Source organism: Paramormyrops kingsleyae, chromosome 13 (assembly GCF_048594095.1).
Source record: "Paramormyrops kingsleyae isolate MSU_618 chromosome 13, PKINGS_0.4, whole genome shotgun sequence".
Classification (NCBI taxonomy): Eukaryota; Metazoa; Chordata; class Actinopteri; order Osteoglossiformes; family Mormyridae; genus Paramormyrops; species Paramormyrops kingsleyae.
In genome coordinates this window covers 6,286,334-6,358,422 of record NC_132809.1, presented here as the reverse complement: position 1 = coordinate 6,358,422, position 72,089 = coordinate 6,286,334, and the positions used below count along the sequence as shown (strand labels likewise).

Sequence of the window (72,089 nt, the reverse complement as noted above, 5' to 3'; positions counted from 1 at the left end):
AAAACAAAACCAACTACAAAATCAGACACAAGAACTAGAGAAACTCAAATGAAACACTAGGGAGCAAAATACAAAAACAGAGGAGGTGGGATTCAAACACAGGACAGAAGAGTTCACAGACGACTGGATACTCAAAGTGTTGAGCCGTGAGGCCAACAGAGAACAGAGAAAAACACAAAGACTAACATGAAAGACGGGATGACCAGCAACGCCTCTGGTCAAACGGGGAAGGGATACAGAGTGGAACAACGGGGGCTGACCCTGACAGGAAATGTAGTATAACTGGGTTATGCTCCAGCCATGGAATGGATGGTATAGAACTGAAAAGTCAAACCAGAAATCAATGGCATAGAAAACATTACCTAAATCACAAAAAAAGTTTGACTATGTTTGAGCCCCTTGGCCAAAATTTTATATTTGAGTTTTCTCATTATTATAGAATTAAGGCGGTTTCATGTGAACATAAATTTAGTAGAGAGGAATAAAATAACTGTGAAAATGTATTAATAAAATACCTTAAATTATGTAACATTAAAGGGATAGAATGCTTTAACCTAGCAAACACAAGACATCATCTAGGAATAAATCTGTACGTGTAAATGAGGTTCAGCATTTCGATGTCTGACTACAACCCCTCCTTGATGGAGATATGCAGTTCAATATTTCAACCACTGGCTAGGAGATTTTTTGGGACGTCTGTGAACGTGCAAGACAGGTACAGCAATTTGACATGTGATTAGCTTATTCTCAATTTAATTCAAAAATTGCCAATGACAGTCGCAGTTCGTACAGGGTTGCCTGTTGTAACATAATGTTCATATTGCTATCATCGTGTACTGTCCAAATATTTGTACAAATTGTACTTGATGGTTTGGCAATGTTCGGAAGACGTCATAAAAAGACGTCATAAAAATGCTCATTCTGGGTCCTCAGGGAATGTCTTTTCAATAGTCAAAGACATTCAAAAGACATTTCAGACATGTCTTTACTTAGCGGAAAAAATCACTTTCTTCATCAATTTCTCATGTGTTTACTGTGCATAACAAATACAAGGATGAATTCCTCCTAATAAACACAAGTAATAAGCTTCCATTTCATTCAGTTCATTTACCCTGTTAGAATGAGTGAAAATATATATTTAAATACTGATTTAGTTTTGATCAACAAAACAAACAGCAATCAAAACAGTTTGTAATGACAGGTAACAACAAAAACATCCTCATAAGCCATATTAAATAACTGATAAGCATCTAACATTGTTTAAAACAAGAATTAATTATGGAGCGTCTTTGATATCCTGGATGCAATCTGACGTGTTACACAAACCTGTGTGGACATGACATGGTCTCCTGAAGCTGCTTTCTGCATCCAGCATGTAGACAGATGGCCTCTTACAGTGTAACGGTGATTACATTTATAAAGGCAATCACAGACACTGGGTAAGCTCAGCATTTCTCCCACAGTACCCTTGAACCACCTGCAGAGTGTAATATACGAAGCTGGAATTCCTTTGTGGCATATTTACTATTTTTTGGCAGCCAGACAATCTCACTTGACCTTTCTGCTAATCTTTACAATGCTGGCTCCTCTATATACTAACATGCTCAATTTACCTTATCTCAAGCAAATATGTGACAGGGTGAAATCCATATCATCTTTTTTTTTTTTTTTTAATGTTAGCTGACAAATTCTGCAAATGAGCCTGATTATCCCCAAATGACAGTTGGTAAATTTGCATAAACTTATGCTGAAATGATATAAATGAATAATTGAGAATAAAAATGTTTTCCTCTTTTTTTAATTTAATGCAAATCACCTATAATTTCGATTTTTAAAATCAGATTTAGCATTAAATGAACAAAACACATATAAATGAAAAGCACCTCAAACTAAGATATTAAGAATGAATGAAGTCGTCCATCGCTTTGATATGTGTGGACTTTCTCCTAATGACTACCTAATGCTGTTATGTTCTGTGTGCAATACATGAGTGTAATGCTCTAAAACGATTCCCGCAGCAGTAAAAAATACACTCACCTAAAGGATTATTAGGAACACCTGTTCAATTTCTCATTAATGCAATTATCTAATCAACCAATCACGTGGCAGTTGCTTCAATGCATTTAGGGGTGTGGTCCTGGTCAAGACAATCTCCTGAACTCCAAACTGAATGTCAGAATGGGAAAGAAAGGTCATTTAAGCAATTTTGAGCGTGGCATGGTTGTTGGTGCCAGACGGGCCGGTCTGAGTATTTCACAATCTGCTCAGTTACTGGGATTTTCACGCACAACCATTTCTAGGGTTTACAAAGAATGGTGTGCAAAGGGAAAAACATCCAGTATGCGGCAGTCCTGTGGGCGAAAATGCCTTGTTGATGCTAGAGGTCAGAGGAGAATGGACCGACTGATTGAAGCTGATAGAAGAGCAACTTTGACTGAAATAACCACTCGTTACAACCGAGGTATGCAGCAAAGCATTTGTGAAGCCACAACACGCACAACCTTGAGGCGGATGGGCTACAACAGCAGAAGACCCCACCGGGTACCACTCATCTCCACTACAAATAGGAAAAAGAGGCTATAATTTGCACGAGCTCTCCAAAATTGGACAGTTGAACACTGGAAAAATGTTGCCTGGTCTGATGAGTCTCGATTTCTGTTGAGACATTCAAATGGTAGAGTCAGAATTTGGCGTAAACAGAATGAGAACATGGATCCATCATGCCTTGTTACCACTGTGCAGGCTGGTGGTGGTGGTGTAATGGTGTGGGGGATGTTTTCTTGGCACACTTTAGGCCCCTTAGTGCCAATTGGGCATCGTTTAAATGCCATGGCCTACCTGAGCACTGTTTCTGACCATGTCCATCCCTTTATGACCACCATGTACCCATCCTCTGATGGCTACTTCCAGCAGGATAATGCACCATGTCACAAAGCTCGAATCATTTCAAATTGGTTTCTTGAACATGACAATGAGTTCACTGTACTACAATGGCCCCCACTGTCACCAGATCTCAACCCAATAGAGCATCTTTGGGATGTGGTGGAACGGGAGCTTCGTGCCCTGGATGTGCATCCCACAAATCTCCATCAACTGCAAGATGCTATCCTATCAATATGGGCCAACATTTCTAAAGAATGCTTTCAGCACCTTGTTGAATCAATGCCACGTAGAATTAAGGTAGTTCTGAAGGCGAAAGGGGGTCAAACACCATATTAGCATGGTGTTCCTAATAATCCTTTAGGTGAGTGTATATTGGATACCAAACTTCCCTCTTAGCATTCAGGGCAAAAGTGGTTTTCCATTTTAATGTTTTTGGAATGGGTGAGGCCTCAACTTAATTTTACAAGTATCCGTAACTATTGGACACCTTTGACATTGATTCTCTCCTAAGAAAACAAGACTTAAAGATATGAGATATACACCCTGTTATAGTGGTTATGCTCATGAATTTTGACAAGCATCACACAAACTACAGCATAAGTGGTGTTCAACCAAGTTTTTCAAGTTTGCCCTTTAAAAAACCCTTTAAGTTACGGAAATGCCCTAATCACAGCTTGGTCCACATATCCCCCAGACTGATAGAAAACAGCAAAAAACTGATGCCAGAATCTTGCTTGAATCTGGGTCAAGGTTTTCAAGGAGTCATGTCACATTAAATTATAACTGCTTCTTAAAACTTTATAACCAGGCATGCACATAACTGGTACACAAGCACGCATTCACCTTTAAAAGCAATAGCAATCGATTGTTTTACCAGCATAAATGCATATGTGTTTGCACTGCTATGACAAGAAATTTTAACCTTTATACCACGAATGAAGTATGAAGTAGCATAGAAAGGTTAAAATGCAATTATTTCTTTATTTTTTATTCTTCATTCTTTATACATGAAATAATTTCTTGTCATAGCAGCGCAACCTTGCTCTCATGAAGCACAAAATGGGGGAGGGATACAGAGAATTTCCCCATGAGGATCAATAAAGTATCTATTATTATTATTATTATGCATATAAAATACATATGCATTTGTGCTGTGTCACACCCTGCTCCGTTCGATCCTAATGTGTGCCACGCCCACCTCGTTACCTCGTGTTCAGCCCTGATTGTGATCGCCTGTGTCCTATTAAGTCTAGCTTGTCTTGTGTATTTAGTCCTTGTCTGAGTCAGTCTTCCCCAGACTTGTCATTGTAATGTTGCCTGTTGTGATTCCCCGGTCCCGTCTTCCTCGAATAAACCCCGTCCAACCCGACTTCCTGGCTCCGTTCCCCTGCTTCCCTGCTCGCCTCTCCGCAACCGTGACAGAATGACAAGTCTCGGCGAAAGCACGAAGCAGCAGTCCGAGCACCACCGGCTCGGACTGCTGCAAGCCTTCGTGTATTGGCAATCCCAGCCTGAGGTCCAGGAGGACCCGGTAGCCCTGGAGCTGGCTAACCGGGGCCGGGACCTGCTCCAGAAGGAGCGCCCGCCGGGGCAGGACTACCCGCTTACCAAAGCCCGGAAATGCCTCCGTCGGCTACAGCGCCGGCTCACCGAGCGAGGGGAGGAAAAGCAGGAAGAGACTCCATCGATCTTCCTGGGAGCCTGCTCTCTCCTCCCCGCCTGGGATGACACCGCCGCTACCAGCCTGGCCAGCTCCCAACCGGAGACGCCGCCTCCACTGTGCGGGACGGCATTCCCCGGGTCCCGAGAGCCCTTAAAGGGGCAGCGTCAACGCGCTCGGCGCCCCTCCTGCCACCCGTGCCGAACCTACCGGCCGCACTGCCTGCTCCAGACCTGCCCGCGGCACCGCCTGCTGCTGCCGCCGCCGCCGATCTGCCCGCGGCTGCGCTGCCTGCTGCCGCCGCCGATCTGCCCGCGGCTGCGCTGCCTGATGCCGCCGCTCTGCCCGCGGCACCACCGGCTGCTGATGCCGCCGCTCTGCCCGCGGCACCGCCGGCTGCTGATGCCGCCACTCTGCCCGCGGCACCGCCGGCTGCTGATGCCGCCGATCTGCCCGCGGCTGCGCTGCCTGATGCCGCCGCTCTGCCCGCGGCACCGCCGGCTGCTGATGCCGCTGCTCTGCCCGCGGCACCGCCTGCTGCTGCTGCTGCCATGCTGCCAGCAGCTCTGCTTGACCCGCCTGTCCTGCCTGACCCGCTTGTCCTGCCTGCTGCCGCCGCTCTGCCCGCGGCACCGCCTGCTGCAGCTTCCGCCGCTTTGCCAGCGGACCCGCCTGTCCTGTCTGTCCTGCCTGACCCGCCTGTCCCACCTGACCCGCCTGTCCTGCCTGCAGTCCCTGCAGCTGCCACCACTCTGGCTGCGGCACCCGCTGCGACGCCCCCTGCTGGCTGCGTGATGGCGGCGCCCGTCCTGCCGGCTCCTGAACTGCCCGTCTCGCCTGTCCTGCCGGCTCTTGACCTGCCCGTCTCGCCTGTCCTGCCGGCTCTTGACCTGCCCGTCTCGCCTGTCCTGCCGGCTCTTGAACTGCCCGTCTCGGTGGCCGCGGTTGCGCCCCCTGCTGGCCGTGTGATGGCGGCGCCCGCCGAGGCGCCCCCTGCTGACCGGAGGCCCGAGCCGCCTGCCCAGGCGGCCCCTGCTGGTCGCACGCCTGTAGCTGCCTCCTCTCTGCCTGAGGTGCCCGCCGAGGCGCCTCCTGCTGGCCACACGCCCGCGGCCCTGCCTGAGGCCGCCTCTCCCGTCCTGCCCGCGGCCCTGCCTGAGGCCGCCTCTCCCGTCCTGCCCGCGGCCCTGCCGGAGGCCGCCTCTCCCGTCCTGCCCGCGGCTGCGCTGCCTGATGCCGCCGCTCTGCCCGCGGCACCGCCGGCTGCTGATGCCGCTGCTCTGCCCGCGGCACCGCCTGCTGCTGCTGCTGCCATGCTGCCAGCAGCTCTGCTTGACCCGCCTGTCCTGCCTGACCCGCTTGTCCTGCCTGCTGCAGCTGCCGCCGCTCTGCCCGCGGCACCGCCTGCTGCAGCTTCCGCCGCTTTGCCAGCGGACCCGCCTGTCCTGTCTGTCCTGCCTGACCCGCCTGTCCCACCTGACCCGCCTGTCCTGCCTGCAGTCCCTGCAGCTGCCACCACTCTGGCTGCGGCACCCGCTGCGACGCCCCCTGCTGGCTGCGTGATGGCGGCGCCCGTCCTGCCGGCTCCTGAACTGCCCGTCTCGCCTGTCCTGCCGGCTCTTGACCTGCCCGTCTCGCCTGTCCTGCCGGCTCTTGACCTGCCCGTCTCGCCTGTCCTGCCGGCTCTTGAACTGCCCGTCTCGGTGGCCGCGGTTGCGCCCCCTGCTGGCCGTGTGATGGCGGCGCCCGCCGAGGCGCCCCCTGCTGACCGGAGGCCCGAGCCGCCTGCCCAGGCGGCCCCTGCTGGTCGCACGCCTGTAGCTGCCTCCTCTCTGCCTGAGGTGCCCGCCGAGGCGCCTCCTGCTGGCCACACGCCCGCGGCCCTGCCTGAGGCCGCCTCTCCCGTCCTGCCCGCGGCCCTGCCGGAGGCCGCCTCTCCCGTCCTGCCCGCGGCCCTGCCGGAGGCCGCCTCTCCCGTCCTGCCCGCGGCCCTGCCTGAGGCCGCCTCTCCAGTCCTGCCCGCGGCCCTGGCTGCCCCGCCTGCGGCCACGCCCGCGGCCCTGGCTGCCTCGCCTGCGACCACGCCCGCGGCTCCGGCTGCCCCGCCTGTTGCCTCCTTAGAGGCCCTGACTCCCTCGCCCTTACCCCGGCAAAACCGATGCCCCCCAGGACCCCGCCTCTCTGTATCCGGCAAGGGACGGGGACATAGGCGTAGGGCCCGGGTCCCGCCCGCCCTGCCCCCTGGCTCGCCCGTTCTGCCCCTGGCGGTGGCTCGGTGGCTGCCTGCGGGTCCTCGGGGTCGGCGGTCCCCTCCGGGTCCCCCCCTGGATCCTCGGTGCTGGTCCTCGGTCCTGCCTCCGGGTCCGTGTCGGCCGCCTCCGGGCCCCCCTGCTCCGGCTGGGCGTCGGACAGCGCCTTCGCCGGCTCCGGCTGCGCCTCCGCCTGCCGCGGCTTCCCCCTTTGGCCTGCCTGCACCGGTGTTCCCTCCTGCTCCCTCCGTGTCCCCTCCGTCACTCCCTCGTCCCGTTCCCTTGGCCCCTGGGTGGTCCCCTCCTGCTCCCTCCTCCCTCTCCCCAGCGGCCCCTCCGGCCGCTGCCCGTCGCCCGCCTGGGCTCCCTCGTGCTCCCCTTGTTCCTCCTCCCTTTCCGTTTGTCCCGCCTGTCTCTGCTCCTCGTCCCTTTCTGTCTCCTTCGTTCACTCCTGGCCCTTTTGTTCCTCCTTTCTCCCCTTCTTCTGTGTCTCCCGTCCTTGTCTGCCTGTCTGCCTTCCCTGTTCTGTGTCGTGTCTTGTCCTTCTTCTCGTCCCTGTTCTTGTTCTGCGTCTCCGTTCTGTTCCCTGTTTTTGGTTGACGTTCTGCTTTGTATTCCAGGTCCTGTTTTCCCAGTTCGTCTCGTCCATCGCCTCTCCTCTGGCGCGCCCGGTGTGCGCGCCTTTGGGGGGGGGGTTCTGTCACACCCTGCTCCGTTCGATCCTAATGTGTGCCACGCCCACCTCGTTACCTCGTGTTCAGCCCTGATTGTGATCGCCTGTGTCCTATTAAGTCTAGCTTGTCTTGTGTATTTAGTCCTCGTCTGAGTCAGTCTTCCCCAGACTTGTCATTGTAATGTTGCCTGTTGTGATTCCCCGGTCCCGTCTTCCTCGAATAAACCCCGTCCAACCCGACTTCCTGGCTCCGTTCCCCTGCTTCCCTGCTCCTGGTTCCTGTAAAGCTTGTTAAAGAGATTGCACCGTCAATTAGCAGTAAATTACTAACTATGATAATTTGTCTGTAAGCCATGGATTTATCCTGAAACCTCTTAACATTACTGCTATTAGACCTATCCTTAATAAACTAAATCTTGAACCTATTGACTTAATAAATTATTTGAGCGACCGCTAACCATTTAAAGCATTTGGAAAACAAAGTTGCTAATTAACTATCTGTCTTCTTTTCTTCAGGGAAATAATGGTAATGAATGGATTTCAGTTTGGGTTTATAGCACAGCATAATATACAAACTGCCTTAATGAAGGGAAAGAATGACTTACTTATAGCCCTTGCTGGTGCTTTTAGATCTAAGTGCCATCCATCCATCCATTTTCTCCCGCTTATCCGAGGTCGGGTCGCGGGGGCAGCAGTCTCAGCAGGGAAACCCAGACTTCCCTCTCCCCGGCCACTTCCTCCAGCTCCTCTGGGGGAATCCCGAGGCGTTCCCAGGCCAGCCGAGAGACATAGTCCCTCCAGCGTGTCCTGGGTCTTCCCCGGGGCCTCCTCCCAGTGAGACATGCCCGGAACACCTCACCAGGGAGGCGCCCAGGAGGCATCCTAATCAGATGCCCGAGCCACCTCATCTGACTCCTCTCAATGCGGAGGAGCAGCGGCTCTACTCTGAGTCCCTCCCGAATGACCGAGCTCCTCACCCTATCTCTAAGGGAGAGCCCAGCCACCCTGCGGAGGAAACTCATTTCGGCCGCTTGCACTCGCGATCTCGTTCTTTCGGTCACTACCCACAGCTCGTGACCATAGGTGAGGGTAGGAACGTAGATCGACTGGTAAATCGAGAGCTTCGCCTTTTGGCTCAGCTCCTTCTTCACCATGACAGACCGATGCAGCGCCCGCATCACTGCTCCTCCTGAATCCGAGGTTCGACAATCCGGCGGACTCTCCTCTCCAGAACCCCCGAATAGACCTTACCAGGGAGGCTGAGGAGTGTGATCCCCCTATAGTTGGAGCACACCCTCTGGTCCCCTTTCTTGAAGAGGGGGACCACCACCCCGGTCTGCCAGTCCAGAGGCACTGCCCCCGATGTCCACGCGATGCTGCAGATGCGTGTCAACCAAAACTGCCCTACAGCATCCAGAGTCTTCAGGAACTCTGGGCGGATCTCATCCACCCCCGGGGCTCGGCCACCGAGGAGCTTTTTAACCACCTCAGCGACCTCCGCCCCCGAGATAGGGGAGTCCACACCCAAGTCCCCATACTCTGCTTCCACATCGGAAGGCGTGTCGGTGGGATTGAGGAGGTCTTCGAAGTATTCCTTCCACCAACCCAAATCGTCCTGGGTTGAGGTCATCAGCACCCCATCCATACCATAAACAGTGTTGATGTTGCACCGCTTTCCCACCCGGAGCCGCCGGATGGTGGACCAGAATCGCCTCGAAGCCGTCCGGAAGTCGTTTTCCATGGCCTCACCAAACTCCTCCCAAACCCGAGTTTTTGCCTCAGCGACCGCCGAAGCCGCATCCCGCTTGGCCTGCCGGTACCCGTCAGCTGCCTCTGGAGTCCCACAGGCTAAATAGGCCCGATAGGACTCCTTCTTCAGCTTGACGGCATCCCTCACCACTGGTGTCCACCAGCGGGTTCGCGGATTGCCGCCGCGACAGGCACCGACTACCTTACGGCCACAGCTCCGGTCAGCCGCCTCCACAATGGAGGCACGGAACATGGCCCATTCGGACTCAATGTCCCCCGCCTCCCCCGGGACATGGGAAAAGTTCTGCCGGAGGTAGGAGTTGAAACTCCTCCTGACAGGGGATTCAGCCAGACGTTCCCAGCAGACCCTCACTATACGCTTGGGCCTGCCAGGCCTGGCCGGCTTCCTCCCCCACCAGCGGAGCCAACCCACCACCAGGTAGTGATCAGTTGACAGCTCCGCCCCTCTCTTCACCCGAGTGTCCAAGACATGCGGCCGCAAGTCCGACGACACGACTACAAAGTCGATCATCGAACTGCGGCCTAGGGTGTCCTGGTGCCAAGTGCACATATGAACACCCTTATGCCTGAACATGGTGTTCATTATGGACAATCCGTGGCGAGCGCAGAAGTCCAACAACAGAACACCACTCGGGTTCAGATCGGGGGGGCCGTTCCTCCCAATCACGCCACTCCAGGTCTCACTGTCATTGCCCACGTGAGCATTGAAGTCCCCTAGCAGAACAAGAGAGTCCCCAGAAGGAATGCTCTCCAACACCCCTTCCAGAGACTCTAAAAAGGGTGGGTACTCTGAACTGCCGCTCGGCGCATAAGCGCAAACAACAGTCAGAACCCGTCCCCCCACCCGAAGGCGAAGGGAGGCTACCCTTTTGTCCACCGCGGTAAACCCCAATGTACAGGCGCCCAGCCAGGGGGCAATAAGTATGCCCACCCCCGTTCGGGGCCTCTCCCCGCAGGCAACTCCAGAGTGGAAAAGGGTCCAACCCCCTTCAAGGAGACTGGTTCCAGAGCCCAAGCCGTGCGTCGAGGTGAGCCCGACTATATCTAGCCGGAATTTCACAACCTCGCGCACCAGCTCAGGCTCCTTCCCCATCAGAGAGGTGACATTCCATGTCCCAAGAGCTAGCTTCTGCAGCCGAGGATCGGACCGCCAAGGTCCCCGCCTTTGGCCACTGCCCAGCTCACAATGCACCCGACCCCTATGGCCCCTCCTACGGGTGGTGAGCCCATTGGAAGGGGGACCCATGTGCCTTGTTCGGGCTATGCCCGACCAGGCCCCATGGGTATAGGCCTGGCCACCAGGCGCTCGCCATCGAGCCCCAACCCCAGGCCTGGCTCCAGGGGGGGGCCCCGGTGACCCGCGTCCAGGCAAGGGAAAACGTGTTTCCAAAATCTTTTTCATCATATGGGGTCTGTTGTGATTCCCCGGTCCCGTCTTCCTCGAATAAACCCCGTCCAACCCGACTAAGTGCAGCATTCGATATTATTGACCACAACATTATTTTGGACTGGTTAGAATCCATAGTTGGTATTAAAGAACAGGCCCTGCCCTGCTTTCAATCTTATCTAACTGACCTTTACCAAGTGTGGTATCCCACAAGGATCAGTGCTGGGCCCATCTTATAGATGCTGCCACTTGCTGACATTGTTAGAAAACATGGTGCTAGTTTCCACTGCTATGCTGTTGATACACAGCTATACATATCAGACAAACCAAGTGAGCTGTCATAGCTGTCAAAAAGTGAAGAGGGTGTTTATGAGATGAGAAGAGCTGGACAGCCAGTACCTCCCCATGCCTGTGTCCCCACCTCCCTCCGCCTCCTACTCATTCTGCCATAACTAGGCTGGCTAGAGTTTCCTTATTTCATTTCTGATACAAGGGAGTACCCTGCCTGCGTCTGCCCCTGATTCTGTCTACCACTTGCCTGTGTAACCCTGCCTGCGAGCCATATGCTTAATCCATCTCAGCGGCTCCTCCACCTGCCACCCCGTCTGCCTGCTCCAAAACGCACCTGCCTGATTTTGTTGTCTCAACATCTGCCCGAATTTATCTTGCACTTCTTTATGTAAACTTGCGCTACCCGATACCTGGCAGAGTATGGGCTTCCCCCTTGAGTTTGGTACCTCTCAAGGGTTATTCCTTGATTTGTTCTTCACCATTGTTGCCTCAGGGATTTTCTCTGTAGACCTTGGGCCTGGGATTGTATAAAGTGATCCAGGGAGTACCCTGGCCTTCTGCCCTATGCTTCCTGCAATAAGCTCCAGGCCTCTCCCAAGACCCTGACCAGGATAAATGGATAGAAAATAGATTAACTGAATTATCATTTGAATCACATTCATAACTGTCTCCTGATTTATAAAATGTGGACATAATATTTTTCTTTTTATTTGCATTTATTTTCTGCAAACAGGGATTTTCATATTATTTTGATTATATTCAGGATCTGTAAGTGCGAAAATTGTCAACTATAAATGTCAAAGTCACAAACTAACAGGACAGATAAAAAAACCTAACAAAGTCCTAAGCCTGGTATAGTCATGAGACACCATCATGGCCTGCTGTTCTGTCTCTGAGCACTGAGTGCGGACAGGACTTAGGTCTCTGAATCTGAGGTAGACCTGAGGCAGCTAAACAGCATACAAGTGTTGAGGTGCGATGGGTATGACTGAGGATGGAGTAGTGTAATTAAATTAAATGACTGGCAAAAAGCAACTGAACCACATGGCGGAAGCAGAATCCAGAGAATGGAGCAAACATCCCGCCTTGAGCAAATTAAATGCCTTCACCAGGCTGAGGTGAAGTACAGTATATTGATTGCGACATGTAACCAATGAACTGGATTATGGACTGGATATGACAATCTTAATGTAGATTTAAATGGATTTATATTGGAAGGTAAAATTCAAATCATAAATATTTTGTAATAATATCCAGCTATTACTCACTGTGAACACTGCCCTGTGAAGTAAAAGAAGACCATTCCTCATTTGGAACAATGATTCATTTAACATTTTGTCATTTGACAATGACCAGAAAGTATATGAGACTCTTATAACTGTGTTTCTATACATTAATACACTGTGCATCCACAATATTGAAATACATAGTGGTGCACTTTAGACCTTGTCCTGTAGTTTATTAAAACGGAATTACTCGTGATATGGGACATATTCACTGATCTTTTCATCCTAGGGAGTAACTGTGTGATATGAAAGGTCCTGCAATTTGGCAAAAAGACAATGAAAACACAGTTGAAATGAAAAGCCCTGCAGGGCAATTTGCCATTCTGCACTCCACAAGTCCCCGAGAGTGCAGATAGGCTGCTTACTTGCGAGCTCTCTGGAGAGGTAGACCTTAGATCGTCTTGTGACTGATTCAGCCGGCTGTCATGATTGGGCCCAGATGATCTTTTTGAACCAACACTTCCTTCCCTCACTTCAAAAAGCTACATCCCTTAATAGCTCTCACCCCTCCATAATTATTCTACTTAATTCATTATTTGTTTCATTCTCAGTGTGCGTATCTACATCCTTATGTATGTATTTCCCATAGGGATGAAAACAGGCATTTGAAAAGCTCTTGAAAAAATGTTTTGAAAAGGAAAAAATGAGCATTGCATTTTAGCGTTCAAGAAGATAACATTCAAAGCGGCCCTAAAAAGGATTTGATAGTGTTTTACTCCATTTAAGCACATTACTGCTTAAAAACTACCATGTCGGATTGAGCTTTGATTGCTGAGCAATGTGAGGTTTAATTAGGGAAGTTTATAGTTGAAAAAGCACAGAATTCCGGTACTGCAGAATTGGGCATGACAAGGACTACACACGACAAGGAAGCTAAATAAAAGTGCATTATTATACACTAATGTGTCCTTCAGAATTGCAAAAATAGAAAGTATTCATGCACTAACCCAAGCAAATTCGGAATATTTTGCAAATTAAAACAGTTAAATGTATCCTACATCCTAAAGATTAGTTTTTGCTAAATTTTATTTACTTGCCCTTGAAAGTTTCTCAAGTTTTATAAAAAAACTTCATGAGATACTAGATTGAGACTGCATCATGGCCACTCAAGCGGAACATTATTTCATATCTGTAACTTTTCTGCCATAGGCAGCTGCAGTGATGCTTGTAAACGTTCATGTGATGATAAAACGACGGTGGAAGCTTCTGATAAACTCAAAGCAGAAACATCTGCAGTCATTATCACACTATGCAGTCATATTCTGACTGGTTTAGTTATGTGCTGCACAGCAACACATTACAAACACATGCACACACATACACCCACACACACCAACCCATATCATTCAGACTTTATTTGTACTGTAGTACAATTTCAGCATACTGTAGAATTCTGGGGCACATTCAGACTGTGGATCTCTTGTCATAAACCTTCAGAACACAACTGTAACTGTATAATTGTACAAAAGAGCAGTCAGTGGGAGTTGTCCAAAGTAGTCATCATTCTTTGCCTTTCACTGACCTTTTTTGATCTCCACACCAAGCTGAGAACTACTCAACTTCAGGACAATAGGGTGGAACAGCAGCTGAACGATCAACTACTCTGCTATTACTGCCTCAATTGCTTATAATTGGATCCTACACAATCATAAATTGGTGGTTAAAGAAATTTAATTAATGTAAGTCTGTTTTAAAATATATGCTGCACAGATGTGTGACGCTTCTTAGTTCATTACACTTTATCATTTATATTGTTATCAAGAAGTAGGATTTAAAATGCTATTTAAAGCTTGTGCACCAATGTGTATTTGCAGTCATAGTACTGTTATGTTGCAATGATAATATCACCATGACACCATATGGTGAGGACTCAACCATGGTATCACGAAATGACAGAGGCTTCTGGCATTGCAACAATATTACACTGTGACAACACATAATGAATGAATGAATGTTACATTTATATAGCACTTTTGAAGACACCCGAAGCACTGCACAGAACCAATGGAGAGCCACTTCAGCCACCACCACTGTGCAGCACCCACTAGAGCTGGGCGATACGGTCTAAAAATAAAATGTCTGACACCCTCCCAGTCTACCAGATACTGCAGTCGGCCTTGCTGATGGCGAGAATCTAACAGGTTGCAGACATCCTCACCTAGAAGGGGAAGCGGTGCGGGGGTATCCATGGATCCAGAAGGGGGCCAGACTGTAATGGACAGGTTTGAGTAAGGAGACATGAAACGTTGGATTAATCATATACACACGAGGAACTTGTAGGCGGTATGTCACAGGGCCCACCCGTCTTGTTACCCGGAAGGGCCCAATGAATTTGGGACCCAGCTTGCGGCCTGAAGTGAGGCGAAGGTTCTTGGTAGCTAACCAAACTCTGTCACCCTCTTTGAAGCTGGGGCCCGGTGATCCCCGAAAGTCTTTGTTCGTGCTGCTCTCTGCTCCAGCAAGCGGCGTGTATGCTCCCATACTTGTCTGCCTTGCTTGCTTGCAGGTACATCTGTGGGAGTGGGGCACCAAGGAAACAGAGGGGGCTGAAAACCTAGCACACACTGGAAAGGTGTTAGCCCTGTCACAGCATGGGGTAATGAGTTATAGGTGCATTCTGCCCATGGAGGAAAGCACGACCATTCATGGGATAGGGAATTGCACATAACCCTGAGAATCTTCCCCACCTCGTGGTTGGTTCTCTCGGTTTGACCATTAGATTGGGGGTGGTAGGCTGAGGAAAGACTGAGTGTTATATTCAACCGGGAGCACATCGCCCTGAAACCTTGGGAAGTAAACTGGGGTCCTCTATCTGAGACTATGTCCTACAGTAAGCCATAGTACGAAAAAAACCCTTGCAATAACTGGTCTGCCAACTCTAAGGAAGTTGGCAACTTCGGTAGGGGAATAAGCCGGCACAACTTTGAAAAGCGATCGACTATGGTTAAAATAGTGGTATTCCCTCTGGCAAATCAGTTAAAAAATCAAGTGCAATATGTGATTAAGGGCAGTTGGGTACTGGGAGGGGTTGCAAGAGTCCTGAGGGTGGACCGGTGAGAGTTTTATGCTGAGCACAGAGAGGGCAAGGCAGACCATACCTTTTCATTTCCTTACGCCACCCAGGCCACCAGTAGTGTTTCTCCAGGATGCAAGAAGTGGCTTTGACTCCAGGATGTCCCAACCCCAGCGAAGTGTGAACCCATTGCAGGACCTCATTACGTAGTTGAGAGGGAACAAAGATCTTCTCTGGTGGACATTCAGGAGGAGGTGGTGTATTCTGATTACAATCCAGTAAACATTGTTCCAAATCCCAGGTCACAGGGCTCAGAAAACAAGCGGAAGGCAAGATAGGTGATACAGGTTCGGGGTTCTTAGTTGAGGGAAACTGGCGAGAGAGAACATCTGCCTTGACATTCTTAGGACCAGGGAGGTAGGTGACCTTGTGGAAGTAAAATTGGACATTAGTAGGCCCGGGAGGGGAGGCATATTGGGTCTGTTATGTCTTAGGCCTTAGGCCAGAAGAGATTGTTTTGAATACTGTGTAACCTCGCTTTGTGATAGCTGCCTGCAGGTGGCTCCGCAGAAGCTCAGACCTTGGAGGGGCAGAAACCACTTGCAGGAAGAGACTCGAAGCCACCCCAACTGGTGCACAAAGAGTTATAGCTTAAAAGAATAGTAGTAGTCAATATATAATATGTTATATGCAATTGATCGCATCATGTTAATCATACTTATGTTAATCATACTAATCATATGTTAACCATGTATTTTCAGTGATTCAGGGACAATATGTCAATGTGTTAATCATTAATCAATGGAACAACCAAACATTAACAGTGATTCAATGTCATATAATTAATATCTATATACATATCTCATGTAGAGTCTAGAAGCCGAGGCTGCCCTGCAGTAAGTTCCGTACAATGGGTGGATTTTACCTTGCTACCAAAGTGAACCAATGGAGCGGGAGGATTGTGTTTGTTATATGTTTCAGCTTAGTTTGTTGATGTTTCATGACCAATCAGGCCTTAGAAGGCCTGGTAGTTATGTTTTATCTACTGGTTGCTCTGTGTGCCGGGTGTGACTTGGTACGAAGTGCCAGAGTGTGATGGGAGCGCTTTGCTGAACTTGCTGGAATAAAAGAGATTTTCTTTACTGACCAAACTAAGAGGTCCAGACTTTTATTCTAAGTGCTTGATTTATAATTTTTCTACCACAGTTTGGCTCCCAACGTGGGGCAGCTGAGTTCTCTGCTTGTTCCAGATGGAGGGATCCTGCAAGAGAAGCGGGTACGGCCATAGCTTAGAGCCGGACGGGACCAGATCCTGAAGAGATTGAGGATTGGCCCAGTCCCTCGTCGAGGAACAACGGAGACCACGCTGTCCCAGACCTGAACATTCCTGAGACTGATTTGGCCGGACCTGTTTTGGTGAGATAAAGGCTTCTCTGTTTGTTCATTCTTGCTGCTGCTTTGCTTGTTGCTGAAGGTTATGTCTTTGGTAGTGTTTGAGTGTGTTATGTGAAAGTCCGCCGTGACTGAGGGGATCCAAGCACGGGGAAGCGCTGACCACGGTTAGGAATGCCGGTGGGAGAGCGCTCATCCACCTGTAGTAGGGAAAGGGTGCTGTCCAAGTGGAGACCTGAGTGACCTATTACATGGAAGAGGTGGATGCACGAGACCTTGGGAAAGTCCGTGATTTTGGTGGCGCCACTGTATATTGTGTGACGGGGCACAAGGAATGCGGCATGGAAGCCGTCACCCGCAGGGGGTCCAGACACGACGGTGATAAGGCTTGGTGCAGCAGGGGCTGAGGGCAGGGTGGTATGTGCTCTGCGTGGTGCGGCATTGTGTGGTGAAGGCTGGACAGTGAATGTATTGCATGCGGTAGCACAGCACTGCGTAACAGGCCAAGGACGGGTAAGATTCCTGTGTGAGGACAGGAACAACCTAAGACAGGCGCTGTCGTAGACCCCTGGCACGGGTTACTGGCCTGAGACTAAAGAAGGCTTGTAGAAATTGGAACCGTCAGACTGGGGGTAGATGCCCAAAGGAGGGCACTCTAAACATATGGGAAATAGAATGTTGTGAAACATTGCTGGAAAGGAGAGGACATGGTTGTTGTAACAGGGGAATGTAGAGGTCAGAATATTATTTTCGGTGGAAGTCTGTGGCCTTGTTGAGAGCTAGGAAACCTAGGGAACAGCTAAGTGATAAGGAAAGCCGTGTAATGGTTAGCAGAGAGGAAAGGGGGGCCGATCCGACTGCTGCTATTTCTCCTCCTGTGGCTGCTACTGATGCTGAGAGGAGAAGGCCTAACTCTGATCTCCTGTATCCGGTCCTGCCTGAAGTGTCCCCTCTTCCACCGCCGCCTCCTGCACCTCACCCTCCTGCCCAGGTCCCGCCTCCTCCAGGAAGAGCAGAGCCCTCTGCACCTGTTGCAGAAGGGGGTCCGAGGCCCTCTGTAAAGCAGGAAGAGTCGTCCTATGACAAGGAGGATAAGGAAGATGATGAGGAGGACGAGGAGGAAGTATCCAAAGGCCGGGATAGTAAAGGTCGTTCATGCCGTCTGCAGCATAAAGGGAAGAAAGAAGGAAAGCACCAATTTCCTTTGGTGGAGGTCCCGAACCCCTGACTCGAAGGTGGGCCTATCATGGTGGTGCAACGGAACTGGGAGCCTGGTGAAATCAAGGATGTAGCGGAGGCTCTGCCCAACCCACGGAAGAGTGGGGTGATTCAGTTCTACGCAGCCGTGAAGGACATGGATGGAATGTACCAGCCCAGCGCTTGGGAGCTGAGCCAGGTGTTAAAAAAGAAGTTGGGGCTGGCATGGGCTGCTCTGGGAGTATGCTGGGACACTGGGATCCAGAGATTGGACAATGCTAGGTGGGCCCAGCAGATGAACTCCCTGGAGAATGCTCTTAAGTCCCGTTTTCCCGCAACGGTTGACTGGTCCCGTTTGCATGCAGCTCGGCAAGGCGACAAAGAAGATGTGTATGACTGGGAGCTCCGCTTGCAGAGCCTGATGGAACAACTACCAACCTTAAAGTCAAAATGGGTAAAAAATAGTGCCCAGTGAGTCTGGCAACCATTAAGGTGTTTGGCTTCACGAAGATATTGTAAATTGCGATGATCAGTAAGTACCTGGAAGGGATGTAATGCTCCTTCCAGCCAGTGTCTCCATTCTTCTAGAGCCTTTTTTATGGCTAATAACTCCCAGTTCCCGACGTCATGATTTTGCTCTGCTTCAGACAAGAAGGCACATGGATGGATCTTACTGGTGAGGGTCCCTTTGGGCTAGGACTGCCACGATGCCCACCTCCGAAGCATCTACCTCCACCATGTACGGGAGATGGGGGTTGGGTTGTCTCAAGATAGGGGCCGAGCAGAACCGTTACTTTAGATCCTTGAAGGCGAGAAGTGGCCCTGGTGTTCATTTCAGTCTCTTCTCTCCATGTCTGGTCAGGTCTGTAGGCGGAGCTGCCGCAGTGCTCTAACCGTCTGTAAAAATTTGCAAAACCCAAGAATTGCTGAAGTTCCTTGATAGTCTTGGGTTGGGTCTAATCCCGCATGGCAGCGACCTTGTCCTGATCCATAGCCACTGCCTCTGGGAATATGACATACCCGAGAAACTTCACTGTGGCCAGATGGAACTCGCACTGAGTTGATTTAGTCTAAGATGCTGGAGTACCTGTCCCATGAGCTCGATATGTTGTTCCTCTGTTTCAGATTAATTCAGAATGTTATCAATATAAGCAATCACAAAGAGATTCAGCATGTCACTTAACTCATTGATAAAGGACTGGAAGGCCGAGGGGCTGTTAGAGAACCCATAGGGCATAAAGAGATACTCGTATTACCCAATAGTAGTGACGAAGGAGGTTTTCCACTCGTCCCCTTCCTTTATTCTGATCAGATTGTAGGCACTTTGTAAGTCCAACTTTGTGAAAATATGCGCAGAACTGAGTTGCTCTACAGTAAGGCTGAGGGATCAGTGGGAGAGGCTCTCTTCTTTTCTTGGTAATTTTACTGAGGGCTCAATAATCTATACAGGGTCTTACCCTCCATCCTTTTTGGCTACAAAAAAGAACCCAAACGCAAACAGCGACGTGGAGGGCCGAATGATCCCTTGTTTTAGGGATTCCTGTACATAAGTTTTCATAGCCTCCTCCTCTGGTCGAGACAGGGAGAAGAGGCGTCCACGGGGAGGGACAGCATTCTCTATTAGTTTGACAGTGCAGTCTGAAGGGCGATGAGGAGGGAGACCATAGGCTTGTGTTTTGCTAAATACATCATAAAAATCACGGTAAGGCTCCGGGATACCTGATAGATCCTCAGGGCAGGGGCTCTTAATTTAAGAACCCCTACAGGGTATGGAAAGACACCCCACAAAGCAGTCCGATGACCATGCCTGGATCTCTCCACTTCTCCAATCTATCTTGGGATTGTGATGTCATAACCAAAGGAATCCAAGAATGATCTTATCTTGCAGTGAAGAAACCACAATTAACCGAATAGTTTCATTATGCAGGATTCCCAACTCAAGGGTCAGGGGTACCGTGTGGTGAGTCACCAAGCCTGAGGAAAGAGGTTTTCCATCTATTCCTCGTATCATCAATGGCTGAGGCATCTCCTTCAAGGGGATTTGGTGTTGCTATATAAACTCAGAATCCACAAAATTTCCCGCAGCACCCGAATCTAATAAACCCAGACCTTTAATACATTCAATTTCCCAGCAAAGCATGACCGGAACCACTAACTGGGTTTTAGTAAGATCAGGAAGAATTATTGTTCTTACCTGCGTCTCCCCAGGGTGGTTCCGTGTGGGTCGCTTCGGGTATAGGCGCATGAAATGCCCCGCGTCGCCACAGTAAATACAGAGCCCTCTGCTGTGATGTCTTTCACGTTCTTCTGGGGTGAGCGGCGTGCGTCCTAACACTATTGGCTCCGGCTCCGTTGGACGCGGTGACGGGGGTGCAGCCAATCCCTCCCTGCATGCTGCCGTTCTGCATTGCTCCCGGAGGATGGTGTCTAAGGTGATTGACAGCCTCTCGTATTCTCCGAAGGTACGGGTAGCACCCCGACATGCCAGTTCAGCCTATAACTCTGGGCGAAGAACGTGGCGGTAGAGGGTTTGCAGACAATCGGTGGTCCAATCCAGACCGGTGGCTAGGGTTCCGAACTCAAGGGAGAAATCGGCTGCTGAATGATTTCCCTGACACAAGTCCAGCAGCTGATCACCGATGTTCTGCCATACAGCGGGATGATCAAACATCTCTTTGAACGCATTTTGGAACTCGCGTGAGGATTGAAGCAGCGCGCTACTCTCTGCCCACAGAGCGGTGGCCCAGTTAAGAGCTTTTCCACAGAGCAAAGACATCACAAAATGGACCTGATCCTGATCGTAGGCGAATTGGTCAGGGTGATGCTCGATATATAAACCACACTGCATAAGGAAAGCCTAGCACTGTTCAGGATTCCCGTCATACATGTTCGGCAAGGCCACTGGTACGGGTGGGCGTGTGGGTGACGTACGGAGAGGAACCGCAGCTGATCCGGAAAGCTGGAGTTGCCTCGCGACATCTGTCAGACGGGAGATCTGAGCTTGCGCCTGCTGGAGCTGATCCTGCACTTCCTGAGGATCCATGTCGTAGGTGAGGTATTCTGTTCTGCCCACTAAGACGTGGACACAGGGATCCAGGCAACCAAGTTTATTGGGAATGACACAGTTAGTTATTGAGAGCCGGGTCCAAGTCAATGCCAATAGCCGTCCGATCGTTTTACCAAAAGCCAAATCACAACCCAAAGTCGGGGTCAAGAGAGAGGAAGCCGAAGGTCGAAAAGCCTGTAGCTCAATCAGAGAACGTGGATGACGAACACAAGGAAGTACACGAAGGGCTTCAACGAAGGGGTGGATGGGCAGGAGGGCTGACAGGAGGCGCAGGAGGTTCAGGAAGGGCCAGAAGGCCAGACCGCAACTGGGGAGAAAACACAGACTCAAACCGCTCAGCACATGCATAGCAACAATACCTCACACTGTGCTGTTGCCAGTGCAAGGTTTAAGTACCGTCTGTTAAGTGGCAGTAGGTGGCCCTGTCTTTGCGCTGTGGGTGTGACAGTATTGAAATGAATCACGCAGCATGATTCACTAAGGTGTGTGGTAGGCAGTGAACTTATTTATTTACTATTATTTAACAGCAGAAAAAAACGTGTTATTTTGCTCTATCCTTGGTGCAATTTAACCCTCTGGGGGCTAGAGGTAGGAAACACTTTCACTGACTGGGGCATGATCACACATTTCTTCAAATATCATAAATTTTATTCATGGCAAATAAATAATTTCTTATATATTTTGTTTTGCCATTACACTCATCTTTATTTGAATGTATATTGTAAATATGTCAGATTTTTGTTAAGTTTGTAATTTGACATCAAAGTATAGACATTGCATAATGCAGTTCAGAACACTTGCAGAAACATTATAAAAGTACATAGTAAGCAATGGTGGCAGTTTGTTTTGATCCCAGATATCTGATCACCAAAGTCTTGGCTACAGGAAGATGACTAAATGGTGTACTTGCAACATTCATAAGAACATAAGAACATAAGAACATAAGAAATTTACAAACGAGAGGAGGCCATTCGGCCCATCAAGCTCGTTTGGGGAGAACTTAGCTAATATCTCAGAGTTGTTAAAATCTTATCTAGCTCTGATTTAAAGGAACCCATGGTTTTAGCTTCCACTACAATAGCAGGAAGACTATTCCATACTCTGACTACACGCTGTGTAAAGAAGTGCTTCCTCAAATTTGTTTTAAAATGTTCTCCCGCTAATTTCCACTTATGGCCACGAGTTCTAGTATTTAGACTTATATTGAAATAGTCATTTGGCTGAACAGCATCCAGACCCGTTAGAATCTTATAGACCTGAATCATATCCCCCCTTAGTCTCCTTTGCTCAAGGCTGAACAGATTCAGTTCCGCTAACCTCTCCTCGTAAGACATTCCTCTAAGACCAGGAATCATTCTCGTAGCTCTTCGTTGCACCTTTTCTAAGGCAGCAATGTCCTTCTTGAGGTATGGTGACCAAACCTGCACACAGTATTCTAGGTGGGGTCTTACCAAGGAATTATATAAGTGTAACATCACCTCCCTTGACTTAAACTCCACACATCTAGAGATATAACCCAACATTCTGTTCGCCTTTTTTATTGCTTCCCCACATTGGCGAGAGTGGGACATGGAAGCATCAACATACATACCGAGATCTTTCTCGTAATCAGCTACCTTTATTTCAGTGGAACCCATAAAATATCTGTACTGTATATTTCTGCTCCCTGCATGGATTACCTTACATTTATCTGTGTTAAATTTCATCTGCCAAGTATCAGCCCATTCGCTAATTAAATCCAGATCCCGTTGAAGCCTCTCTGCTGCTTGATTAGTATCTGCTACCCCGCCCACCTTAGTGTCGTCTGCAAATTTAACCAGTTTACTGTATGTATTCGTGTCAATATCATTAATGTAAATTAGGAACAATAGTGGTCCTAAAATTGAACCCTGCGGTACCCCACTATAAACGGAGGCCCACTGTGACATAGTGCCTCTAATAACTACTCGCTGCTTCCTATCAGTTAGCCAGTTTTTGATCCAAGCTGCCACAGTTCCTAAAATTCCTGCAGCTTTAAGCTTTAACAAGAGCCGTTTGTGGGGGACAACATCAAAGGCTTTCTGGAAATCTAAGTAAATCACATCATAGGCCTTTTTGTGATCAATTTCACTTGTAGCTTCCTCAAAGAACTCAAGCAGATTCGTTAAGCAGGATCTACCTCTCCTAAATCCATGTTGGCTATCCTTTATAATGTTATTTGCATCTAGGTAATCTACCATTTTCACTTGAATTATAGCTTCCATTATTTTTCCAGTAATGCTAGTTAAACTGATTGGCCTATAGTTTGCTGGATTACTTCTATCCCCTTTTTTGAATATGGGTGTTATATTAGCATGCTTCCAATCTGATGGTACCACACCCGCAGATAACGATTTCTGGAATATTAAAGTCAAAGGTTGGCTAATAATATCCCTCATCTCTTTTAAGACTATAGGTAAGATGCCATCAGGCCCCTGCGATTTATTTATTTTGAGTTTAGCTAGGCTTAGTATCACATCAACCTCAGTTATACATATATTGGTCATAGACGATGCTGTATTCGTATTAATTGGTGGTAAATTACTTGTGTTCTCTATTGTGAACACCCTTGAAAAATAATCATTAAACTCGTTTACCATATCAATTTCGTTATCAATTATAAGGCCCTTACTATCCTGCAAATTAGTGATTTCAGCTTTTAGTGCTCTCTTAGAGTTAAAATATTGGAAGAAACCTTTACTGTCATGCTTAGCCTCCAATGCATTTGGATAAATAAAAAAAAAGAAAAACCTAACTCATGTAACTATTTCTGGCTCCTTTCATTGAATATGTATCAAATTTCATGTGTATGAATGAGCCATTGACACCTGGCCACATCCCTCCCCCCCTTTTATGGCGCTGACGGGGATATATCTGGATCGCGTTTCACTGTTGCGTTGTTCATCAAATTACCATGCGAATGTGATTTGAATATGCGCTAATGCAGCTATTTAGAATGTGAATAGCGATCTTCGGGTGACAGAGGTGCTGCACACCCCTGATTCAGGTAAAACAAAGTAAGGTGACATGGTTTAGTTTTTTGCCAATTTAATCTAATTTTAAAAACTTTAATACCTCCAACAATGGACATTTTGAAAAGAAGACAGATTATGGATTTAGCCAGCGTTTTTTTCATGATTCTACACAAAGATTTCAGCGAGATATAAACTGAAATAGATGCGAAAAGTACGCTGCCGTCGAATCCAGAGGGTTAAAAAATTTGCTCATTTTTAGTAGATCAGCCACAGAACTGACCACTCCCGTTGGTGCTTTTTTTTGCCTCGCCCTCACGCTAATTTGCCCTGCTTAGCAAATCTGACCTCATGAGTGCAATTTTAATCTAAATAAGGCTCTTGAATTGTGTAGGTAAATAAAAGGCACAGTTGAGCAGCACGGTGCCTCAGAGTCCATTTCAGGCCTCAGCAGTTTGCATGCTCACCCCATATTCATCTGAAAGTCTAAAGGCATGTGATTGTGATGGATTACAGTGATGGATTACATAAACTGATTGCAGTGTGTGTGCTCTATCTATGAATCATTTTTGTTAGACAAAAAAAGTCGGGAATGAGGCCAGTGTGCCATAAATCAGATTGTGAGGGTCAAAGATCAACTTCAATGCTATTGTACCTAACCAACTCAATTCATGCCTATGGTGAGTCTTTCAAAAAACAGAAATGAAGACTGTCCGGAAGCACACAGGAATGATGCAGAAAATTGTTCTGTTGTTGTTGTGGATTATTATGGGCCTATTCATTTCAATGAAAAGACCCATATTACTCTTCACGTAGTAAACAATAGGGATGAGCGAGTACAGCATTATCTGTATCTGTATCCGTATCTGTTAACCATATGAATTATCTGTATCTGTATCTGTACTCGGAATGGGCGGGGCCTAACCCGGAAGTGGGCGGGGTTTGACCTGGAAGTGGGTCGGGTTGTCTTTAAATGGGTGGGGCTTTAACCGGTATGTTATTTTAAGCATGCAATTGATATGGGTTGATCAGAAATTGTTATATTTATTGCTGATTAGAAAACTATTTACATGACAGCATCAGCATTGAGCTTCAGATCAGTGGTTTTGATCACGATAACAAACAAACTATATACAGAACAAGTTTTGCAACAATGAATACAACACATGCGGTTGCAATTATGAAGTAAAATGTAATGAACAAGAGTTTTCATCTCAACATAACTTTCTTTTTTTAACTTTTAATTTTTTTATGATCAGTGTGATTTCTTTTTTTTTGGTTCTTTTTTATTTTTTTTATTTCCACACCAGGTATGTGTGAGTGAGTGAGTGAGTGAGTGAGTAAGAGAGAGACAGAGAGAGAGAGAAAGAGAGAGGGGGGGGAGTGTGTGTGTGTGTGTGTTTGTGTGTGTAGCTTAATTTGTAATATTAATTATACCACAACTACCTTTATTTTTTTTTATAAAATACAGCAAGAAAGTGTCAGACACTCAGTGCGTGAAGTAAAAAAAACTGGCTAGAGCCAGCTGACGGTTTAAAAAAGAAAAAAAAAACTCCGACAGGCAGAGACGCGAGTCGCATTCTACAAACAAACCTGAAGCTGAAGAAACCCTAAACGTTAACGGAAAAAAACCCGCGATCCTGAGTGACTGAGGGAGCGACAGAGAGAGAGAGAGCGCTGTTCTCTTCTCTTCTCAGTGTTCTGTGTGTGAGTGAGCAGAGCGGGACACAGCAACACAATAAATCTGTATGTGAGTAGGGGAGGGGCGCTGTGACTAGTCTATCACAGAACGCAGACACAGTCAGCTACCCAATGAGAATTTTTATTCAATCCGAGCACAGATATTGACTTGTATTACTCGTATGATACTCGTACTCGTCAAAAGTGCTTTATCCGTACCGGATACTCGTTTCAGCCGAGTATCCGGCTCAACTCTAGTAAACAATACTTTCCGAATTTGCATTTAGCCATGAAAAGAACAGAGCTAATTTCGCTGCCAAGTCATAGGGCTTGCCTAGACGGATGGATTGACATATCGGTGGCTTCAGTACACCTTACGGCAAAGTAAAAAAAAAAGAACCTTTACTTATTATTATTCTTCCTAAAATTTTGCCAATTACTGTGGGTTGTACCATAGCGTGCACCCGTGCAATCTATATATTAAAAGATAGTAATACATGGTGTGAGGTGTGCTATTACTTTTGTTGGCGTTTCACGTTACCATGGCGATGCTATAAATGATCAAACACACTAAAAATCCCATAGGAATGCATTGAATGCTAACTTTAGCATTGTTAGCCTATACCTAACTTCCGGATCTTCTTATGGCATTGCCATTGAAAATAAGTAGGAGCAAAGCTACTGCCCAACCCACAAACACCACGACCCACACAAACGTGAAACTACGTAGCACAACCTAGCAAACACATAGCAACACCCTAGCAACCACCTAGCAATGCCTAGCAACCACCTAGCAATGCCTAACGACCACTTAGTAACCAGCTAGCAATACCATACCAATGCCTACCGACACCCTTGCAACCACTTACCAACACCCGAGCAACCACTAGAAACCACCTATCAACACCCTAGCAGCCACCTAGCAACAACCTAGCAATGCCTAGCAACCACCTAGCAACATCCTAGCAATGCCTACGGACACCATAGCAACCACCTAGGAACACCTTCGCAACGCTTACCAAAACCCTAGCAACACCTTAGCAACGCCTACGGACACGATAGCAACCACCTAGAAACAACCTAGCAATGCCTACCAAAACCCTAGCAACCGCCTAGAAACATCCTAGCAATGCCCAGCAACACCCTAGCAACCACCCAGCAACATCCTTGCAACCACCTAGTAATGCCCAGCAACACCCTAGAAACCATCCTTGCAACACCCTAGCAACTCCTACCGACACCATAGCAGCCACCTAGCAACCACCTACAAACACCATAACAACTCATACCGACACCCTAGCAACACCCTAACAACCACCTAATTATGCCTAGCAACACCCTACCAACCACCCTACCAGACCAGCCACTTTATTAGGAGCACCAGCTCTTCCACGATTAGCAGAATAGGCCCATCTCAAAATTTCTTCAGGAATTTCCATTCTAGTTAATAAATATAAATATCATGTCCATCCTTTTCCATAACAGCTTATCCCATGTGTGGTCACACGGGTCTATTGGTATTAGGCAGGGAATAACCCAGGACAGGGCACCAACCTTAGTAAACATCATAATTAACTAACAAATATCCGTGATTTTAGAGTGGGGCCCAGTCTTCTTGTGTTATTAATAGTGAATGATGAGTGTTTTGTAGTTCTTCTTGAAATAATTTAGTGTTAAAATGAAAGTTTAATGTTTATAGTTTTTAATGCGATGGTACGGTGGCTCACACCTCCATTGACAGGTTGAGATCTTCTTCCGGCTTTGTCTGTGTGGAGGTTCCATGTTCTTTGTACATTGAATGGGTTCCGTCTGGGTACTTCTGGTCCCAAAGATGTAGTGTAGGCAACTGGCATTTATAAACTAGCCTTAGTTGTGTGACTGTCTGCTAGCGTTATTATACTTTTGATTTTTACATTTTCATTTGAAATCCAGTTTAGTTTTAGTTTTCACTGTGGTTTTATTAATTTTTATTAGATTCTGTTTTAAATACACTCACCTAAAGGATTATTAGGAACACCATACTAATACGGTGTTTGACCCCCTTTCGCCTTCAGAACTGCCTTAATTCTACGTGGCATTGATTCAACAAGGTGCTGAAAGCATTCTTTAGAAATGTTGGCCCATATTGATAGGATAGCATCTTGCAGTTGATGGAGATTTGTGGGATGCACATCCAGGGCACGAAGCTCCCGTTCCACCACATCCCAAAGATGCTCTATTGGGTTGAGGTCCGGTGACTGTGGGGGCCATTTTAGTACAGTGAACTCATTGTCATGTTCAAGAAACCAGTTTGATATGATTCGAGCTTTGTGACATGGTACATTATCCTGCTGGAAGTAGCCATCAGAGGATGGGTACATGGTGGTCATAAAGGGATGGACATGGTCAGAAACAATGCTCAGGTAGGCCGTGGCATTTAAACGATGCCTAAAGTGTGCCAAGAAAACATCCCCCCCACCATTACACCACCACCACCAGCCTGCACAGTGGTAACAAGGCATGATGGATCCATGTTCTCATTCTGTTTACGCCAAATTCTGACTCTACCATTTGAATGTCTCAACAGAAATCGAGACTCATCAGACCAGGCAACATTTTTCCAGTCTTCAACTGTCTAATTTTGGTGAGCTCGTGCAAATTGTAGCCTCTTTTTCCTATTTGTAGTGGAGATGAGTGGTACCCGGTGGGGTCTTCTGCTGTTGTAGCCCATCCGCCTCAAGGTTGTGCGTGTTGTGGCTTCACAAATGTTTTGCTGCATACCTTGGTTATAATGAGTGGTTATTTCAGTCAAAGTTGCTCTTCTATCAGCTTGAATCAGTCGGCCCATTCTCCTCTGACCTCTAGCATCAACAAGGCATTTTCGCCCACAGGACTGCCGCATACTGGATGTTTTTCCCTTTGCACACCATTCTTTGTAAACCCTAGAAATGGTTGTGTGTGAAAATCCCAGTAACTGAGCAGATTGTGAAATACTCAGACCGGCCCGTCTGGCACCAACAACCATGCCATGCTCAAAATTGCTTAAATCACCTTTCTTTCCCATTCTGACATTCAGTTTGGAGTTCAGGAGATTGTCTTGACCAGGACCACACCCCTAAATGCATTGAAGTAATTGCCATGTGATTGGTTGATTAGATAATTGCATTAATGAGAAATTGAACAGGTGTTCCTAATAATCCTTTAGGTGAGTGTATATCTGTGACCCGACCCCAGATAAGCAGCGGAAAATGTATGGATGGATGGATATATAGATATGTTAGTTTCAGTTTAAGTTTTAGTAATTTTATTTTTAGGGACAGACTTGTCTGTATATTTTATCTTATTTCTGTTTAATAATATTTCAGTTTTAGAAAATATTTTCTTATAATTTTATTTTTTGTTAATGAGAGCCTCCCTGCAGTGTGCATACTTTTTGTCAGACACCCCATGCAGAGAATTCCCCTGCCTTATGTCCCCTGCTGCCAGGGGTAAGCCCCAGCTCCCCCCAGGATCCTATATTGCAAAGCAGCTGGAAGATGGATGGATGGGGATTATATTATTAGGAGACACAGTAGGCAAGTTTCTTTTGTGCATTGCAAATAAATATGATAACAGTATTATATAGCTTCAGATGTCTCTTCATGGGACATTCTCATGACAGGGATCGTTGCTTAGCTGTAGCATCGCTACGGGCCATTTGGGTGACCCTGAACTACGTGTAAATCCCTGCAAAGCCACAGGCTGATTTCACAGGCTGGGTTTACTTGTTTAAATCAGGGTTGACAGAAGGTGGGAGCGAGGCGTAGAAGCATGAAGAAAGGACTGCAATCTCAAGATAATGAAAGCATGAAATAAGTGAAACAGGCAGAAATATTTGCATAAAATCCTACTTTTAAATGCATTGCTGAGAACTTCTTTTTTGATAATAATCTTTATTTCCTAATATTTATTAATTTTTCTAGATTGCTCCCGTGTTTGAGAATGACTGCAAAACCTTATTTATTTTTTTCCCCATCAGTTCCTCTCCTGATTGTTGTAGTTCAACATCTTAATAAAAGAAATCACAGAACATAAATAGCTTTTGTGGTACTATCTCTCTACATGTGAATCACATACAAATTGACGTCAGCTTTTTTGTACCAAGGCTCTATATAGAATTGTCACTATCATAGAGATTGGGAATTCTAAATCTTGACTGGAGGACACTTTAGGAAACTTTATCTGGTGGACCTTACAAATGTCAAGAGATAGCTCTTTCTAGAAGCTGGGGGATCTTTCCTTTTAAACATTTGACTTGGATTGGATTCTCACTTTTCCAAGTAAAAAAGCATACATATTACATACATTTACCACTATGTTAAGGAAATGAAAACAGTCTCTGTCATAGTATAAGCTAACAAATAAAGGAATGGTAAAATACTTATGACACAGAAAAGGCTTGACAAACTAAATGTAATATTACTTTACTTTTTAAAATTTCAGCCAGTATATTTATATACCATTATTCCTATGTTGATATTCATGCCCATGGAGTAGCACATACTTTAAATACTGTAAATTATTATATTTTAGAAGTTGTTTTATAAGAGGCCACATTTCCACATGTATAATCACATACATAGTACATTGGAAAAGGCTTCAGACCCATTTTTTTAATGCAAACTACTTTGCATATTTAGAAACATACAAGTTGATATATAAAGGCATAACAAGTATTATAATTTTTTGGAGAAGATCATGCTGATGAAAAGTTTAGGATAAAATTATTGGTTTTTGTTTGTGTACCACTTCAGTAAAATTCAGATTTTTTTCATAAAAACCTAAGTCTCTATTGATAATTTTGGTCAGACTGGAAGGGAAAGAAAATAAATGCTTAAGGAAATGATAGAGTTTGTAAAACGGGCCAGTAATATAATTTTTTCTGAATATTGTGAATACGACATGGTTCACTATATATACAAGGGAAAACCTCATCATATAGTCCAGACGCTGCTTGAAAGAACCTACGTTGCAAAATATAGCTTCATAAGCAGAAGAACCCATTGAAAAGACAACGATTATTCTCAAAACCTGCATGGTTCAGTGGATGAGAATGGTTTGTCACATCAATTGGCCACATTATCTGGTCTGCATGATACTGTGAATGTGTATGGAACAAATTAAAAGTAAATACTGCAAGGGAATTTGCTTCAGTTTGCTAAAAGATATTAACAATGGGAGAGAATTCGATCCTGAGGACAGAGCCATAGCATAGCACATTATCTGGTCTGCATGATACTGTGAATGTGTATGGAGCAAATTAAAAGTAAATACTGCAAGGGAATTTGCTTCAGTTTGCTAAAAGATATTAACAATGGGAGAGAATTCGATCCTGAGGACAGAGCCATAGCAACACTCAAGAATACAAGGGTGCAGGTGCCTACTTGGATAGGACCATCATTCCCAGAGCATACAGAGATGATAGACACTGACCCATATGACATAAAGTATTACTATGGCCAAAGGTAATAATCTAAAATAGATGCTCACCAGGTTACGATAGTCCATGTTATGATATTTTGACTTTACGATAGGCAGATGTTTTCCCCTTCAGTACATTATTCAATAAATTACATGAGATATTCAGTTTTTAATTTATTAAATAGGTTTTGTGTTAATGATTTTACCGAACTGCAGTCAAATGTAAGTGTTTAAGCATGTTCTTAAGGTAGGCTAGGCTATAGGATATGATGTTTGTTAGGTTAGGTGTACAGTATTAAAATGCATTTTCACCTTACGATATCTTCGCCTTACAATAGGTTTATCAGAATGTAAACCCATCGTAGCTTGGGCAGAGACTGTATTAATATGTAGTGCATAAGGTTTATGCAAGTGAATGCAGGCTAGAATGTATAGAAAATGTATATCATTTGTAATCCTCATTTGCAGATTTTTCAAGGCACATTAGATGTTTTCCAGAGAGCTGTGGCTAATCATATACATTGATCAACCATAAAATTAAAACCACTTACAGGTTAAGTGAATAACATTGATTATCTCATTACAATGGAACCTATCAAGGGTGCCATTATATATCATGCAACTACAGCTCTTGAATACACCTTGAATACAATATTCCTGAAAAAGTTCATGTAGGCTATGATAGAAAGGTACTAGGACTCACAGTGTATCACAGCTTACTGTATATGGGATTCCTCTGCTGACCCATGTCCACCGCCTAAACCACCTAAAATGAGCATGTGAGCATCAGAACTGGACCATGGAGCAATGGAAGAAGACGGTCTGGTTTGATAAATCATGTTTTTTGTTACATCACAAGTACGAATGGGTCTGTGTTCATTAGGCTGGGGTGAAAAAATCAAAATTTCCAATAGCAATTTCCAAACTTTGTTCGCGTTCCGGAACCTGAAAATATTAACCTATTTCAAAAATATTTTGCACGTTTAATAACGAGGTCCAGTGATAACTTTTCCGCACTATTGGAAATTGCTATTCGAAATTTTGATTTTTTCACCCCACCCTAGTGTGCATCATTTACCTGTGTAAGAGATTGTACCAAGATGCAATATGGGAAGAAGGCAAGCCAGCATGTTCTGCCGGGAAACCTTGGGTCCTGGCATTCATATGAATGTTACTTTGACTCATAACACTTACCTACACTGCCCATCCAAAAAAAAAGTCGCCATTTGAATTTATATCAGCAAATACTTAAAAGCCAATGACTAGATCATTACTACAGTCCTGCAACGTTATGCAGCAATAAAGTAAAGTCAGCTGAGTACCTGAATCTACTGAATGGCCAGGTTACACCTCCATCCATCATAAATGGATTTTTTCTTCCCTGTTGGCATGGGCATATTCCAGGACAAGAATGCCAAGATTCAATGGGTTCAAATTGTCAAAGAGTGGTTCAGGGAGCATGAGGAATCATTTTCACGCGTGACTTGGTCACCACAGAGTTGTGACCTTAACCTCATTGAAGGTCTCCGGGATGTGATGAAGGAGGCTTTATGGAGTGGTTCAACTCACTTATCAATACAGGATCTTGGTGAGAAATGAATGCAAATCTGGATGAAAATAAAGGATGAGATGTTACATAAGCTTGTGGAAACAATGCCATGACAAATATGCGCCATAATCAAAGCTAAAGGCGGCCCAACAAAAAATTCAAATGGAGACTTTTTTTTTGGACGGGCAGTGTATGCATTATTAGAAAGTACACTTCTCCATGGCAATGGTATCCCCCAATGGCAGTAGCCTATTTCAGCAGGATAATGTGCCCTGCCACACTACAGAAATTGTTCACGAATGGTTGAAAAGAGTTGAATGTGTTGACTTAGCTTCCAAATTACCTATATCTCAATCTGATCAAAGCATGTACTGGACAAACAAGTACAATTCATGAAGGCACCACCTTGCAAATTACACAACTTAAAGGATCTGCTGTTAATGTTTTGGTGCCAGATTCCACAAGACACCTTCAGAGGTCTTGTGGAGTCCATGCCTTTATGAGTTAGAGCTGCTTTGGTGGCACAAGGGGGACCTACACAATATTAAGCAGGTGGTTGTAATGTTATGACTGATCGGTGTAATCTTTTCTTTTAATGCAACTACTTGGGAGTGTGGTAATTTCTACAGCAGAATACCTGCTACATTTTAATAATTTGGACATTAAATATAATATATACAAGGTCACTGCAATGGCCAGTGAGAAACTCATATTTAATTCATGATAAAGCAGAATATGCTGAATTTGACAGATGAGCACACAACTTGCATCTGTGAGCATGTTGCATTTTTATATGTCTCTGATTATATGTTATAGATGCATTTAGTTCATAACTTTCAGGAAAAGGTGGTTTATTTATTTTATTTATAGTTATGTTTAATAATAAATATGTCTTATGCACTCCTGCCTGCATTCTGCTCATCTGTCCAATTTCAATTTACACATCACTACTGAATGGCACTCGCTGCCCTAGCCCTATTCTGAGATAACCATGTTTTTCAAATGTGTTTACCAGTTTGATGTTATACCCTGCACTTTCTTTCCCAAATTTTAATAAAGAACAAATTTATGGGAAGTCTTAATTGCATGAATGTTCTCACTTTTATTTTAGCCTGTCAACACAGCCTTGCATATGTTTATTTTGGTTAAAATTACTTCCACTTTCATCTTTCACTCAGAGAGCTGTCCCCATCACAAGGGCTGCAAAAGGAATTTAGGCAAAATTCCAATGTTTAAATTTACTGCAGTCAATGGGGTTGACACTCAAGTATAAACAACTTTGATTCGCCTTTAGTTAGTAAGAATTTATATAACTAACAAGAACTAACCATTTTTTTTATTCCAATTGTCAACAATACAAGATGACCCATTTATAGTAAAGATATTGAAATTTCGCAACGTTACTTTTCTGAGGGCCAGTGTTGAAAATAAATTAATGGATGGATCACAATACTTTCTTCTCTAACCTTCTACTTGTTCACCTGTTATCTAATTCCTCCGGAACATCCACACTGTAAAACATTTCTAGTCTGTTAAACTTAGAAATGAAAGTTCACCTGCTGCCTTAAAAACATGAGTAAACTCAACTTGAAAATAACCATTGTTTCAACTCAAAAAGTTAAGTTATATAAATTAATCTAAATAAAGCATGTTCTTTGTCTCACCATTGTATTTCAAGTTGTCTGTCACACCCGGCTCCGTCCAACCCTCATGTGTGCCACGCCCCCCTCGTTAACCCGTGTTCTTCCCTGACGGATCTCACCTGTTGCTCGTTTTCCTCAGCTTGTTTAGTGTATTGTTTAGTGCCCTGGTCATCATTAAAGTCCCGTTTCCCCGAACCTCCGACTCTGTGATCCTGTTTACCCGCCCACTCACCGGCGTAGTGTGACATTGTCAAAGTTTATTTAAGTTATGATCATTTGTCGTTTAAACTTGAAAATCTATGTTAAAACAAGCAACTATGTTACATTATCCAGTCAAGAAAACTCACTGTATTTTGTCAATCAAGTACCCATTTCTGCAGCAGTTCAACTCTCAAGTTAACAATATTCATTTTAATTGCCATTTTAAGTTTAGAAGACTCATTTTTAAAAATTGTTTCTACTTAGATTTGTTTTCTTTATAAATGGCAAGTTCTTCCATTTCCTTAAATCTCATGATAAATCAAATTACAACTTTTGTTGAAAAATATACTTTTATTTCAATAAGAACAATGTAATACAAACTTTAACACTGTACATAGTATGTGCAAACATAACTCAGTCTTTACATTTGCATCTCACTATCCTGGCCTTCTCTCTTACTCTCTATCCCTTTCTCTACTTGCCTCATACCATATTTTTCAATCTCCCTTCCCTTACTCTCCCTCTTTTTCAAGACTTCAAATTGCCTCGTTGTAAGAACAAGCAGTACTTAACATAGCATCCTTGTTTTAAAAACATGTAACATTGACAACTCCTGACCAACATTCAAACTAAAATTTGTTTTAAAAGCAAAATAAGAACATGAAGATACATCACTGACTCTGTGAAAGCAATATTTAACACCCTTTCTACATGCCTCACCTTCTGTCTCCCCCTTACTCTCTATCCCTCTCTCTACTTGCCTCACCTTCTCTCTCCCCTTACTCTCTATTTGCCTCACCTTCTGTCTCCCCCCTTACTCTCTATCCTTCTCTCTACTTGCCTCACCTTCTCTCCCCCCTTACTCTCTATCCCTCTTTCTACTTGCCTCACCTTCTCTCCCCCTTACTCTCTATTTGCCTCACCTTCTCTTCCCCCTTACTCTCTATCTCTCTCTTCTTGCCTCACCTTATGTCTCCCCCCTTACTCTCTATCCCTCTTTCTACTTGCCTCACCTTCTCTCCCCCTTACTCTCTATCCCTCTCTCTACTTGCCTCACCTTCTCTCCCCCTTACTCTCTATCCCTCTCTCTACTTGCCTAAAACTACATCACTGGCTCTGTGGAAGCAATATTTAACATTGCAGTGTGACCATTTCCTCCTTCCAGTTTGAGATGTGCAGTCAGCAGTCTATACACAATTCCGCAGCAGTCTGTTTCTAAGTCCATGTATCCTAGCAGAGCACTGGTTGGGTTTTATCTTCATGATGACTCTTTGCATAAATTCAAATGATTACTTCATACTGCGAGGGTATTCCAGATTAAGGCAGTAGATGGTGCCCATTAGCATAGCAAAACCAGTAGGCACATCTCTGAGGCCATGAAGAGTGATCTTCAAGAATGATTTCAAGAGGAAAAGCATCATGCAAAGTGCCTTTATGTCCGATCAGAAGTCCTACCCGCATCCCCTTCATGATGATATCCAGGGTTTCACCATGAACCTAAAACAAATGGGCAGATTTAAACTTACATTTTATGCTATCAAGTAACATACTATACAGCTGAGATCAAGATATGCACAGTAAAATCACTCTGGATAGAATTCAAATTGACTAATGGCCACATGTTCTTTTGATTTGGTGCAGAGCACAATTTGGACTGCACTGCGAAATAATGCATAAAATCAACTCACATAATTAAGATATTATAATTATCATATTTCAGTCATAGAATAGCACTGAATCCAGTATTATCAGTGTCTTATCAATGTGGAAATAAATTTCCTTGCATCACACATCCTGATTATCTCAGAAGTATCCTCTGAGAAAAAACGCGGAAGACCAAGTAGGGCAGCTGTTCTTCTGTTCTGGTTTGTATCCTATGTACAGTACAAGTACAGACAAATACAAATCATTACATTACTTAGGCTGACAACCTCCGTTTAGTACAGATTGACAAGTTTATTTCTATACATGCCTCCTTATGAAGACACTGTAGAATACTGCTAAGGGTCAGCCTCCTGCTTGATGTAACACCAGCTTTGTACAGTTCTAAGAGACTTGGCACCAAGTCATCTAGCCCATCCAGGAATGACTGCAGCAGGTCTGTAGTGACGATTCTTTGGAACTCCGTACTTATCTGAAAGACAAATAAGACAGCAAAAATTAAAGTATATTTATGACACCTACAAATTACAAGCAATCTGATAACATTAATGTTTAAATAAACAAATATAGCATGTCATCGTAGTTCACCATAATACCATGGATGTCTTACAGTAGTTGGCACTGGTTACCTGTCTCTCATTAAACAATGCAGGCCACCTGTCCATGACTACAGTGATAGGTGGCTCATCACCAATGATTTCCTTTCTTCGCTGAGAGAATGTTGCCATCATCAGTTCATCAAGGAGCTGCAAATTTGGAGCACTCTTCTGCACCTCTAAGAGCATGGTCATCCTATTCTCCTCTGATTTCACTACACTTTGTCCTTCTGGTGGATCTGGCAAGTAGTATATCTCTCCCTTCTTTGACTTTTTGATTGCCTTGCTATTTGTCTGTCCCCTCTTTCTCTTATTTACAAGAACTTCAGGGCATCCAGCTGCCATCAACCTCTGACGGTAATTTCCCATCTTGAATTTTAGGCTGAATACCCAGCAATACCATCCTTTGGCAGAACCCGGCTCCCTCAGACAAGGATACTTTGCCACAAGAGCTGTGGCTACACTTTCATATTGGTCCTTACTTGGATAGGCAGTGATTTTGGATATGACATCTGCTAGTTTGTCCAGTATTTCACTTTTAACACCCGTGGAGATGACCATCAATGTTCCATCCTTGGCAAAGGCATCATTTGCTGCGCTCAGCTATAGTTCAACATCATGCGAGAAATTTGGAATAGCAAAAGGATTAGACCATTCCACTGGTGAAGCACTACTTGCGGAACTCAAGCTTGCTGTTTCTGATGTTGAATCAGAAATTCGTTCAGGAAAGGTGAACAAAACTTTCAGTGTTGCTCGATCAATTGGAAGGTCTTTAATGTCTGTCAAATTGCAGAGCTGATTTCCAAAGTCAGGATCTTCAAACTGTAGAATGAAGTTTCCTCGTAAACCCAGACTTATGCGTAGCACATCACATAACTCCTTCACTGACTCAGGAACACTCTCTAGGATGACACGTCATATTTCTTCTTCTGACACAAAAACGCGGAGAAGCATCTTGGAGGCATCAACAACTGTAACAGTGACGAAACACACTTTACCGTTAGAGTGGAAAAATACAAATTACATCCTATCTGAAAGCAGATGAAAAACAATAAAAGCAGGTAGGTGCACGAAATTGTACTATACAAGTAAAAAAAGTGCATGTCTGCAGTAAAAGTGTTGTGATTTGATCAGCAGTGACTTGCTGAGATGTAATAATAATGGAAGTTAAAAACAGAAATTTTAAGAATTAAAACAGTAAAAATAAAAGGGTTTTATAAAATGAGCATGGGTATTTTGAATACTTTGTCCCATTTAAATAAACAGTGGAGGTGAGTGAAACAGAGTCCAGACCTTCAAACTTGTCCCATATAGCCACTCTGATAGCAACATCTAAGATTCCCACAGATACAACAGATACCCGGCCAGTTTCGATGCTTAGTTTAAAAATACTTGGCATCTCCAAATAATATGCCAACATTAGTTGATGTCTTGATGCCAAAGTGTGCAGAATATTTTTGAAACTACCAGCATCACGAACCACCTTTTTAAAGAAAGAATGTTTAGCCTCAAATCTTATTGTCCAAAATTCAATTAGGGGACCAAATTTCTTGATTAACTCTGGATAGTGTTCAATATAATGGTGTTTAGGGCGCAATTTAGTACACGGAAAAACTTCTAAAAGTAACTGTCGGTGGTCAGAGATTTTGGATTGTAGGTAGCACAGGGTTTCTGTTGTGAATAAATGGCTGGATAACAATTCAACAATGTCCTTTAATTCAAGGATTATATGCCAAGTTTTTTCACCCTCTGGAATGCAGTGGCCAACCAACAGTGGAAGAAATCTTAAAAAAGCCCAGTTCTCGTGTCCATTGCCACCTATAGATCCATATCTTTGAAAGTTTGGTTGAATTATCTGAGGTCTGTTAGCTTTGTCATAGAATTCAAAGGGGAATGTTAAGATTCTATAATTAAGGTAATGCAATGTAAAGTACTTCTTAGCAATTAGATCTGACAGGCATATGCAGAGTTCTACAGGTACAATTCCTTCCAGTGCATCATGTAGAAAATCAGGTGGAAATCCTTTTGCAGCATGAAAGTGGGTCAGTCTGTTTAAAGGACAGTCTTTCTTCACACCATCAACACAAGACACATCAGTTTGCTTAAGCACATTAACAGCTTCATCATACAACGCTGGTGTTCTAAAAGTGAAAAAAACACTTCTGACATCATACTGCTGAATATCTACACGATTTGCCAAACAAAATCTGCAAAATTTGTTAACATTAAAACACTCTTGAAATCCAGCAAGTGAGTGCGCACCCAAGTTGTCTGCAGACATGCACAAAACTGTCCCTTTAACATTAAAGCCAAGACTCTGAACAAACACACCTTCTTTCTCAAGAAGCTCAAGATGCCTTATCAGAGGCTCCAGAACCTTGTTGTAACCATATTCTTTAATCTGTACAGTTTTGCATAATACAGCTAAATATATTGATGTTAACGTTGATCTAAATTTTATGGGCAAATTGGCTATCACCCAATATATACCACAAACTTTGTGCTTCTTTTTTGAACTACCTAAAGGATTACAAATTTCAAAATCATCAATATACTGTATAGTTCAATAGCTATACTTAATTCTTCAGATAGCAGTTTATTTTCTTTAAAGTACTGTCCATCTTGAAATGAACTGTAATGACCTTCCTGTTGATTGGATCTCCTTAGTGTTTGAATTACCTCATTTCTTTCCAACAGTTTACTCAGCAAATCTAAAATTGGTACATAAGAACATAAGAACATTACAAACGAGAGGAGGCCATTTGGCCCATCGAGCTCGCTTGGGGAGAACTTAACTAATAGCTCAGAGTTGTTAAAATCTTATCTAGCTCTGATTTAAAGGAACCCAAGGATTCAGCTTGCACTACGTTATCAGGAAGACTATTCCATACTCTGACTACACGCTGTGTAAAGAAGTGCTTCCTTAAATCCAGTTTGAAATGTTCTCCCGCTAATTTCCACCTATGGCCACGAGTTCTTGTATTTGAACTAATGCTGAAGTAACTATTCGGTTGAACAGCATCCAAACCTGTTAGAATCTTATAGACCTGGATCATGTCCCCCCTCAGTCTCCTTTGCTTGAGGCTGAACAGATTTAGCTCAAATAACCTTTCCTCGTATGACATTCCTCTAAGACCAGGAATCATTCTTGTGGCCCTACGCTGTACCTTTTCTAAGGCCGCTATGTCCTTTTTAAGATATGGTGACCAAACCTGTACACAATATTCTAGGTGAGGTCTCACCAAGGAATTGTATAATCTTAGCATTACCTCCCTTGACTTAAACTCCACACACCTGGAGATATACCCCAACATCCTATTGGCCTTTTTTATTGCTTCCCCGCACTGGCGAGAATGAGACATGGAAGCATCAACATACACACCAAGGTCTTTCTCATAATCAGCTACCTTTATTTCAGTAGGTCCCATAAAATACCTGTACTTTATATTTCTGCTCCCTACATGGAGTACCTTACATTTGTCTATGTTAAATTTCATCTGCCAGGTGTCAGCCCAGTCACTAATTAAATTAAGATCCCGCTGTAGCTGCTGAGCCGCTAGTTCAGTATCTGCTACACCACCCACCTTGGTGTCATCTGCAAATTTCACCAGTTTACTGTATATATTGGTGTCTATATCATTTATGTAAATTAGGAACAAAAGTGGTCCTAAAATTGAACCCTGCGGTACCCCACTATGAACGCAGGCCCACTGTGACATTGAGCCTCTTATAACTACTCGCTGCTTCCTATCCGTTAACCAGTTATCAATCCAGGTCGCTACAGTTCCTAAAATACTTGTCGCTTTGAGTTTAAGTGAGAGCCTCTTGTGGGGAACAACATCAAAAGCCTTTAGGAAATCTAAGTAGATGACATCATAGGCCTGCCTTCTTATCATCAACTTCCTGAGTAGCTTCCTCAAAAAACTCCAACAGATTTGTTAAACAGGATCTACCTCTCCTAAATCCATGCTGGCTATCCCTCAAAATGTTATTTGAGTCCAGGTAATCTACCATTTTCTCTTTGATTATAGCCTCCATAACTTTACCAGTTATACAAGTTAGATTGATTGGCCTATAGTTTGACAAATTACTTCTATCCCCTTTTTTGAAAATGGGCGTTATGTTGGCATGCTTCCAATCAGAAGGTACCACACCTTCAGATAAGGATTTTTGAAACAGTAATGTTAAGGGTCGGCAAATAATATCCCTCATCTCTTTTAACACTATAGGTAAGATTCCATCAGGGCCCTGTGATTTATTTATTTTGAGCTTAGCTAGGCTTTGCAAAACATCAGCTTCAGTTATATATATATTAGTTATAGACGATGTTGGATTAGTAATAAGAACTGGTAAGTTACTAGTGTCCTCAACAGTGAATACCCGTGCAAAACTATCATTGAACTCATTTACTATGTCAATGTTGTTTTCAATTATAAGACCCTTACTATCCTGCAGATTAGTAATTTCAGCTTTTAGAGCTCTTTTAGAGTTAAAATACTGGAAGAAACTTTTAACGTCATCCTTAGCCTCCAATGCGATCTTCCTTTCGACATTCCTTTTAGCTCGTCTAATGTCATTTTTTAATTCAGCCTGTAGATTTAGATACTCTTGCTTTATTATGTCATCATCAGTTATTTTCCATCTCTGGAACAAAGCCCTTTTCCTCCTTACTTTATACTTTATTTCCCTATTAAACCACGTAGGATGCAATTTCCTAGATTTATTCTTGCTGGAAACAGGTACTGTATGAAGTCCTCTTGCACTTGCAATAATGTGCTTTTAAAAAATTCCCATGCCTCTTCAACAGTTTTGTTATTTAACTCCATCCAGTTCACAGTTTCTAGTTTTAATCTCATACAATTGAAGTTAGCCTTCCTAACATTATATATTTTTGATTTGGACTTTGCTCTTCGGGCACTAAACTTAACCTCAAATTTAACCATGTTATGATCGCTACTGTCAAGTGGTTCTAAAACATCTAATTTACCAATCCTGTCCTGGTTATTAGACAAAACAAGATCAAGAATGGCATCTCCCCTTGTAGGGGTGTTAACAAACTGAGTAAAAAAACAATCCTGTACTAATTCCACCATCTCAAGTTCATTTTCAGAAGAGCCAGCAACAATGTCCCACTGCATCCCCGGTAGATTAAAATCACCCATAACTACCACATCATTTTTATTGCTCATAATCCTAATATCACTGTATAACAATCTGCTTTCCTCAGCAGCTACATTGGGTGCTCTGTAACAAACACCGACACAAAAGTGTGTTTTTTTTCTTGTGCATTTAAGACATACTCAACTGGATCAATAACAGTAAAGTTCTTTCTATAAAATGACTGCCTTTTGCGTTCTGTGCCAAGAGGCCCCTTCCTGGAGAGCAATTTGAGTGGGTTCAAAGTATGTATTTCTTCAGTCAATAAAGTTACAACAGAATCATCCACTATACAATTATTGTCTTTCAAAACTGTATCAACGACAGTCTTTATATTTTGATGCGCAAATTCTCCAGTGCAAAATAACGCATCAATTATTTCCTGTACTGCTGATTTTGAAACATGTAAAAGTGCTTGCATGCGGAGAAATAAACAACCCAACTGACGATGAATGGCATCTCCATTTTCTAGCCTAGGTTCAGCTTCAGGTAAAAAATCACATACAAGTAAATTTTCAGTGTCTGAAACAAAATCGTCTTCTGCTAAACTTTCCGAAAGTGTGCTGTTCACCAAAAGCTTTGTTCTGAAATTTTCTAAGGTGGAAGACTTATGATTGCGACTTCTGTTAGCAGTGAATGTTGACAGCACGCTAGACTTAAAAAAGCAACCTTTGAATGGACATTTAACAACTTCTTTGTTTCTTAAATGAATCTTCAGGTGAGTGAAGTATTTGTTAATGTCACTTGGCTCCAAGAAGGTACACAATTCACAGGATAATTTGGTTACAATTTTCAAAGCATCTCTTATATGCTCTTTCAAATGAATTTTAAGTTCTGCTTGGGTGCGAAATGTTCTCAAACAGTCCTCGTAAATACAGAGAAGGCCTGAAGATGTTCTATAATGCCCATGATGCTCTTTGTAGTGATGTATTATTCTTCCTTGGCCATTAGTGGAGAAAGGACAAAACTTACATTTCCACTTCATGAAAGACCCTGCTTGACGAAATCCGAAAGAAGAAACAAAAAATAAACTGGCAGTACATTATCACTTAAAAATTATTAGGTTAATCAAAATTTAATTTAAGCAAAAATATGCTCATGGGACCCACTTCAGCTGCCAAATATAATAGAAAGCCCAAGAAATGCCATTAACTCACACTATAAATTACTGTGATCGCTCATAAACAGATGTTTTGCAAAACTAACATTTGAAAAATGAAAAAGCAAGTAAAAACTTAAGGTGTTTATGTTCGGCCCTAAATACCCGGGAGTATTTTTTATTCCAGTAATGTTACAAGCATTTAGGGAATTTGTACTTTTTGTATTTTTAAAGATAATCTGAAAACATGCCTGCCTACTTAAAATAATCGCGAAATGCTTTAGTGGTTTATTAAACTACTTTACCGTTTGAGGGAATGAATGAGCTATGACTATCTTTTCTTTTTCAAAACAACAAAAAACCACGACATTATTTCAATGCTAATCAACACAAACTCAAGAACAGAATTTTAAGAAAAAAATATACAGACTCACCTCCTGCCAACGTTCTTTCTCCGCAGAGAAACTTAACGCACCCTAACTCACTAAAAGATTTATTGTATGATGAAGGTATTATCATCAATTCAATTCAAAATATGTCTAATGTGAGAAAATTTTAACTTTTAATTGAAAATTGAAACTTCTAATTGAAAATTGAAACTTTATTTGAATTCCTAAGAGGGATTTCAAGTCTTAATTTTCTGCAATTAATGAGTTTTCTTGTGACCCTGCACTGGATAAGTGGTTGGAAGAAGGATGGATGAACGGATGAATTGATGGATGGATAGATGGATGAATGATTTAATTATGAATTTTTGAGTCCTAAAATTATGGATTTTATGATGGGGCATGATAGATGGTGATCCACATGCAGCTTACAAGCATGGGAACTTTAATATTCATAAAATTAGAAATGCTGAAGAAACGCACACTTGGATCAAGGGGACCATCAAATCATAACATATGCAGGAAACGCAATCAAACACATACAATGACTGACAGAGGAACAGGGCGTGGGCAGACACACACTGGTAATGAGGCCTAAACAGAACAGAATGAGTCATTAACAATCAACCAAAACACTAGGGCCTAGGAACTACACTGGAGATACATGAAATATAGGACATAACTACAAAACTGGGCACAGGCAGGGTAAACCAGGAACAAAGACAAAGGAATAATACAGAGTACATATACACGAGCAACATAATTAAGATGGGGCAAGAACTGATAAAATGTCCAACATATTTTTGGAGATTACTTGAACCTATGACAGCAAGGAATCACAGTTACTCAGCCACACACTCAGCCCATTCAGCCACTGATGGCCCAGGGAACAAAGACAAATAGTAAGGACTGAGAAAGGCGGTTAACCAAGGAAAACAGGAGAAAGAACTGGATGGCCAGCAACACCTGCTGGCCAATCCGGGAAATGGCATACAGAAAGAGACAAGGCAGAGACTGATCCTGACAGACACACATATGCAATCAAAGTTAGTTGCAAGAATTATTGTACATTTACTGAATTCTTAATCTTTGTTGATTGATTTGTATACTTATAATCAAGCAATACTCACGAGAGTAAAAAGTATAATGGCCTGAGTTCAAGTCTAAACCCTGAAGTACCTGTAATGACTTTGACTTTGCCTGCACTGCAGTAAAGAACAAACAGTGTTATTATGAGGCAAATTCACCAAACCTGTGGATTACTGACTAGGACAACTGCTGCAATATCTCATGACAGTGTTTCTAGGTAGTATATTACATCTTCAGAAACCATCTGCAAGGATGTATTTCCTTAAAAGCTTTTACATTTCAACACTGTCGTAGAGCTTTCAGAGTTCCATTGTCGAGTTTGCTCAGCATTCTGCATCATGCAGTCTCACTAACCTATCTGTAAGGAAGGGGGTGGTTTCTGTGCCAATAAATAAAGGTGTCAGGCCAAAGCAAGATGGAGATTGAACAGCTTGTGATACGGGGGTGCAGATATGTCATGATTTCACCCAAAGATGGTGATAGACATTACACTGTTGTGTTGTCCAAGAACTGTTTAATTCCAACTCATTTTTGTGGGGGAAAAAGTAAAAAAACTAACACTGATTCTTTTGTCCAATAATGAATGACTAATTTAACATCTGTGGAAAGATATTTTGTGTAATGTGTAGTACACAGAAGCAATATGTACCTAATCAACTTTAAAAATTAGTTTTTTTCTTTAATGTTGCTACTGTTGGGTAGTAGGACACAAACAAAGAAAATGAAAGTCTATTTTTCTCACAATTTTCAGTAGTACCATATTTAGGCCCAATCCCAATACCCCCACTTAGCCCTATCCCTCCATTTTGCACGTACCCGCGTAGGGTAGTGTTGTCCCATTTCTTTTTAGCAGCGAGGGGTAGTGGTGTTCAGCACTCATGATAGCCCTCGAAACGGAGATTTTTCAGATGCTGACTCAAAACCGAGTGAAAGAAGAAAATTCCCACAATACATTGCAATATACAACAAGAAAAGAAAAGATGGCTAGCGGTGTGGGGATAGAAGCTCATAAATGTAATACATCTTTATAAATACGCTTGCAAAAAAATGTAATTCTTAGCGGAATATCTTAGTTTAATGTAAGAGAAACGGAGTATTAGGTTGAATTTTTCAAAAACAATTTTCTGAAAATTGCTAATTCCGTGCGTAGAGACAGAGCTGTATCTCTGTAGTATTTATAGAAAAAAAACCGAGCAGGGGTGAGTTTCACAAAACCGTCAAAGAATTAAGAACGTATTTATTCAGAGAGAGAGCATTCAAAGTCCTTTTTATGTAGTTTGGCTACGACACTTTTGGGAAACTCACCCCCGATTGTTGATACACATTACTTAACTTGAAAGTCCTCTTTCATTAAAGCTGCCTAAATGGTATCAGAGCAAACAAATGATTTTACCTTTAAAATGTTCCATGTGTTCATGCATACAGGGTAATAAAACAAACCCGCAGACATATAGCACATGTACTTTTAAAAAAGTTGAGGTAAAAAAAACATTGCATTGTACCGCGATGCACTATATTTAAGCATGCGGCGTTTGGATAGCGTTTGCTAAACGGTACATAAAATAATATGTTTATTCTAATTTGTATGTTAATCGCTGTGTACATGCACAGAAAGTCACATTTATAAAAGGAAATAGTATGCCAAATACATTAAGCAATGAAAATTAGGTACATTATAGGGGTGGAGCCGAACCCGAATACGGTATTCGGAAAGGCACAAATAATGTGTTTTTTACGAATACTTATTTCGAACAAATACTTAAAAAAATATTTGTATTCGGGAACAAGAAAAACTTCATATCAAAAAGCTGCGTTTCCTCTTCAGACCGCAGTGCATGCCCGGAAGAGTGAGTGAGTGAGTGAGTGAGTGAGTTCAGGAGTCGGGGGGGGAGTAAAAGAGGTGACTGACACAGGCTGCTCCACACAGTAACAGAGAAGGCTCGGCTCACCGAAAAAAGACTTAACTGTATCACTATTTTTGTTGAATAGATTTTTGTACCTTAACTGGGTTCCGGAGGCAGTTTATAACTTTCGGGAAGCAGAGTTTGATCGGGAGATTATTCCATTACGCTGCATTATTGACGTCTGCAATCAGGTGCTCTCATGTTCGCTCTGTTTACGTAGCTCTGTTAGCTCGGTAATTTAGACAATAGGCTGTTGACAGAGTAACGTTAACGTTTGGTTAAAAAGGTTAAAACAATGCTTGTGTAGTTGTGTCGAATTGTATGCACTTGTAGGAGTTATATGGTACGTTTAAGTTACTGTCTACTGCATATCCATAATTATTATAATGGATATAATTAAAGAATACTTACACTATAGCGTAAATTAGAAGTGCAACGCAAAAAAACTGGATTTTTACGCCTATTTTGAATTTTACTCGAATACGAATACAAATACAAATACTTTTCCCCCCTCAACAAATACAAATACAGATACAAATACCGGCTGCTTTGCACACCCCTAGTACATTATATTATGAACATTGTGACACAGGTAAACCGACAGGTAAAACTTTAGCCAGGCACTCTAGCTGACACAAACACGAGTCGTTTTTAAACGATATCTCATAAATAACCACAAGCGTTAGCAGGCGTCTTCTGCGAGTATTCATCACGCGGAGTATGATGATTAAAATGAACGCAGTCGACAACGCCATACCTTGAGCCAGCATTGTTACAAACAAATGCAAAGTCGCAGGTGTGAAACATATGTGTAATGATCGACTGCTGATGACGTAAGCGAGTGATGTCCCGATTCCTAGGTAAAGATTTCAAGCCCTACCCCTTGTGGTTACGATCTGTGAAGTCAACTTCGGAAGGGAGGGCCCTCGAAATCTAGTGGTAGGGCTAAGGGAGGAGAAATGGGATTGGGCCTTACTATACATCAATACATGGTGGAAATTATGACGCAAGAAAAGTGGTTGCATCAAATCACTCAGTTGGTTGCATTCTAGTCTGAATGACCTACTAAGTGGTTCTGGGCGCTTTGGGTAAGGGTAGGGTGACTACCTAATCCATATCAGGGGAGGAAATATGAGCTAGGACAGGATATGTAAACTACCATTTCAATTAAAAAGACTTGGATTTCACTTAAGCCCTGAGTTCTTGCTGTGTCCTGGTTGGTCAGTCTCCTATAATCATGCATGCGTCATTAATGTCAATGTGAAACAGCTGGATAAGTCTTTCAATCAAGGAAACAAACCAGTAAAAGCACAAGAGGAATTAAACTAATTAGCCAAGCATAGGAGCCTTTCAATGTTAGAGTAGTTTTTAAAACCTTAAGTAGTTCATAGTGTCCCCCTTGGCATGTATTAGGCAGCCACCCTAAGTGAGGGGTGGGATTCTGTGTTATATTCTCCCCCTTGCATGCTCAAGGTTTTTAGGTGGTGGTATGTACCTTTAAAGGATAAAAAGTTGGAAGCCAGAGACCACTGCTTTGGCAGAGATATAAATTTTTGAGCTGTGTAAGGACTTTTTGGATAATGCCCCGTACGCATGTAGTGCACCGGCTCAAGAAAATCAGAGCTCTTCCATTATGCCAGTTCTGTCTGCCATTTTGATCTTTTGCCTGCCATTGCAGCACAACCAAATATGTTTGCATGTTCTTTTACTAATATTCTGCCTGCTAGGTGGCTTATCTGCAGCTGTAGTCAGACTACTGTATGGCCACACGGCATGCCCAACTTGCACTACATGGAATTGGTTTTGATATACAGCGGGAGCTTCAACAAGGCCACCACCTTCACTCTAAGCAGCCCACTGAAATAGTTTAACTTCACAATTCATGGGTCGCTTCAGATCCTTCACAGACCCACTGTGCCCATAGCTGGTGGACATGAGGTAAAGGGCAATGCCAACGAGGAGAAGACAGGCCATAATTGCAGGGCCCCAATTGCAGGCTGGTAATGAGAATTCAGTGGCTCCATGTTTACTTTGTCTTCTGTGAAGTGCTAATCAGGCCCAGCTAATGTGTCCCCGATTTAAATGTGACAGAAGTGATACATATTACACACATGCTACAGGCAGCAATTAACAGAAGACTTCAAACTGGGAAAGTAATTTATCACGTTAGACGGAGGCTGAATATTGCAAAAGTGAGTAAAATATTGTGTTTCCCTAGTTATGGAGTGTAATGCTCCTATATTTCTAACTGAAATGTCAGCCATTATTCTGAAGTTACTCTCTTTGCCCAAAAAGCTTCATTTGGCAGTAGAACGTTATGTTCTGTAAAAATGGAAAGCAGATTGAAGCTGATATTTGGCTGTGACTATATCATCTAGCACAACGGTGTCCATTTATGTTTGTATCTTTGAGCAAGAATGATAAACTAAGACAAATTAAGGTAAATTGATTTACAAAGGCATGCTTGACTGTGAACCTGAGGCCTATCCTTGGTAGCAGAGTGTATGAAACACCCTGGGTGGGATGCCAGTCTGTCTCATCCAAATTAATCTGTGTGTTTTTGGATTGTGGGAGGAATTCAGAATATCTGAAAAAAACCTAAGTTTTTTTTAAGCCACATTTCTACTTGCCCAAGGTATCATGACTGGACAATTGAATAACCTATAAAATGTCTCCAAACTTTTATAGCAAAATCAAAAAATACAAATATACAGTGGTACCTCAGTTCTCGAACTCATTAGAACTCCAATTTCTTAAAAGTCGAACCAACCAGTTCGAAAAAAAAAATTACCTAGAGCTCAATCTGAATCTCAGAAGTCAAACCGTGAACGGCAACCTAAGATAACTTGTACGCGCAGGGAAACGAATCACGTGGCACGTCTCTCATCGGGGAGACAAAGGGTAAAGCTTCAGTCTCAGCCTCGCATTCGCTGTGATAGCATCGTGCATGTTCACACTAGCTGAATACATATATTGACAATAAAAATACATTTAAACAATGATAGACAGTAACAGTGATTATTATTATATACTGTAATAAAATACATTTTAAAATAAAGATTTTTAAATATTTTAATATTAATAAACCATTAATACATTTAATTATAATAATATTGTCCTGCTGAGCGGGACGGAACGGAGACAAAGGCGCAGACGTCAGGGTATCGGGGAATGCGGGGTTTAATTACAGGTAAGGCAGGCAAAACGCAGACGGACAATACAATGACCGGACTCGGGAAACAAACTGAAACGCGGACTAAATACAGAGGGCTAATGAAAACAACCAGAAACAGCTGATCACACGGGGATTCCACATATGGCAAGCCGTTTTAACATTTAATCAAGTCACACTCCTATCCATAATTACATTTTAGATATACATAATATCATTTCTCCTAGTCAAAATTATATTCTTACTGGTCAGAATGGCAATTGCAGATATCCACAATTGCATTCTTACTAGTAGAAAATGTATTTCAAGATATCTAAAACTTTATTTCTCCTAGTCACAATTCTATTTAAGATATCTTTAAATCTTTATAAAGTATAAGTGGCCGTTTTAACATTTAATCGCTAGACTGGATATGCATTGCAGATATCTGTAATTCAATTCTTCCTAGTCAAAAAGAGCATTTCAGATATCCACAATGGCATTTTTCCTATCTACAATTGTCATTTCAGATATCCACAACGTCATTCTTCCTAAGAGAAATTACTTCACTTTTGTCACTATTGGGCTTTTAATTTCAGATATCCACAATTATATTTCAGATATCCAGAATGTTCATTCCGGATATCTGCAATTCAATTCTTACTAGGAAAAACGCCCATTTCAGATATCTACAATCCAATTGTTACTAGTCATAATTTTAATTTCAGATATCCGAAAGGAAGAAAAAAAACATTCCAGATATATATAATGTAATTTTAAATATCCAAAAATACATTGTGAATAGTAAAAATATCATTACAGATATCTACAATTCATATTATGACTAGTAAAAATGCAATTGCAGATATCTACAATTAGAATTAGGCCTAGGAACAATGCAGTTGCAGATAGATAGGACGCCGTTTTAACATAAAATGGGTCCATTGACTATCCACAATTAGCGTCACCTCACTCCACTTTCGTGTACCGGAGCTGTACCAGACCAGCTCACACCCTGTGTCTGAAGCATGACTGACCCATAAATAAACCATTTCTACTTGAATGTGGATTTGAATGCTCATTTATTTTGATGCCAGGCTAAAGTTAAGGCTAAATGAGCGAAGTGGCTGTGAGTGGGGGGGAGCTGGAGGAGCGTACAGGTCCATGAGCGATGAGCTCCACTTACATGCACTGTTCAAAATGATGCTTTTTGTGAATGAATGACCGTCCCATGCACTGACTGTGAACAGCTGACAGCCCCTCAACACGCCACTTGCGCTAGCTGTCTGTCTGTCAGCTAGCGCTCTGGGTGACCAAATCAAAAATGAAACTGGAGCAAAACTGGTAAATCCGGCTAATATTGATTTAGTTGCACTGGAGTCTGCATTTGTACTGAACAGTGCAGACGAGCTAAACATATCATGCTGATCACTTTCTGTTCTGCTGCATTAACAGCAAAAACTATATATATTCAGCAACGTGAGGCAAACGAAACAAAGAACGTTTTATATTTTACCGTGCAAGTCATTACCTTTCTATTAAAACGTATGCAGTTATTAATTTATTTGTAACAAGGAGTTTATAGAGAACTGTCATAGCAACAGTATGGATGGCATCAATAATTTACCTGGCTTATATTTTTATATATTTTTACCGGATGTACGTCGCACCGCCATTCTAGATATCTGAAATGATGACAGGGAAACATACTGGCGGAAGACACATCATTTTTCCTATCAAGAATTCAATTTCGGATATCCAGAATGTCAATTCTAGGTATCTAAAATGTTATTGCGGATATCTGAAATTGAAAGCCCAATGGACATGAATGGTAAAAGGGGCGTAATTTCTCCTAGGAAGAATGACATTGTGGATATCTGAAATGGCAGTTGTGGATAGGGAGAATGTCATTGTGGATATCTGAAATGCTCTTTTTGACTAGGAAGAACTGAATTACGGATATCTGCAATACATATCCAGTCTAGAGATTAAATGTTAAAACGGCTTGCCATATCCACACGGGGTTAACGAGGGGGCGTGGCACACGGAAGGAGCGGACGATTGGGGCAGGACACATTGTTTTTTTTAACTTTACACATTGTTTGGATACATTTATTTTCTTACTTTACAAATTACTGTTTTGATAAATGTCCTTAGATGTTTAGTACAGTATATGCTCTTCTTGTTTTATCCGGTTCATTTTGTGTTTAAATGCTAAAAGAAAAACATATTTAAGTGAATTTTTTTGGGGCCGGGAGCCAATTAATTGGTCAGGGTCGGTATGCATAAAACTTCTCAGAGTAAAATTTCACTCTTAAATGCGTCACAATTCTAAGAGTGACGTGATTTTGCTCCTACTCCCAGACTTGAGAATAAGTGGCATGCATAAATATTCTTTTTTTTTTCTTCTTTTCTATTTTTTTTTTTCCTTTTTTGTTCCCTTTTTATTGCCCACCACCACCCCCCCTCTTCGGAGGACAACTTTATTTTACATTAAATTCAAGAGCAAAGAGTGTGGCCGCTCCGAACTCACCCGTCCCGTGGAAAAAGAAAAAAAAAAACAGGGGGGGATACAGAAACAACAATCGTAACGATAACAGACATTAATCACCGTGGGGAGGGGGGGAGAAAAAGAAAAAAAAAGGAAAAAAAGAAAACAAAGGTATACAGAAATAATAATACTAATAATGTAGGTGGGATGGAAAAAATTAAGTGTAGGGAAATACAGAATACAAACAACCATAAGAAACATAACACTCATTACTTAAGGACATCAAACAACAAAAATTATAACAACATCAGTAATAATAATAATAATTAATAATGTGACAAATCGGTATTATATACAGTATACTGTATGTAGCATACACACACGTGATCCTACCCTTATACATGTATATTTCAATTCCTATATCTATAACATACCCTAAAAAGTAATAATCATGATATTGATCGCTCAACCATTCTTGTATGTACACTCACCCACGAGGGACTAAGCAAGCCCCCCAGCTCCACCCGCAACCCCCCCACCGAGGCAGGTGGGTCAAGGGCTGAAGGGCCCCACCAACCGGGACCACCACCCGCCCCCCGGCGGATGGCCCCCCACACACCGGAGGGGCCCCAGCCCGTCCCCCGGCAGGACGGACCGCCGCCCACCGCAGCGACCCGGCACGCCTCCCCGCCGACACTGTAGGATGATCCAAGGGGGGCCCATACAAAGAGCCCCTCCCCCACCCAGGAGCGGACCCACGGCGACCGGGGAGCGGCAGACCCCCCGCCCAGCCCAAACCGAACCCCCCAATCCGCCTAACAGGGCCCAGAGCGTCCCAAGATTCCCCGGATTGCCCGCCAGGGCCCCACCACGGCGCAGCAGAGCCAAGCACCACCCGGCCCGCGGCCCAAGAGAGGAGGCCACCCACACCCGCCAGGGCCACCCTAACCCCCCCATGATAGATCTTCTTTTTTTTTTTTTTTTTTTTTTTTTTTTTTTAAATATTCCCTCCTCCACCCCCCCTCTGCGGGGGACTGTATCTATTTTTTATTTTATTTATTTATTTATTTTTTAAATTATTATTTATTTATTTATTTATTATTTTATTTTATATTTTTATTTACTTCCTCAAAAGAAGGAGAGGGAGGGGGGGGACAAAGGAGAAGGAGGGAAGAGAGAGAGAGGGAGAGAGAGGAATGGAAAGAAAACAGAAAAAAAAAAAAAAACAAAAGAAAAACAAAAAAAAACAAAAAAACCAAGAAAAAAACAAAACAGATAATCTGCTTCCATGCCTGTTGAAAAGAGAAAGACAACATACAACATCTGTACTAATCACAACGACCATCAAACGTTAAATGTTGTTGAACAGCACACACAACCAGCCTTACAACCCATGCCCAGAAACAACAGCCGATCAAGACAGTGTGTGTCCATGAGCACGTGTCCGTGAGCACCTCTGTGCACACCAGTGTGTCAGCGCGCTGGTGTTCCTAAGGTTTCTCCAAGTAATTGTCTAGTAGTGTGTGTGGGGAGCCACAGCCCCGCCCACCCAGGACATGAAGTCGACACGGGGGAGACCCGGGCCCCAGATATCCAGAGGCCCCCCAGGGCACGGGAACCCCAGGAGGACCAACGCAGGGACAATTGCAGCCCCCACCGAGAAAAGGGCAGAGGAGCGCTCCGGAGGGGGGCCATCCGGCAGCCACATCACAGGAGCCCCAGGGGGCCGTGGCGACGAGCACGCAGGCCCCGCCGGCGGCCGGCCACACCAGGGCAGACCGGACCCCGGGCCCAGAGATCCAAGGGACCCCCCACCCCCCAGCCAGGGCCCCGACAGAGCCGGAAGAGCCCCCCCTCTGGAGCCAGCCCCCCCGCTGACCCCCATAAGCACCCCCGTTCCCCGAAATCCACCCAGGGCGGGAGAGCCGAGGCCCATCCAGTCCGGGGGCCCAGAGCAGCGGCACCACCGGGCACCACAGAGCCCGGGGCAGCCAACCAGACCCCACCACAGAGGGAAAAACTACACCCACCCCACCATTCAGTCAACTCCCAGACTACATAAGACAACAGACACCCAGGTTTGGTCCATTCTCCTACTCTATTGGATTCCCCCCCACCCCCGCAGAGTGGATACCCCTAAGGCAGGGACCACCTGCGGGCAGATGGTAACAACCTCCCCACCAGCTAAAGAGGCCCCCAGCCCCTCCAATGCGCCGAAGGTCCCAGCGCCGGGGCCGGGCCCCAGTGCACGCGCCAGCCCACACCCCGGCGACCCACCCACCAGGACCCAAGCCCCCCCAGCCCAGCCGGAACCCCAGCCCGGAGGCAGAGCGCCCCCAGAACCCCAAGCCCGCCCCGGACCCACCCAGGAGAAGCACGGCCGCCAGGCTGGTACCCTACGTCCGCCGGCACAGGCTACCCCAGCAGCGCTGCATGCAGCCACCAGAAAGACGCCACCCAAGAGCCACCAAAGCCCCATCCAGGCCAGGTCCCGCAGTCCCAGCGCCGAACCCCCCCAGAAACCCCCCCCCCTCCCCAGGGAACCCCCAGACACCCCAAGCCCATAGGCCCCCCCCCACACCAACAACAAAGACCGAAGCGGGACAAACCTGCGACCCCCCACCGCCACTAGGTGATGGAGCTGATCAAAGGAGCCCAGAGAGATTGGTCTAATGTGGCGGCAGAAGCTGTATCAAGACTAATATGGTCCAGCAAACTCTCTCTATATTGGTTGATATTAAGGTTATTTTTATTTTTCCAGTTCATGAGGACAGTCTTCTTAGCAATGCATAAAGCGGTGAAAGCCATGTGGGTTGTGTTAATCTCGGTAGTGACACCATCTAAGTCACCCAACAAGCAGACTGAAGGAGAGGCTGGAATGGTACATTTCAGACACTTTGATAAGTCCTCACAAATCCTGCGCCAAAACATCTGAACAGGTGGACAGAACCAAAGAGCATGGATGTAATTGTCAGGTGTATCCCCTTGACAGTGTGAGCAGTTGTTAGAAGATGTAAAACCCATCCTGAACATCCGATGCCCTGTATAGTGCACTCTATGCAGGATTTTGTATTGTATTAATTGTAAATTGGGACTTCTAATCAGTTCAAAGGTTTTTAAGCATGTCTTAGACCAGAAATTGTGGTTCCAGCTGATTGATAAATCTGCCTCCCATTTTGCAATAGGAAGGGATATAGAATCATCCATTTTAGGAAGTGCCCTGTATATTTTAGACAGTAATTTGGGGGTTTTGAGATTAAGGAATTCTGCCACCCTTGGTGGTATTTGTAATTTGATTTGAGTAGACTTGAATTTCCTTTTTACTATAGATTTAACTTGTTGATATTCTAAAAATCTATTCTTGTTAATCCCATGTCTTTTAACTAATAAGTCAAAGGGGATAAAGTCTATTTCTTCAAATATATGTTCCAAGTATTTAATACCTTTACAACTCCAATCCGGGAAATTTATGATATTATTGTTTAGTAGTATGTCAGGGTTGTTCCAGATGGGAGTACGTTTGCATGGGATTAATGAAGACTCAGTCATTTTAAGAAACTCCCACCATGCTGTCAGAGAAGAGCTGATACTGATGCTTTTGAAGCATTCATGTCGTTTAATGTTTGAGCTAATGAATGGTAGATCCGAAATGTCTATGTTATTGCATAGAGCCTGTTCTACGTCTAGCCAAGGTTCATCTAAGAAGGTATGTTTTAGCCATCCTGAGATGTTTTGAAGCCTGTTGGCTAAGAAGTAGTGGTGAAAGTTAGGCAGATCTAGTCCTCCTTTGTCCTTGGTCCTTTGCAGCGTTTTTAGGCTAATACGCGGTGGTTTATCTTTCCAAAGGAATTTAGAGATGGCGGAGTCCAGAGATCTAAACCAGTCAGGTGATGGTTTACTTGGAATCATTGCAAATAAATAATTAATTCTTGGTAACACCATCATTTTTATTGATGCAACCCTTCCCATGAGTGATATGGGCAGGGACTTCCATCTAACCAGCTCATCCTCTACCTTCTTTAAAAGTGGGATGTGGTTTAATTTAGTTAAGTCTGCCAGCCTAGGTGAAACATTAATACCTAAATATTTAATATCCCCAGATTGCAGTGGAGTGGAGGAAGAGTTCTGAAAGGAGCAGTTAATTGGAAGAACTGTAGATTTTAACCAGTTTATTGAATAATCTGAGACTCTTGAGAAAGAGTTTATTAATGTAATTACCTCAGAGAGAGTGGTTTGTGAATGCTGGAGAAAAAGTAACACATCATCCGCATAAAGACTGACCTTATGTTCCACATTCTTGCATTTGATGCCTTTAATCACTATAGCCTGTCTGATTGCTGCTGCTAGTGGTTCAATAAAAATTGCAAACAGTGAGGGGGAGAGAGGGCATCCCTGCCTGGTGCCCCTCTTGAGACAGAAGCTAGAGGATGTTTGGTCATTTGTCCTAACACATGCTGTTGGGGAACTATATAATATTTTTAACCAGTTTATGAAAGAGGTTCCAAAACCAAATTTGTGTAATGTTGCAAATAAAAAACTCCAACTAACTCTATCGAATGCTTTTTCTGCATCTAGAGACAATATTATGATTTGAAGGTTTTTATTGCACGAATAGTCTATCAGATTGAGTAATCTACGTGTGTTTGTTGATGAGTGCCTCCCTTTTATGAAACCAGTTTGGTCAGGATGAATTATGTGAGGGGTTATCTTCTCTATTCTTTTTGAGAGAGCTTTGCAGATTATTTTAAGGTCAACATTAATAAGTGATATTGGACGATAGCTGGTAGGCAATATAGGGTCTTTGCCTGGTTTTAGCAAGAGACTAATGTTGGCAGAATTCATATTTGGTGGTAGTCTACCATTTTCCTTGGTTTCCTGCAACATTCTGTAGAATGTCGGTGACAGAATTGTCCAGAATTCTTTATAGAATTCTACTGGAAATCCATCTGGGCCTGGAGCCTTATTATTGGGCATACTGTTCAGGGCTTCCTGGAGTTCACCTGGTGTCAGCAGAGAATCCAGTGCCATCGTTTGATTATCTGATAATTTCGGAAGGGTTATACTATCAAGAAACTGATCAATTTCGTCTTTAGATGGGTTTATCTGTGGTAAGTATAAAGATTTGTAAAAGTCCCTGAAAGTGTTGTTTATTCTTTCAGGGTCATATACTGTATCCCCAGTTGAGTCTTTAACAGCACATATAGTTGTTTTTTCTTTATTTATTTTTAACTGGTTAGCTAAAAATCTACCTGATTTATTACCATATTCATAATTTTGCCAGCGAAGTCTTTGTGCTAAGAATTGTGTTTTTTTATGAATAATTTCATTTAATTCTAATTTTGCTTTACGTATTTTATTCAGCATTTCCTGTTCCTGGGATGATACATAAGCTTCTTCTAAGGATTTGATGTTTTCTTCTAATTCCTGAATATACTTGTTTTCTCTTTTCTTTTTATGTGATGAGAATGAGATTATTTTACCTCTCATCACAGCTTTGCCTGCTTCCCAGAGAACAGATGCTGATGTTCCAGGCAGGTCATTATAGTCTAAATATAAAGCCCACTCTTTTTTGAAATAGTTAATAAAATCTCCATCTTTAAGCAATGATGTATTAAATCTCCAGTTTCTAATTGGTGGAATGGCTTTCTTATTTATTAGGGTTAAAGATACAGGAGCATGATCGCTGACAGCTATAGGGTGTATCTCAGTGTCTGAAATGTCACTCAGCAGTGAGCTACTGATTAGGAAATAATCCAGACGAGAGTAAGAGTGATGGACGTGTGAGAAGAAAGTATATTCCCTACGGTTGGGGTGAAGAGAACGCCATGCATCACAAAGACCATAGTCACTCATGTACTGCTTAACTATATTTATGGATTCCCAATTGCGCTGAGCAGCTGTACTGAGCCTATCCATTTCTTTATTTAGTGCGAAATTGAGATCGCCCCCAAGAACGAGTGCGCTATCTAGGTGTTCAGAGAGTGCGGTAAAGAAAACGTGGAAGAATGAAGGGTTATCAACATTTGGACCATATATACTAACAATACATAACTTCTTGTTAAATATAGACAATTTAATGATTATAAATCTACCTTCTGGATCTATAATTGTGTTGAGTAATGTGAAATTAACATTTTTATGTATTAAAATTGCTACTCCCCTTTGCCTAGAGTTATAACAGGCTGAGAACACATTAGGAAACTCAGGTGTTTTAAGTTCATCTGTAGCTGTGGCAGGTCTATGAGTCTCTTGTAATAAAACAACGTCTGCCTGTAGTTTTTTAAGCTGGCTAAATATTTTTAACCTCTTCTCTCTGGAGCCAGCTCCATGCACATTCCATGAGACAAACCTTAGTGTGCCCATAGACATGTGTGTGTAGCTAATATTGCACGTGCAAATGAGTCAGATACGAACGAGCGTGTGAGCGCTTGTGTGCGTGTGTATCCTATATGTCTGTGTGCACTATAAGGTCGGAGTGGTTGTGGTGAAGCTAAGTACATATGTACATTATCATGTCGTGCAGATGTGTAAAAATCGAGGGTGTTGTGTGTCATTGAGTAGAAATTTAAAGCAGGTGATCGGTGCAGGGAAAGCAGGGAGAAGTGAAAAAGACATACAAAGGGGCACGCGAGTAAGGGTGTAAGTAAGAAACATAGAAACGAAAACATTGTTAGGACTGAAGCGCTGCGGAGACTGACGGCAGTGTATTTGTTATGACATAACATTAAATTAGCGAATTAACATGTATAAACTAGATTAAACAGAAGAGGATTTGGGAAAAGAAGAAAAATATAACAGGTTCTTATCTGGGGTGGCGTTAATATAACCAGGGAGTGATGTTAGGGTCGCGGTAGAGCTGTCCATCCACGTAGAGCCGATCCACGGCGATGACAGCTCGGGAGCCCTTCTGGATGGAGCTGCGTCGGATTGGGAACAGAACTTTGCGTCGCTCCAGAATCTCTTTGGGGAACTGGTCGTTTACGCCAAAGTCCGTTCCTTTCAGCTCCCTGCCGCGGCTCTTCACCTGCTGCTTCTGTTTGAAATTCCCGAATTTGGCCACAATAGGACGCGGTCTCAGGGCACCAGGCCTCTTAGCTCCCAGCCGATGGACTCTGTCAAAGCAGATGCTTTCCACAGTGTCCTCTGGAAGCTTCAGGTGGGTCTTGATAAATGTTTTAACCGTAATTTCTGCGTCCTCTTCAGCAGATTCCGGGATGCCTGAAAACACCAGGTTATCTCTCATACTACGGGCTTGGAGATCGATGACAGTCTCTTTTATTTTTTTATTTTCTTCTTTTAGATTGGTCACATTCTCAGTTAGAGACTTGACCGAGCCCCGTAGTGAGGCGTTTTCAGCAGCGAGTGTTTCCACCTGTTGCTGGCTGAATTCCAAAGACTCCCTCAGGGATGTGAACTCCTGATGCAAAATCTCGACCAGAGACAACCTCGCGTCGAAGCTGGACAATCGCTTGTCGATTGACTCCAGTATGTCGGCGAAGTCTTTACTAGTCGGCGAAGTTGCTCTGGGGGAGTCTGCCGGGCGACTTCTTTTGGATGACGGCGTCTCGCTTTTTCCCGGGGAAGATGTATTGAGGTTCTTCTTCATGACTGTAGTGTCGAAGTACCAGTCAATGTATTCTTCGAGTGATTCCAACTTCCCCTCGCTGTCCTCGCTCAGCTCGCTGTTCATTCAGATTTTCCCATGATAGATCTTCCACAGAGAGTTAGGGGGGGCCCCTCAGCCCCCATCCCTTCCCCGTCCCATGTTGGTGTGAACTGTGCATGTATATGTGTGAGAGAGTTGTGTGTTTATGTCTACAATGCATTAAAATTAGTGGGTGCAGTTCGGGTATGAGGGCCCCACCGCTGGCAGACGGCAGAGTCCCACCTGCCTCAACCCACCTCCTCAGCCCTAGTGTCATGTGGTGTCTAACATGCAAGTAAAATTTGAGGGGCAGTGTCTCGGCGCACCTCCCCACCGCCCCTCAAGGCCCTAGTGTTGTGTCAAATGTGGTGTTGGGCCCAGGGGAGCAATAAGGGTGTGCCAGGAGTGGGCCCCCCCTGGCACCGGGGCCAGATCCCTGACTGACCCTGATTAGTCCCCATCCCTGACCCCACACAGCCGGCAGGGACGGCCAAATGAGGTATTCAGGGGCACCACAGACAGCCCGGCATCAGGGAACCCCCCCCCCCCCCCCCAGGCGCAGACCGGGAGAGTCCCACCCCACCACGCCCGATGAGACCTCAGCTAGTAGCCAAGGACGGGACAACCCCAGACCCCCCGACAAACGGGGAGCCGGTCCAGCCAGGCGGGGTGACCCCCGCCCCCCGGCCTCCCCAGGCCCCCCCAGGGAAGGCAGAGGCTTCTCCCCACTGCCCCAACCACCCCACAGCGCCCGAGGGCCCCGCGCCGGAATCGCCAACGGCAGACAACGACCCGCCCCCACCAGGCAACGGGCCCAGGCAGACCAGGCCCCCCAGCATGTGGGCGACCACCCGCCTGGGAGCCGGAGCCCCAGCAGATAGAGCCCACACCCCCAAACCCACGCACTCCAGCGCAGTGGCACAGGCGGAACCCAGAGGCCCCACCCCCCGATCCCCCTGCAGCGCGCCACCCACCCCAGGGGGGCAGAACCCCCCATCCCCTGCACCGCCCCCAACAGGCCAGGCCAGCGGCCACCCAGAGACACTGACCACACGCCCTCAGCCAAGAGAAACACCAGAGGACCCCAACAACCCAGCCTCCAACCCGGGACGGTGATGGCAAGGCCCCACCACCCCTGACGACATTACATTAAAAAATTAATTATTGGAGTCCAACTATCTTCAAAATCGATCAAATGATTTTTCATCCTTTCCATGGAAACATAATCCAAGAGTAGATTTTTGAACAGATTTCTGTTTAAATTCTCTTTTGACTTCCAGTTCAGAAGGATTGTTTTCTTGGCAATGGTTAGTACTGTAAGAAGCATGCAAGATTTATTCGTGTCTATATTAGAGTTAGTGAGGTCCCCAAGCAGGCAGAGTGAGGGCGAGGGTGGGATGGGATGCCCTAGGTGTGTTGATAAGTCTTCACAAATCCTTTGCCAGAATTCATTGACCGGTGTGCAGTACCAGAAAGCATGCAGGTAATTATCTGGTGCGTCCTTCTTACAAGTTAGGCATATGTCAGTATCTCTGATACCCATCTGGAACATCCACTGCCCTGTGTAGTGTGTTCTGTGTAAAATTTTGTACTGTAATAGCTACAGATTGGAGTTCTGATTCATTCGAAAGGTATTCAAGCAAATTTGCCTCCAGAAGTTAGTGTCTGGGTTGATGAGTAAATCCCTTTCCCATTTGTGGGTAAGGAGTGAGAGCGTTGTATCAGATTCTGCTAGATGCACGTAAATCCTAGACAGTAGTTTTTTAGTTGGAGTTATTAAGAAGTTCGCTATTTTAGGTGAACGCTCCAGATCTAATTGCTTACGGCACCATCTATTATGTATTATTATATAATATATTATATTATATATTATATAAGTATTTGTTTTTCTCAATGCTATAAGTTTCTGCTATTTGGTCAAATGATATCATGCGATATCATGCGATTGTCTTGGATTATATGTTCGAGGCGCTTGATTCCTTTATTATGCCAAACCAGGAAGTGTATCACTTTTATATTTAACAAGATGTCAGGGTTGTTGCAGATGTGTGTAAGTTTGCATGGGACCAGTGAAGTTTGGTTCATTCTAAGAAATTCCCACCAGGCTGTCAGTGATGTGCTGATGTTGATGCTCTTAAAACAGTAATGTCATTTAAGTATATGACTGATAAATGGCAGGTCCTGGACTCGAATATCATTACAGAAAGTTTGCTCAATATCCAGCCAGTTAAGGTCTAAGTTATTTTGCGTAGTCCATTTTAGGACATATATCAATCTATTGGCAAGAAAGTAGTTGTAGAAATTGGGAAGCTCCAAACCCCCTACAGTTTTTGGGTTTCTGTAAAGTTTTTAAACTTATTCGTGGTGGTTTGGATTTCCATAGATATTTTGAAATTAAGGAGTCCAGTGATTTAAACCAAGTCCGCGGAGGTTGACTCGGAACCATTGAGAACGTAGTTAATTTTTGGTAGGATCATCATTTTGATTGTTGCTACTCTTCCCAGAAGTGATGTGGGTAGATTGTTCCACCGTGCAAGGTCATCTTCTATCTTTTTAAACAAAGGACTGTGATTTAATCGCATCAGATCTGACAGCTTGGCAGAAATGTTAATACCCAGATATCTACAGTAATGTTCCCAGATTGAAGTGGGATAGTTGGATTGGACTGGAAGTCACAAGATATTGGAAAGTCGACTTGTTCCAATTAATAGAGTAATCTGATATAGAGGAGAACTTATCTATGAGTCTTATCGTCTCCGTGAGGGAACCCTGTGTATTTTGAAGAAAAAGTAATACATCATCTGCATAAAGACTAATTTTATAGGTTATACTTGCTGTTTGAATAAGAACATTAAAAACGACCTTTGATATTATTATTATTCCGAATTGCTGCTGCCAATGGTTCAATAAATATAGAAAATAGTGATGGAGAAAGTGGACAACCTTGCCTAGTGTCCCTTCTGAGAATGAAGCTTGGGGAGATTTGATCATTCGTTTTTACGCAGGCTTTAGGTGAACTATATAAAATTTTAATCCAGGTTACGAAGTTCTCGTGAAATCCAAATTTTAGTAAGGTTGCCATTAGAAATTTCCAGTTGACCCTGTCAAAAGCCTTTTCTGCATCCAATGAGATGATTATGGCTTCCTTATTTTGAATGTTGCAGTAGTCTATTACGCCAATTAGTCTCCTCATGTTGTTAGTGGACTGTCTGCCTTTAATGAAACCCGTTTGATCTGGATGTATTATATAAGGTGTCACTTTTTCAATTCTACTAGCCAGTGCCTTGCTGTTGCTGATGATTTTAAGGTCCGCATTTATAAGTGATATTGGTCGATAGCTAGAGGGGAGAGCAGGGTCTTTGTCAGGTTTGAGGAGCAGGTTAATGTCTGTACAATCCATATTTGGAGGGATGCTGCCAGTTTCTTTAATTTCTATAACCATTCTATGGAATAGTGGTGCTAGCAGAGGCCTTCCCATTGGGGTCTGTAACTGAAGAGATAGCTACTTTCTCTTTATTCTGTTTTAGTTGGTTTGCTAAAAACTTACTTGATTTATTACTATGTTCAAAATTGTCCAAGCGTAATCTCTATATGTAAAACTGAGTTTTTTTGTCTCTTAATTCTTGCAATTTCATTTTACTTTTTCTCAGCTCATTGAGAAGGTGTTTTTCTTGGGAGGCAACATGTGCTGATTCCAAAGTTTTAATTTTCTGTTCTAGTTCTGTCTCGAGTGCTTTTTCCTTCTTCTTTTTATGTACTGAATATGAAATTATTACAGCCTTTGCTGTCTCCCAGAGAATGCACGCAGAGATACCCGGCAGGTCATTTGTTTCAATAAATGTTGTCCAATCTTTTTTAATAACTTCAGCTACCTTTATTTCAGTAGGTCCCATAAAATACCTGTACTTCATATTTCTGCTCCCTACATGGAGTACCTTACATTTGTCTATGTTACGTTAGCAAGATAAGTTTGGTGATAATTAATGCAGCTAGCGAATTACTTACGTACATAAAAACCTACTAGTTGGGGTTGCAATGTTATCGTATTGACCAGTAAACAACAAGAAACATAAATAACACAATCAACAAAAATCTGCTGCCAAGTCAATCAGTACTTGTACTGATCGCTTGCTCCATTTTGATCGCGGTTCCCAAAGAGAACTCTATCGGCAATCTATGGCTCATCCTGCTAGTCCCGGATGTAGAGGGTTGAATTTCGGATCGTATTTTAAACCACTGAAATTGTGGCAGCGTATTTGAAACAGCGAAAATAACGGGACTGAATATTGTAAAGCAGAAATAAGAGCACTGAATGTTACTGCTTGAATAATAAAGATGCGAATAAAACACATGGAATATTTTCAACTGAATTTGTTCTTTTGAAATTTATTTTGAGGCGAAATTAAATTAACTGAATTCATCTGGTTGAATTATAAACATGCACTTTAAAATACATATCTTTTGGAACTGAATTTTGGTAGCCGAATATTTTTGTACTGAATATTTAAGCAATGAAATTACGATGGAAATGTTTTCAGTTGAAATGTTCAATGTTTAACTGTATGCACATATTAAATTACAGTCCCCAAAAACTCAAAGCGTCATTAATGCAATGCGTTTTTATTCGATAAGTGTAATTCAATGTGTTTTTTTTCATCAACGACTTTTGTCATTAATTTACTTCCATAATATCCTGTACTAGATTTTGATGTAAGTTTGGGATCAGTATTTTGGTGGGAGCTTTTGGCCAAAATCATGATACGGCCCAATGATTAAGAACATAAGAACATAAGAACTATACAAACGAGAGGAGGCCATTCGGCCCATCAAGCTCGTTTGGGGAGAACTTAACTAATAGCTCAGAGTTGTTAAAATCTTATCTAGCTCTGATTTAATGGAACCCATGGTTTTAGCTTCCACTACACTAGCAGGAAGACTATTCCATACTCTAACTACACGCTGTGTAAAGAAGTGCTTCTTCAAATTTGTTTTAAAATGTTCTCCCGCTAATTTCCACTTATGGCCACGAGTTCTAGTATTCAGACTAATATTGAAATAGTCATTTGGCTGAACAGCATCCAGACCCATTAGAATCTTATAGACCTGAATCATATCCCCCCTTAGTCTCCTTTGCTCAAGGCTAAACAGATTCAGTTCCGCTAACCTCTCTTCATAAGACATTCCTCTAAGACCAGGAATCATTCTCGTAGCTCTTCGTTGCACCTTTTCTAAGGCAGCAATGTCCTTCTTGAGGTATGGTGACCAAACCTGCACACAGTATTCTAGGTGGGGTCTTACCAAGGAATTATATAAGTGTAACATCACCTCCCTTGACTTAAACTCCACACATCTAGAGATATTCTGTTCGCCTTTTTTATTGCTTCCCCACACTGGCGAGAGTGGGACATGGAAGCATCAACATACATACCGAGATCTTTCTCGTAATCAGCTACCTTTATTTCAGTGGAACCCATAAAATGTCTGTACTTTATATTTCTGCTCCCTGCATGGATTACCTTACATTTATCTGTGTTAAATTTCATCTGCCAAGTATCAGCCCATTCGCTAGTTCAGCAACTAATTGAGCTATTGATGAGCCATATGAGCTGAGGTTGTCAAATAAACACTGGAGTATTGGATGGTTGCTGCAGGTACTGGGGTAACTTCAGGAGAGGTAGCAGGGAGATGTGGGGATGATGTATTTCTATCTTGTTTTTCGGATCTTGTAGTTGCATTGTATTAGTGGTATGGTGGATGTTTTGGTATGGCTCATGTTTTTATTGTTTTTCATGTTTAATGTTACAGAGTCCCACTAGGGGCCTCTGTTTTAAGGGGGATGGTGTGACGGCCCTTTCAGTCTGTCAGTCCCGGCCACTCGTTACCTGTGTTCTTGTCCCTGTCTGAGTAGGTGATCAGGCGCAGGTGTGCCGTGTGAAGCGCTAATTGGGAGGGGTATGAAAAGACCTGAGGCTACTCTGGAAGAGGCCCCCCCATTTTTGTCCCTCCTGTGGCATTTTGTATTGGTTATGTTTTTGGATATCTTTAGACTTTTGCTTTATTTACCTATTTTTGACTTTGTGTCTACTTATGGTTTTCTTTAAATAAATATTTTAATTGATTATTTGATTGCGTGGGGTTTCCTTTTATGTTGCGCTGCCGTTGAGCCAGGCGGTCGTAACATAAATTGGGGGCTCGTCCGGGATCTTTCCGTGCTGACGGGTGTAATCACCTTGGGCAGTTTAGTCGGAGTTTGTTTGGAAACCCACGCAAAATTTGTTTGTTTTGTGTCTTAAGATTTTGGTTAGCTTTTTTTCTTTTTGCCAAGGGGGGGGGGTATCATTTTTTGTATTCAGCATTATTTTTTTTTGTGTGTTGATTTTGAAGATCAGAGCAAGGGGCAGGTGTCTTGGTATGTGCGGGAGAAATTAGTGGGCGGGTTAGACTCCGTCAGAGCTATGTGAACCCCTGCTGTAGGTAAGAGCGCTTAACGCTGTTTGTTGTGTTGCCTTTTTTATTTTAGTTTGTTGTTCTTGATGTGTCGAACGCGAGGGGGGCTGCTTGCAGTTCAGTCGTATGGGGGCACATTGAAGACTAGTATGGCAATACGTAGGGTCTCTTGCTGAAGGTAGATGCGGGGTGGCTCATTTTTAGTTTGTTTCTCCCGTAACATGCGGAGATTACCTGCATTGGCGATTATTGGCTGATTAATGATTGGTGTTTTGTGAGAAATCTGGGGTAGTGTTGTGAGTTTTGGTTTTTGTTGGTTTTTTTTGTCTTTTGATATAAGTAGTCATGGATATATTGTCTGAGTTCTGCGTGGCTCCGTCTGAAAATCTTTTGGACACTATGACGAAGGAGCAGATGCGGAAAATTGCAGAGCATTATAAAATTGATCATGAGCTGCCAAAAACTCTGAGAAAAAACGAACTTAAAGAGTTGATTAAAATCAAATTAACAGAAATGGATATTTTATCTGTTAAACTCTTGTCGGATATTGTTGCTCCGACAGGTGTTTCTATGCCGTTAGAGGCAGGATCTTTGCAATGCACTACCACCGCGGTTCTGACTTTTGAGCAGCAAAAAGAATTGTTGCAGATGCAAATGGAGCAAAGGCGGTTAGAAGCTCAGGAGCGTGATAAGGAAAGACAATTGGAATATGAAAAATTGAGACGTGATGAACGGATAAAAGAATTGGAATGTGCTAAATTGGAACATGAAAGGGAAAAGTTTAGAGCAAGACCTGATATTGGTCCATCAGGTGGAGATTCTGGGGATGTAGGTTTGTCCCAGATGATAAGATTTCTACCCAAGTTTAACGAAAGGGATCCTGAGGTTTTCTTTTCGTTATTTGAACATGTTGCGGAAGAGAAGGGTTGGACTGATGCAGAGCGCACTCTGTTGTTGCAGAGTGTGTTCACGGGGCGGGCTCAAGAGGCATTTATAGCTTTGTCCGTGTCTGAACGTAAAAGGTATAGTTCTGTTAAGGAGGCTGTGTTACGTGCTTTTGCCCTGGTTCCTGAGGCGTATAGACAGCATTTCAGGAGCTGGAGGAAAGGTGACCGACAAACGTACATCGAGGTTGCTAGGGAACTTACAAGTTTTTTTAATAGATGGCTCACAGCTGAAACGGTGATTACTTTTGATCACTTGTGTGACCTTATAGTCTTTGAGCAATTTAAAAACATAGTTCCGGAACGTGTAGCTACATATATTAATGAACAGAAGGTGAAAACTGCTGCCGTAGCTGCAATATTGGCAGATGAGTTTATTTTGACGCATAGGAATAAACAAAAGGAGTATGGACAGCATAACTTTAATGAACACAGGCCAACTAGTTACCAACGTGTTGTGGGTGGTCCTTCGCCTAGGTGGGGGCAGTCAGCTCGCGGTAGGGATCCTCAGACCCAATGCAATTATTGTTTAGAGTTTGGGCATTGGAAAAATGAGTGTCCAATGCTGCGAAGTAAGAGGAAAAATCGTCCCACTTCCGATAAAGCTGTGTTGTGTGCTGTGCCTGTCCTTTACTCTGGTCATGCAGTTAATACTGATGTTCCATCTAGTAATTGTGCCTCTGCAGGTGTACCAGGTTGTGAAGGACCGGGGGTGCGTGTGGATGGTTTGCCTTCTGTTGAGAGTGACCCCGGTGAGGAGCTGGTTAAAGACAGCTATGGTCCGTTTCTTACAGATGGTTTTGTTTCCCTACCCGGTAGTTCAGAAAAGGTAGCGGTGAAGATTCTACGGGACACCGGAGCATCTGAAACTTTTGTGACACAATCTGTTTTGCCTTTTTCTTTAGGGTCCAGCACGGGAAAATCTGTTTTGATTCGTGGGATTGGCATGACCACTTTATCCGTGCCTCTCCACAGGTTAGTGGTGCATTCCGATCTGGTGCAGGGCGAAGTAGTAGTAGCCGTGCGCCCTTCGCTGCCTGTGGAGGGGGTTGATGTGATTTTGGGAAATAACTTGGCTGGGGGACGTGTGTGGCCTAGTGTTCCACCTCCGCCAGTAGTGGCTGATCATCCTGTGGAGGCAGAGAAGACTGACTGTGCTGTAGAATTTCCTGACGTGTTCAGTGCGTGTGCTGTAACTAGAGCGAGAAGTCGCGCGCAGGAGGGGGATGTGTCAGTGGGGTTGGATAACCGACCTCCTGCAGTTTTACAGTCGCCTACTTGGCCACTTTGTTTAAAACGCGATGATTTGATTTTGGCTCAGAAGGAAGACAAGGGGCTTACCGAGCTAATTGTTAGTGCGTTGCCAGCTGATGAGATGGAAAATGCGGAGCATGGGTATTTTATACTTGATGGGTTACTGGTGCGTAAATGGGTGCAGCATGATGGTGAGTTAGATGTGTGTGTTGTGCAAATTGTAATACCCGACTCTTTCAAAGCTGTAGTGTTGAAGACTGCTCATGGGGATGTAGCTGGGCATTTTGGGGTTCGTAAGACCTATAATCGGTTATTGCAGCATTTTTATTGGCACCACATAAAAAAGGATGTTGCAGCCTTCATTAAGACCTGTCACGTATGTCAGGTGGCTGGTAAGCCAAATCAGTGTATTAAACCGGTACCTCTCCATCCAATCCCAGCTATAGGTCGGCCTTTTGAATATCTTTTGATTGATTGTGTTGGCCCACTGCCTCCATCAAAGACTGGCTGTGTGTATCTGTTGACAGTTATGTGCCAGGCTACTAGATACCCGGCAGCGTACCCATTGAGATCCATTACCACCAGGTCCATTGTAGGAGCCCTATCTCAGTTTATTTCCATCTTTGGAATTCCCAAAGTTATCCAAAGTGACAGAGGTAGTAATTTTACATCTACTATGTTTGCTCAAGTGTTAAAACAATTACATGTTAAACATAGGTTGAGCAGTGCGTATCACCCGCAGAGCCAAGGTGCTCTGGAGCGGTTTCATTCTACTCTTAAGTCCTTGTTGCGTACCTATTGTGTAGAGCTAAATCGTGATTGGGGGGAGGGCCTTCCGTGGCTGTTGCTGGCAGCTCGGGAAGTTACCCAAGACAGCACGGGATTTAGTCCTAATGATTTAGTTTTTGGACATAAGGTCCGTGGTCCGCTTTCAGTTTTAAAGGACGGTGCTAATGAAGCAGAGCCTCCGGTTAGCTTGCTGGACTATGTTCAGGGTTTCCGACGGAAATTGTTTCTGTCATGTGAATTGGCAAGTAAAAACTTGTTAAAAGCACAAGGAAAGATGAAAAAGCTGTTTGATCGTAAGGCAGGGAGCAGAGTTTTTAGTTCGGGTGATCAAGTATTGGCGTTGTTGCCCATGCAGGGATCGCCCTTTAAAGCGAAGTACTCTGGCCCATATTCTGTTGTTCGTCAGGTCACGGAGCAGGATTATCTTGTTGCAACACCAGATCGGAAGAAAACCTTGCAACTTTGTCATATTAACCTACTAAAGCCTTATTACCTTCAGCGTTTTACATCGGAGCTGTCTTATGATGGGGGTGTGTCGGCTGCGTTGGCTGTAGGTGGGGTGCCGTTTGTGTCTTCTCAGGTGGTAGCTGAGGATGACGAATTTGCTCCTGATGATTCTGTGTTGTTGCCCAGGCTTAAAAACTCAGAAATGCTCAAAGATTTGGATGCTCTGTTGGTCCATATAACGGGTGAACAGCGTGAAGAATTAAAATCTGTTATTTTGTCTTTTCCCTCTTTGTTCTTTGATAGGCTTACATGCACGGACTGGATACAACATGACATCTCCTTGGTTGGTGATGTTAAGCCTATTAGGCAACGCTTTTATCGTGTTTCACCAGCCAAGCAGAGGATTCTAGATGCTGAGGTCCAGTTTCTGTTGGACAACGGGTTAGCAAAACCGTCATATTCTAGCTGGGCATCCCCGTGTTTACTTGTTGGAAAACCAGACGGTACCTATCGGTTCTGTATGGATTATCGCAAGTTGAATATGGTGACTAAGCCTGACTCTTTCCCACTTCCCAGAATGGATGACTGTATAGATCTGGTTGGGTCAGCTTGCTATGTCAGTAAATTTGATCTCCTAAAGGGGTATTACCAGGTTCCTTTAACACCTAGGGCTCAGGAGATATCAGCTTTTGTGACACCATCGGGCCTATATTCTTATTCTGTTATGAGTTTTGGGCTTAGGAATGCTCCATCTACATTCCAAAGACTTATGAATCGGGTTATTTCTGGTCTGGATGGATGTGCTGTCTATTTGGATGATTGTATTGTGGTAGCTGATACCTGGGAACAACACCTAAGTAGGATTCAGGCTTTGTTTGCTCGACTAGTGGAGGCTAAGCTGACAGTTAATTTGGCTAAATGCGAGTTTGCACAGGCTACCGTAGTCTATCTGGGGAAGGTGGTGGGACAGGGTCAGGTGAGGCCTGTGCGTGCGAAAGTGCTGGCCATTGACGCTTTCTCTCCTAATACCAAAAAGGAGTTGCGACGTTTTTTAGGAATGGTTGGTTATTATAGGGGATTTTGTTCCAATTTTTCATCTGTGGTGGCTCCCCTAACTGACTTGTTAAAGGAGAATGTCAAGTTCACCTGGTCTCCTGTCTGTCAACAAGCTTTTGATCAGGTGAAGATGTTATTGAGTTCAGCCCCTGTGCTGGCTGCACCGAGGCTTGATAAGCCTTTCCAGCTACAGGTGGATGCAAGCCATGTGGGAGCAGGGGCTGTGCTTTTGCAAGAGGATGACCAGGGTGTTGACAAGCCTGTCAGTTATTTTTCACGGAAATTTAACAAACACCAGTTGCGGTATTCCACCATTGAAAAGGAGGCACTGGCGTTGGTTTGGGCTCTGCAACATTTTGATGTTTATGTTGGGGGCGGTTTGCATCCGGTGGTGGTGTATTCAGATCATAATCCGCTTACCTTTTTGCATTCTCTGCAGAGCCCAAACCAGCGCCTGGTGCGGTGGGCTTTGTTTTTGCAGCCATATGCCTTGATAATACGCCACATTCGTGGTGTGGATAATGTATTAGCGGATGCCTTGTCTCGCACCCCGGCTGTTGCAGGGTAGGTTTGCCTGTCGTGTCTCACTCTTTCCTGTTTGTCTCCCAGGTTCTGTCCTCCTTAAATTGCTTTCCAGGCGCCGGGATTGCTGGAGTTCAGGACTTTGGGGAGGTAGCAGGGAGATGTGGGGATGATGTATTTCTATCTTGTTTTTCGGATCTTGTAGTTGCATTGTATTAGTGGTATGGTGGATGTTTTGGTATGGCTCATGTTTTTATTGTTTTTCATGTTTAATGTTACAGAGTCCCACTAGGGGCCTCTGTTTTAAGGGGGATGGTGTGACGGCCCTTTCAGTCTGTCAGTCCCGCCCACTCGTTACCTGTGTTCTTGTCCCTGTCTGAGTAGGTGATCAGGCGCAGGTGTGCCGTGTGAAGCGCTAATTGGGAGGGGTATGAAAAGACCTGAGGCTACTCTGGAAGAGGCCCCCCCATTTTTGTCCCTCCTGTGGCATTTTGTATTGGTTATGTTTTTGGATATCTTTAGACTTTTGCTTTATTTACCTATTTTTGACTTTGTGTCTACTTATGGTTTTCTTTAAATAAATATTTTAATTGATTATTTGATTGCGTGGGGTTTCCTTTTATGTTGCGCTGCCGTTGAGCCAGGCGGTCGTAACAATACATACCGAGATCTTTCTCGTAATCAGCTACCTTTATTTCAGTGGAACCCATAAAATATCTGTACTGTATATTTCTGCTCCCTGCATGGATTACCTTACATTTATCTGTGTTAAATTTCATCTGCCAAGTATCAGCCCATTCGCTAATTAAATCCAGATCCCGTTGAAGCCTCTCTGCTGCTAGATTAGTATCTGCTACCCCGCCCACCTTGGTGTCATCTGCAAATTTAACCAGTTTACTGTATGTATTTGTGTCAATATCATTAATGTAAATTAGGAACAATAGTGGTCCTAAAATTGAACCCTGCGGTACCCCACTATGAACGGAGGCCCACTGTGACATTGTGCCTCTAATAACTACTCGCTGCTTCCTGTCAGTTAGCCAGTTTTTGATCCAAGCTGCCACAGTTCCTAAAATCCCT

At 43.7% G+C, this 72,089-nt stretch overlaps 1 long non-coding RNA gene across 1 annotated transcript; it reads right to left on the bottom strand.

Moving 5' to 3' along the window:
- Nucleotides 1-34,761: 34,761 nt before the first annotated feature.
- On the bottom strand, nucleotides 34,762-46,822 carry LOC140578143 (uncharacterized). The gene is made up of 4 exons (XR_011982158.1): nucleotides 45,753-46,822; nucleotides 36,662-37,599; nucleotides 36,343-36,504; nucleotides 34,762-35,867 (listed from the first exon to the last, which is right to left on the bottom strand). It is a non-coding gene; the product is annotated as an uncharacterized lncRNA (long non-coding RNA).
- Nucleotides 46,823-72,089: the final 25,267 nt, after the last annotated feature.